The sequence below is a fragment of the Hakea prostrata genome, chromosome 1, assembly GCF_041222555.1.
Source record: "Hakea prostrata isolate BN-2017 chromosome 1, UWA_Hpros_2, whole genome shotgun sequence".
Classification (NCBI taxonomy): Eukaryota; Viridiplantae; Streptophyta; class Magnoliopsida; order Proteales; family Proteaceae; genus Hakea; species Hakea prostrata.
This window is the reverse complement of record NC_142600.1, coordinates 43,643,079-43,710,542: the sequence shown is the minus strand read 5'-3', so window position 1 is coordinate 43,710,542 and position 67,464 is coordinate 43,643,079. Positions and strand designations below refer to the sequence as shown.

Genomic DNA, 67,464 nt, shown 5'->3' with positions numbered 1-67,464 from the left:
AGGATAATCTAACAAATATATTTGCACAAAAAGGAGTGAGTTCAAAAGAACTCAGCAAGGCAAATTATATCCATAGCAACTTAGTAAAACATGATAACACAACATAACATTATGCAAAATGATATGAGATAGACAATGCATGTATGAATCTAACTCTATGTATGATGGTCTTTATTGGCAGACATGCTTTAAGTCATAGCACCATACTTCTTTGGGTAGGTCTCAAATCACTCTCCCTTAACCATTCTGGTATCTTGGGTTCTCCGGTGGTAATTGGGTCCTACATCCCTTGGGACATTTCTTGGCTGGGGTTTAGGTCACCGCTCTCCCACATCACCATTGGTCTAAGTATTGGCGCATGTTAGGATTAAGCCTAGCCAAATGCAAGTCATCTACTTGGTTATATCAACTTAGGGTTGGATAATTCCATTCCTTGCCCCGGGCAATCCTTTCTGGTACCTTCCCCCCTAAAGTCATCGTATCCCATGGCTACAACCAACTTGGACTATAGACTTATCAACCCTATTGGTCATCCACAAATAATAGACAGGAAGCTCTCATGTCCCCTCACGGATATAACTCACCGGTCTTGTGTGTCCATGAGCCCAAGTCTACTAATTGCGACCCTACCAATGAATGGCCCCCACAATGTGATCCATGTCCTCTCACGGATATAACTCACCGGTCTTGAGCGCCCACAAACCCACATTACTACCATGGGTTACTCGGTATCAATACCCTTCCGAATCGGGTTTAATATAACAGGGACATCCTAGCCAAATACCGCTAGACAAGCCCTAGGAATGACAATCAATAATCCAGGAAAGCGTCAAAGGGTACCATTGGAAATGTCCCATACCATTCCCACTGATGTCCAAGTACAAAAATGTCAAAAGGACATTCCCCAATCCCAAATCATACTTAATCAATCACATTCCCAATTCAGTCATATCATACACAACTGATGTCTCATCATATAGAAGAATACATAAAGACATGATTAATTGAATAAGTAACATACATGTATAAGTATTCGCATATGATCAAGTAATAAAAGAAATATATGAGTAAGGTCCTACTGTACTTACAGTAGTAACATCATAATTAGAAAAGGCAATAACATTAGCAAATCCATGAGTTTCCCAATTTAGAAACTAAGATTCACGCAATCTAAGTTAATATGGAAACAACTGTCCTTACCTTAATTAGCTTCTATGAATATCCAGAGATCAAAGAAAATGGTTCCAAAGTTAGTAAATAAATCCTAAACAAGCATAGATACATCATTAGGAAAAAGACCTAGAAGATTAGAAGTTAAACGGATCAAATCGGATAAAGAACAGTGCTACTGTTAGCCTTGGTCAATTGGGTGGTAGCTTGGTCCAATCGACCAAACAATCGATCAAATGAACAGTACGCAGCAGAATTCAGATTTTGATCCGAAACCCATCTTCCAGGATTCAAAACACTCCAAAAATTCAAAGGAACATTAGGAACAGTAATCTAAGACTAACTAGCATAGATTAGACACCAACAATGGTAAAAAAACAATACTTAATAATATGGAAACATGACTTTCTAATTTGGTAAAAATCATAGTTTTCAAAGAAAACAAGCTATGAACTCAAGAGAGGAACTAGAGATGATAAGATCTCATTCTAGTAGAACATAAACAGTAGATCATACATGAATCTAACATGAAAACGAATCTAACATGAAAACAGATCTAACATGCTAGAGAAATCAAATTGAAGGAATGATCATGGCTTCATGAAGAAATCATAAGAATCGTGGCTATGATCAAGTATGAAGATCATTGGAATGAATGGAGATTCATTCCCAACCTCGAATACTGTAGAAGAGGTGTTTGTAAGGATGCAATACTTTCTTTATAATCATAGTACAGAGATTAGATCATGGCAAGAGTAAATCAATAACAAGTATGAGAGATTACTAACCTTTGATTGAAGAACAAGAGATGAAAACTTGAAAACTTGCAAGTAGATCTTCTTCAACACCAAGAGAGGCTTTGAGAGGGGTTCTCCATGTTCTTTAAGGGTTTTAGAAACAAAAGAGGCTAAGAAACACATAGTTCTAATATATAGAGCGCCAAAAGACCTAAACAGAGGATCTTCAAAGATTTGGTCCCTGTTGGTCGATTGGCTGATCAACTGGCCCAGTCGACCACCCAGTCGACCAAACATGTCAGCAAGGCCTAAATAGGGATATCAAGGTCCAAACCTCTTCCAAATCCAATGGGCTTCTCCCAACTCAACATATGACTTACCTAGTATAGAGGAATGCCTTCAAATCATGTGCAACTAGGCTTTAGGTCCATCAACTAATCTCATCTTCATCAAGGTGCAGTTTCATTTCCAAATTTGCCAAGGCTTCCAAGTATGGAACACCATCATCAACTTCCATGGGTTCTGGGTCAAACACAATGTCTTCCACTGAGATGGCCCATAGTTGACTTCTTCCTTCACTTCGGGTCTTCGAACCTACAAACAACAGGGTTTTCTGGTCAAGGTTAGGGCTGGATTTTACACTTAAGTTGTTCACTGCTTGAATTAGCCATCGGAGGTGGCTGCCCGGCATACGAGCCGGCCCACGTCTAACCTTTCTTGCAGGCCTCATCATCTCTAGAACTCGGAGGGTCTTAGTCGTCATTTGAATAATAACTGAGATGCATCAGTTTGGCGTCGTCTGTGGGAACGACAATCTTTAATCATCGCAAGTTGAGTAGCGAATAACGAGCATACTCGGCAGGAGACCTGATGAGCACATTTATGTGTGAAATCTTAGGGCATAAATCATGCATTTTTAACACTTTGAGTGGAGCTACCTTGGGTTTTATGTTGTTTTTGCAGATTTTATGAATTTCTAGGACTTTAGCGAATATCTGGAGTTTTGGGTATTAAACATGCGGTTTTACACATCAAGAGGTCCGTTCAAATTCTCAAGTGCGAAAGTGGGCCTGATTTGGAGCATGATGGGCTAGAGATGTAATTATGGGCCAACTCCAGAATATCTTGTAAAATTAGATTAGGATTTTTATTTTATTTTTTTGTTTATTGTAATTGAGAATTGTATGGGGCCCAGAAGTAGTCAAAGACTAGGATTTTCTATTTTTTTTAGAATATTTTATTTTGTTAGATTTTATTTATTTCTCTAATTAGTTTTTTCTCTTTCTTCCCACTTTCTATTTTATTTACTTTCTTATTTCCTTAATAACCAACTCACCTATATTTTTGTTAACAAAATATATATATTTTTTGTTTTATTTTATTTTCTTTCTCTTTCCTTCTTCCACTTTTCTTTCTTTCTTCCACCTTGTCTCCACGTGAACTTCAAAAGCAAGTTTTTATTTTATTTTATTTTATTTCTCCACTTATTCTCTCTCTCTCTTTCTTTCTTTCTTTCTTTCTAACGAATTTTTTTTGCTCCTTCTTTATTTGTTTTTTTTTCTTTTTCTATTTTACTCTTATTATTATTATCATTATTTTTCCTTGTTTGTAAATTATTCTCATTCTTCTATAAATATTACCTCCCTCTTAGGTCTAACACACTTGATTTTCTCTTTAGTTTTACACTTTACTTTCTCTTTAGTTTGCTTTAGTTTTCTCTAGTTCTTTGATTAATTTGTGGGCTCTAGTTCTAGTTTTTAGATTGAATGTTTAGGAAGATTAAAGTTGTGTAATTTTTCTTTTATGCAAGTGTAATTCCTTTAGTTTTATCAATGCAATTTCAAGTTCAAGTTCAAGTTCATGTTCAAGTTTCAAGAGGATTCGCTTTCTCTCTGGGTCTAGCAATTGCAGATCTAGTTTATTCTAGATCTGGTTGTTAGGGTTGGTTGAGATTCGAATTGTTTATTCAAGTTTTGTTTAGAAGATGCAAGTAAGTAAGATTCTTCAATAGTCTTCTCTCCCCCCTCCATTCCCGCTTCTATCTACCCCTCAATATTCTTAATTTAGGATTTACTTTCAGCATTATTTACTGTTCTCCCTTCCCCTGGATCCTTGATCAGAGATGCCTACAGTCGTGCCTCTCTTTGGTTAAGGCTTCCTTTTCCTTTTATTGCTTTGTTATTTACTTTCTGTTATTTACTTTATGCTTGTTCATTCATTATCTCGGACCACATAACCGGAGCAAGCCTACAGTCGTGCCTCTGTTTCTGGTGACAGGTGGTGTTGCATCTGCATTTTTTTTTCCTGTCTTTTATTTATGCATTAGTTATGTTTGCTTTATTTATTTATTTTTTCGTTTCAATTTGATTGCATTAGATGTATGGATTAGGATCGTTGGTTTAGTTTAAGTAATTAGTTAACAAAAATTGAATCATTCCACTCTCGCATTACTATTAAGAAGTTGAATTCTAGGTGGCATATCTCCCTGAGATCGACCCGTTAGCTACACGATACTGTGCGCTTGCGGTTATTTTATTTTGCAAACAAGACCCGTCGGAGGTAACCCGAATCTAGAAGATCAAACACATTAAGATAATGGGGCCGAACACTCAACCCGAGTGGAACAAGATCCTCCGGAGGATAATCAAATACCTGCAAATCCTCATGGGGAAGGCACATCAGTGAAGCCCCAAGGACATGCCACTACGGCCGATGTAGATGAAATCTAAAGAGGAATGCTCGAGATGTAGGGGGTGTTGAGAGGGTTGGTCCATCAGATTGGAGTCGAACAAGGACCAAGACACAACACCCAAATGAGAAGGTTATTCAGAGCCTTCCAAATGCAATGAGAGCCCGACCACAAGGAGAAATCTCGAGGGGAGGGAGAGCCAAAGGCCAAAGATCCATGCAGATAGGTCCTGAGCATGATCAGAGACAACCAAATAATGTGAGGACCAGTGCCCTTGACTGCATCTCAGTACCTTCTCGAACTGGAACCCTTCCTCAGAGGAGCCGTCAGGTCTAGAACAAACAACAAGGGGAGAGGCAACCCCAAGGGGCTCGATCACGGGTTTCAGTCACCCAAACGCAGTCTAGAAGGGCAAGCACCGCAGAGTCTGGTGGAAATGGAGCAAGGCTGAATCATCTTCGGAGAAGGATGGTCGAGGTAGAACATAGATTAGAGGACCGGGACCATGACGAAGACCTGAACGTCGTGGATTGGAAGCCATTCTCTGACGAGATCATGAAGATGCCCCTACCTCAAAATTTCATCATGCTGACTTTCACTTCATTTGAAGGAAAAACAAACCCGAAGAAGCATATTAATTACTCCAAGCTCGTGATGACTGTACTCGATCGGGAGGACAATTGCTCTGTCATACTTCCCGGCCTCTCTGAAAGGCCCGACCATTAAGTGGTTCAGCAGCCTACAACCGAGATCAATTTATAATTTCAGAGAGATTGCCCGAAAGTTCATAGCCCGATTTAGAAGTGCAATCGGGAGTAAGAAGACATCCGACAACCTATTAGCTATTAGGCAGGGATGGAATGAATCAATTCAAGACTTCTTAAAGCGTTTTGATGAAGTGGCCATTGAGATTGAGGAACTTGATGATCAAGTTGCATATAGCGCACTCTGGAGCAGCATAACTCATCAGAGGCTTCTGGAGGTCTTAATAACAGACAAGCCCAAAACTTATGGGACATTGTCGCGTAAGTGTCAAAAGAAAGCAAGTGTGTACGAGGTAATCAATGCCCTGGTAAAGGCCGATCGAGAATGAAGACCCAAGAATGAAAAGAACCATTCCAATGATCGAGATCTAGGATCAAGGAGCAAGTGGAAACGGGACCAAGGACGAGAAAGTTTCACTTTGCTCAACGCAAAACCATCAGAAATTTTGATGCAAATCTGGGACAAGAAATCACTAAAATGGCCTGGAAAGCTACATTCCCGACCGGAGGATCGAGATATGACCAATTACTGCCGTTTTCACAAGGATTATGGCCACCATACTAACAGTTGTCGGGTCCTCAAATCGGAGATCCAGAAATTGATCCAGGACGGGAAGCTTGGTCAGTATGTTAGAAGGATGGGAAAGTCCTGAGAAAAGTCACCGGAGTCTAGGAAAAGGACCCGATCTGCCAATCCAAGAGAAGCCACCAAGAAGGCTGACAAAGGAAAGGAAAAGGAAGGTCAAGAAGAATCACCCATATATGTGATCATGGGTGGCCCGACTATTGAGTCAATAAAAAAGGCAAAGTAGAAGGCTCGATTTGTGGGAGCAGTTCATTTGCCAAAAAAGAGAAGAAAAAAAAATCCAGCATGTCTTGAGCCAATAACATTCACTGATGATGATTTGAGCTAGATAGTGGTGCCTCATGACGATGCTATCATCATCAAAGTAAAGATAGCCAATCGGAAAGTTCACCGAGTCTTAGTTGACACGAGCTCCTCGGTTGATCTGCTATCCTACGAGGCATTCAAGAGGCTAAAATTAGCTGATGATTTGTTAACCCCTTGTGCAACACCACTCTACGGTTTTGAAGGATCTTCAGCGGTTGCAGAGGGAATGATCCATCTTGATCTAAGGATCGGGACTGCACCCTGAGACACAATCATTTGGGTTAATTTCATGGTGGTAAAAGACCTGTCGGCATATAATGTGATATTGGGATGACCAACTCTGAAAGGACTGGAGGCAGTCATATCACGACGATACATGAAACTCAAATTTCCAACAAATGCTGGAGTGGGCGAGTGCAGTTCCGATCAATCCACCTCCCGACAGTGTTACATGAATTACTTAAGACAACAGCGGAGGTCCGAGAGCTCGGGAAGTGCCCTAAAAATCGAGGTTCGAGACAACCGGGACGAGGAAAACATGCAGAGAGTAGAACCGGTCGAGAAACTAGAAAGAATCCAATTAAATCAGGATTCTCCCGACCGAGGAACATGTATAGGGTCTGAACAGCCCGAAGATTTCAAAAAGAGCTGGCCAAGTTCTTATGTGACAACTCCAATATCTTTGCATGGTTGGAAAATGATATGCCCGGGATAGACAGGCAGGTAGCCGAGCATAAACTCTAGATTCAAAAGGATGCTATCCCGATCATCCAAAGAAGAAGAAAATTTTCCATTGAGAAACATGAAGCTATCAGAGTAGAAACAGAAAAACTTGTGAAATCAGGATTCATAGAGCCGATCAAGTGCCCGACTTGGCTTGCAAATGTTGTAATGGTCAAAAAGGTGAACAAGAAATGGGGGATGTGTACTGACTACACGGATCTAAACAAGGCTTGTCCGAAGGACTGCTACCCTCTTCCCGGAATTGACTTACTGATTGATGCAACGGCCGGGCATGAAATTCTCAACTTCATGGATGCCTATTCAGGATACAACCAGATCCTCATGAGTCGGGAAGATGAGAAGCATACTCCATTCATGACTGACCGGGAGAGTTATTTCTACCGGGTAATGCCTTTCAGCCTTAAGAACGTAGGTGCAACATTCTAGAGAGTAGTCAACAAAATTTTCCAAGACCAAATCAGGAGAAACATGGAGGTATACGTTGATGACATGCTCATGAAAAGCCTAGTACGGGCTCAGCACTTAGCAGACTTGGAAGAGATATTTGATGTCTTAAGGACTTATCAGATGCGCCTGAACCCCGAGAAGTGTGCGTTCGGGGTTTCGTCCGGGAAGTTTCTCGGGTTCATGGTTTCTTAAAGGGGGATCGAGGCAAATCCCGAGAAGATCTAGGCCTTGATTGACATGCAACCCCCAAGAACTATAAAAGAAATCCAATGCTTGACCGGAAGAGTGGCAGCGCTAAATTGGTTCATATCCCGAGCGAGGGGAAAATGTAATTCTTTCTTCAAAGCACTGAGGCCACACCAAGCTCGGGAGAAATCATGTGGACAGATGAATGCCAGAAAGCATTCGAAGAGCTCAAGAAGTCACTTGGGACAACCCCCGTCTTAGCACGGCTTATTAACGGGGAGAGTCTAACGGTCTACCTTGCTGTATCACCGGCCGTGGTGAGTGTTGTCTTGGTAAAAGGAGAAACTACGCAAAATCCGGTTTATTATGTGAGTCATGTACTCATAGATGCAGAGACAAGATATCCAGATATTGACAAACAAGCCTTGGCTTGTTGGTAGCCTCACGCAAGTTAAGACCCTATGATAAGCATGCATTTACCATTATTTATTTGATTTAATTCCCCATACTTATTTAATTAAAGAGAGCTAATTGAGTATTTTTGTGTATTTTTCAGGAATAAGGTGATTTTGGATATTAGAGATAATATGGAGTAAAGTTGGCAAATATATTAGATATTGGTGGATTTTAAATCATGGCATTCAATCTTGATGCTCAAGAAATCATGAAAAGTGAGATCTTAGCCAAATTGGAAATAGGTGGAGGTCTAAGGAACAAAATTGGTAATAAATCTGAAAATCGGGTAAACAGACCTACCTTCGGTATTTTGGGCATATATCTCTCGTATGAGCTTGGATTTCGATGATTCAAGATTCTATGGAACGATATTGAAAACATCTACAACTTTCTAGTTTTGAGTTTTTCCAAAATCCGAACGAATAAAGGTCTAATATACGGGTAAAGAGAAGGGATTCATTGTGTGCGGGAGACATAAAAGAGAAGCCAGCCACAGAGAAGAGAAGACGGCGAATGCGGCTCTCATCTCTCTCATTGCTGAAGAAGAAGACCACATGTCTCTCTCTCTCTCTCTCTCTCTCTCTCTCTCCTTATGTTTCATCTTTATTTTTCTTATGAACTTTGTGATAATGAGTAGCTAGTTCCTTTTCTTTGGGATGTAGATGAACCATGTTTATTTCATTAATTTGATTGTTCTATCTCTTCTAGTTGATTGTGTTTGAGTTTGGCCAAAGATGTTCTATAGCTCAGCGAACTAAACGTGCCAAGCTTCCGCGAAGGACGATAGTCTTGCGAAGATTGGGCACATCTAGGAAGACCATCCCTAATTTGCTTTGAAGTGTAGAGTTATATCGGTTAGGGAAAAGCATTGGGATTCGAAATCCCAAAGATCTTCACATATTCATAGTTTAAGTTTTTGCATTAATTAATAGATTTAGTTTAAATTTAGTTTTGTTGAATTCAATCTTGGTAACTTAGCCTTTTAGTTCCCCATAGTTCGACCCCGTACTTTCTGCTTGCTAGATTAGTATAGGATTTTATTTTTGATTGGTTAGCGACACGATCAAATTTTGGCGTCGTTGCCGAGGAACCAAAGCACGGTTGCTAGGATTGATTTTTGTCAATTAGGCATAATTTTTAGAGTAATTTTAGTGGTTTTAATTTTTAATTTGTCTTTTGCTTATTTAACTAATCTCTTTTTCTTTTGTTTTGTAGGTAACTACAAGAGTAGCGATTCGATAATTAGTTTAGGTTGTTATCTTTCTTTCTTAGATATAATTGTATTTAGGACTTTTCAATTGTAATATTTGCATTAGATTGGGTTGTTTAGGTTAATTTTTAAAAATCCCCATCCCTGAAATCCTACATGTGTAACTTTTGTTCGAAAGATCACGTGGATTGCGCTTCAGGTACGTCCTAAACTCTCCCTTTTGCTATAGTTATTTTCTTTTAATTTTACTTATTTAGCTTATTCTTTTTTTTATTCTTCTGTGTGTATGCATGGTCGTCGGTCCCTAAACCCTGAGTTGACTCCACTTGATTTAGAGTTAGAAGAGACTTTGGCCAACCGTAGAAGGCAAAGAACCATGGCAAACTATGAGCCTCCAATGAGGCCCTTGAGTGAGCATTTCATTCCTACGATATATACTTTGGTTTCTTGTACTAAGTTGCCTAACATAGAGGTGGCTCAATATGAGATCAAATCTAGTGTGATTCAAATGCTACCATCTTTTTATGGACATGCCAATGAAAAGTCTTATAAGCACTTAGATGAGTTTTTAGAGGTGTCATCTATGGTTAAAATTCAAAACCTCTCAGTTGATGCTTTAAGATTACTTCTTTTTCCATTCTCCCTTAAAGATAAAGCTAAGCATTGGCTTCATTTTTTGGACAATGTTAAAATTTCCACTTGGGTAGAAATGCAACAAGAGTTCCTTAAAAAGTTCTTCCCCATTTGCCGTACCGATAGCATTAGGAGAGCGATAACGAGTTTTTCCCAACAAGAAGGAGAACAATTTCATGAGGCTTGGGAAACACTAAAAGAATTACTTAGAAAGTGCCCCCACCATGCTATTCCTAAATGGCAATTGGTTCAATGTTTTTATGATGGCCTTAAAGACCGACATAGGCAAATGGTTGATTCTTCTTGTGGTGGGACTTTCATCCACAAGAATGAGAATGAGGCATGGGAACTTTTTGAGACCCTTAGTGAAAACTCCCAACACCATGCTTCAACAACTAGGACTGAGATTCCATCCATTGGGCAACCAAAGAGGAGCGGTCTCTATGAGATAAATCCTACCATTGAGATGAGCACTAAGGTTGACTTGCTATCAAAGAAATTTGGCCATCTCGTCATTAGGACAACAAACCCCATCTCCACTTCCTACAAGTTTCTCTCCACCTAATCAGATTGAAGCATGTGCTTTATGTTCTAGCCTATCCCATCATGTCACTGATTGCTATTTGGCTACACAATACCCTGAGTTTGTTAAGGAGCATACACATTTGGCCCAAGGAGTCTCTAAATTCGGCAATGATCCATATTCCAATGCCTACAACCCAGGATGGCGAAACCACCCCAATTTTTCATGGCGAAACTCAATGCCCAATCCCTCTAATCAAATACCTTATAGGCCACCTCCATTTAATATGCACCAAAATGCCTATAGGAATGAGCTACCATCATCTCCACAACCCTCACATAATTCATCATTTGAGGCTAAGGTACTAAAAGCACTTAGTGGATTAGAGCAAAACACTCAATTGTTGCATTCCCATTCTCAGTCCATTAACAAATTGGAAACTCAACTTTGTCAACTAGCTGATGCCATTAGTAGGAGGGAGGTTGGTCAATTACCTAGTCAACCAATAGGTAACCCTAATCATCAAATTGGGTCTAGGAAAGAACAAGTCCAAGCAGTCTCTATTGTAATACGTAGTGGGAAGGAATATTATGCACCTTTGCCTACTCCCAAGCCATTGCCCATTGATCTTAAGAGTCGAGAGGAGGTTGATTTGACCCACGAGACTGGCAATGATGCACACAAGCCTAGTAAAGAAACACCACCTGTGAGTATTCCCCATCAATTTCCTTGTAAGGGGTTGCACATTCCTATTGTGGAGGGTCCTACTCCTAAATCTTACACTCCCAAAGCCCCCTTCCCTGAAGCTCTTGAGTCTTCAATTCCAGATTCTAGAAAGAATGTATCTTTAAGCCCAAATAGAGATGAAGAGTGCTTTGCGATTAACCTTATTGATGAGGTAGTGGTTGATTATATTCCACACATGCTTATTGATGATCCCCTACAACATTACTTGCCATTTGGGGAATCTAACTTAAATATTGAGGAAGTCAACACATTGTTGGATTCTTCCACTTCTTTGGAGCAGTCACCATTCACATTTAGATTTGAGTTTCCACCTCTATTAGCTGCATCTCGCTGAGTCTGGCTGAAGACTCTAAACTTAGCGCTTAATGGGAGGCAACCCATTTGTATAGATGTTATTTCTTGTTCTTTTTCTTCTCTTTTCTTTGTTTGTTGTTAGGTTTTACTGTTGCGTGCTCTATCATGATTTCAAACATCGGGTAAACTCTTTCCCCTATTTGCTTCTATCATTTTTTTGCATGCACTGAGGTCATTGCATAATTTAAGTGTGGGGGGGGGGGGGTGTCAACTCGAGAAAGACTTGTTGATAGTTGGTAGAGCATTGTCACAAAGATAAAAAGTGCCCAATTTTTTCTGGCTTTGGTAAGATAAATGTTTTAATTCCTTGCTTAGATACAAAATGAGAGTTTAAGTGTTTTAGAAATCCCATCTGATGTAATGAACACCCTCTTGAGAGAATAGTAATGGGTTTTACATTTTGAGACCGAGGTTGAATCGGAAAATAGGAACTCCAGGTAGTCCAAAAGGTTTGACCATCTAGTTATCTTGTATTGCCTTGTGCTTATGGTGACAAGTTGAGACCGATTTTAGACTATTTAAATGTGAAGTGAATTGAAGTATAATGTGAAAAAAGAAAAAGAAAAAAAAAATGCTGAAGTTTAAAGGTTAGACCTCCTTCTTAGTAACCGGGTCTCGGTGTCACCAACATCGTGCCTCGCATCAAACAGTTGGGGTGTCTTTGGTCCAGTCTTGGCCTGTAGTCTAGTTGGCTTGAGTAAGTAAGTTCGAGGGGTATTCTACACCTAGTCCCTTAAGGCCATCTGGCTTGAGAGCGGCTGACCCAACACTCATTACATAGGCCATCTAGAAAGGTTGAGAGGTAAGACATTGCACGGATTAGAACTGTGACCATTAAAGAAAGAAGTGAATTAATGTGCTTATAAAGGTGAAATGTCTAAGAAGGTCAATATTGCTTAGATCTTGAGTTCTTGGTATTATTTTGTACCTAGTTTAGTCTTATCTGAGGGTGAACTAGTAGACTGAAGATAAGAAGAGACTTCTTGATTGAATTGTTTGCCTAGAGCTAGACTCAAGAGAGGGTGTAAGAGCTTAAGTGTGAGGGTGCCTATATTCCCTTTAATCTTTAGTGGAGTGTCTTTGTCTGGGAATCTATCTTACTACTCTTACTACTGGCAGAATAATTAAAAGAGCACTTAAGAATTTTGTGTGTATATTCTTTGCAAACACTCACGAGACACAACTCGTCCATTAGGGTAAGTCTTGTTGCAAATGCTAAGTGCAACCGTGATTCCTACGAAAGTGAGTTAGGTTTTTATTTCTTTATTTTCTGTATTACTTTTATTGTTTTGTTTTGCTCGAGGACTAACAAACACTCAAGTGTGGGGGTATTTGATAAGCATGCATTTACCATTATTTATTTGATTTAATTCCCCATACTTATTTAATTAAAAAGAGCTAATTGAGTATTTTTGTGTATTTTTCAGGAATAAGGTGATTTTGGATATTAGAGATAATATGGAGTAAAGTTGGCAAATATATTAGATATTGGTGGATTTTAAATCATGGCATTCAATCTTGCTGCTCAAGAAATCATGAAAAGTGAGATCTTAGCCAAATTGGAAATAGGTGGAGGTCTAAGGAACAAAATTGGTAATAAATCTAAAAATCGGGTAAACAGACCTACCTTCAGTATTTTGGGCATATCTCTCTCGTATGAGCTTGGATTTCGATTATTCAAGATGCTGTAGAACGATATTGAAAATATCTACAACTTTCTAGTTTTGAGTTTTTCCAAAATCCGAACAAATAAAGGTCGAATCTACGGGTAAAGAGAAGGGATTCATTGTGTGCGGGAGACATAAAAGAGAAGTCAGCCACAGAGAAGAGAAGACGGCAAATGCGGCTCTCATCTCTCTCACTGCTGAAGAAGAAGACCACATCTCTCTCTCTCTCTCTCTCTCTCTCTCTCTCTCTCCCCCCTTATGTTTCATCTTTATTTTTCTTATGAACTTTGTGATAATGAGTAGCTAGTTCCTTTTCTTTGGGATGTAGATGAACCTTGCTTATTTCATTAATTTGATTGTTCTATCTCTTCTAGTTGATTGTGTTTGAGTTTGGCCAAAGATGTTCTATAGCTCAGCGAACTAAGCGTGCCAAGCTTTCGCGAAGGACGATAGTCTTGCAAAGATAGGGCATATCTAGGAAGACCATCCCTAATTTGCTATGAAGTGTAGAGTTATATCGGTTAGGGAAAAGCATTGGGGATTTGAAATCCCAAAGATCTTCACATATTCATAGTTTAAGTTTTTGCATTAATTAATAGATTTAGTTTAAGTTTAGTTTTGTTGAATTCAATCTTAGTAACTTAGCCTTTTAGCTCCCCATAGTTCGACCCCGTACTTTTCTGCTTGCTAGATTAGTATAGGATTTTATTTTTGATTGGTTAGCGACACGATCACCCTACTTCCAGGCACATCCAATTACCGTCTTGACTAATTTCCTGCTCAAAAAGATCCTACAAAGGCCTAATGTAGCCGGGAGAATGGTTAGGTGGGCAGTTGAACTCAGTGAATACCAGATCAAGTTCAAACCGAGAACTGCTATCAAGGCACAAGTCTTGGCAGACTTCATAGTGGAAAATAGCCTTCCACGAAGTGAAAACTTAGATTCAACAGCCACTAATGAAGTTGACCTGTGGATACTACCTGTGGATGGCTCGAGCAGCAGTTCAGGGTCGGGAGCAGGATTGACTCTTAAGATCCCGGGTGATTTCACAGTCAGCTGTGCTCTAAGATTCAACTTCTCCGCCTCTAACAATGAAGCCGAGTATGAGGCTATTCTCGCGGGCTTACAGGTTGCCTGAGCGCTTCGAGCATGAGAACTGGAGATCAGAAGCGACTCCCAACTTGTGATAAACCAAATCAAAGGAGAGTACAATGCAAAAGATGAAAGAATGGAGAAGTATTTGGCGAAGGTCAAGCAACTTCAAACATTTTTTGATCGGGTGATTTTCCATCAAATACCCAGAAAAGAAAATGAGAAGGTGGATGAACTCTCCCGACTATCTTTGGCCAATTGCATAAGTTTGGATGCAACAATATATATAGAAGAACTAGACCGCCCGAGCACACAGGAAGCTGAGATCCTTAAAATGGGGAATGATTCCGACTGGACAACTCCTTTGATATCCTACCTGAAGGATGATGTGCTCCCGACTGAATCGAAGGAGGCCCAAAAGATTAAGAATTAAGCTGCCCGGTTCACCATCATGGATGCCAATTATACAAAAGATATTTCACCAAGCCTCTCCTACGATGTGTTGGATCATCCAGGGAAAATTATGCCCTAGCAGTCATACGTTTGTGCACCTTTCTTAAGGACTACGAAAAGTACACGGGAGCTAACCCGGTCATAAGATTTTGCACCTTTTTTAAGGACTATGAAAAGTGACCCGGAGCTAACCCGGTCATACGTTTTTGCACCTTTCTTAAGGACTACGAAAAGTGACCCGGGAGCTAACCCGGACATATATTTTTGCACCTTTCTTAAGGACTACAAAAAGTACATCGGAACTAACTCGGTCATACATTTTTGCACCTTTTCCTAAGGACTTAGCACCTTTTCTTGAGGACTTAGCACCTTTTTTAAGGACTTGACACTTTTTTAAAGCCATAACTCAAAGACTCGGGAACTAACCTGATCAAGCGTTTCTTAGCACCTTTTTTAAGGACTTTATCACTTTTTTTTAAGGTTATAATTGTTTGGAAAGGCCCGAGATGCCACCCCGGTCTCAGCACCTTTATTAAGGACGAGAGCATGAGACTTAACCCGACCATATTTTTAGTACAAAGATATGTGAGGAAACTCAATCGTATCCTTGACATTTCTTTTACAACATTTTTTCCCGAGTAAGTCTTGGTGATAAAGAAAAAGACACAACTCAAAAAATAGACAAAAGTTGTGAAACACATAGCCAAATTTCATTCATAAGAAGGTTTGAAATACATTCTTCGAAGCACAACATTCAATACTCAGGATACAAGAAGTTACATGGCTCGGGATACAAGAAGTTACATGGCTCGGGATACAAGAAGCTACTTAGCTCGGGATACAAGAAGTTACATGCCTCGAGATACAAAAGATTCAACAAGATCACACCGACAGAGTTTGATACCTAGTGGTTGATATATTGAAGCATTTTCGAACTCTTCGCAGTCGCCAAAAGCAAGATTCATGTGCTGATCGAAAGCCATGAACTTACCAATGAGATGACGACCGTCTTGGATTGTCACTCGCATCCTGCCCCAAATACTTCAGTCAATCTTCAAGGATGGACTTGGGGTGGATACCGCCTCTACAGATTGCTTAGCCAAACCTTCATTTGACAAATTAGTGTCAACAACGGTGTTGCTTGGGGACTCTCTGACTTTAGCCTCAACTTGGGGTTTCTCAGCTATCTCATCCTCAACATCATCCTCCGAAGGAGGATCTATGAAGTTCATAGGGTCAGGAATCACCAGAGGCCGGAGTTTGGGAAGACCTTTGGGACGAGGGAGTTGGAGTTCGTCATACAACTTCGGATCAAGATACCTGGACAGCTTCAATGGATCGGGAAGAGGTCCCTGCTCCAAGGCAAACTTAAGTCCTTGACTCATCCCTTTCCTAAAGGCAAGGGTCGAGAGAGCCAACTTCAAAGACTTGAATTCTTCAGTCTTGAGGAAATCCTCAATCACCTTCCTCCTAGACCTAGGATGAACCTCGAGCATATTGGCCCTTAGTCCCTTGACCGTCTTGATCAGCTTCTTGTTCTTCCCTACCTCCCCTCCTAGAAGAGTCTGCGCGCTATCCAGGTCGGTCGCAGCCTTATCAAGTTTCTTCTCAGTAGACTGGGAAGCCTTCTTGTATCTATCCCGACTCTTGGTCAAATCAGCCTTCTCCTTCTTAAGAGAAGTAATCTCTCCTCGAGCATCCTCAAGCTCCTTCCTGGCCTAGATGGAGTTGTAGTTAGCCTTCCGACAAAGCTCCTCAAAAAGCTTCAACTCCTCTGACTGGTGTCGGGCTCGTCTCAACGCCTCGGTGAAGCAATGAGCAGCCCTAGCTAAGTACCTAAAGGAAAAATATTAGGCAAGGTCATCAAAATAAAGAGAAGTCCAAAGCAAAGGAAGAGGATTACACGTAACCGTTCGAGAAGAACTTGTCATTCGGGGCATCCTTCAAATACACCTAATCAACCTGAAGGGTTGCGCCCTCCACCTAGCATTGAGCAACGCTAGGGTCACCAAAGACCAAATCCCAATCAGTCAAATCCCACTGGGGAACAAAGATGGCAGAGGACCCGATATGGGAATCAGACTCGTAGATACAAATTGTTTTAGCCGGGGGTGCCCGAGGGACTTCCCCGGTCAGATCTTTTCCCCCTTCGGGGATAGCAAAAGTTTTTCTTTTTGGACTTTTAACAGTCCCGACCGCAGCCACAGAAGGCTGACCCACAGCTGCTGAAGACTTGGCAGCGGCTGCAAGAGCAGAGGAAGGCTTCAGCTTTGAGGGCGGCTTCCTCGCCCGAGCAAGGGACATGGCCCCGCTCGCAATAGCCAGCAGATCATTCATGGGGACATCATCAGCCATTGCACAACAAAGAAAGTTAATCAGGTTAGAAAACATAATACATAGAGAAAAATCAATCATAACGAAAGCTCACCCAGGGAAAAACCCCACAACTGAAGGACATGCTCATACTCCATGGAATAACCATGGATGGCATACTCGTCCCCTTAAGCCCAATTAATTCTCTCGATTATATCATCTTCCTCGGGATCCAGACCAAATGGGACATTCAGAAGATCAATCTCTTTCCTCGACCTCTCTTGGAAATCGATAAGAAAGGGCACGGGGGAAGGTGGACGGAAAAATAAATAAAACTCCCTCCACTTCTTGGTCATGGATGGGAGAGTATCTTTTTCAGTGAAATTCCCTTGAAAGTCAAGGGAAGAAGAAACCCTCTTAGCCAGGTAGAACCAACCTCGCTGAGTGTGGGGGTGCAATGAGAAGTAATAATGGAATAATCTAAAGGTCGGGACAACTCCCAAGTTATAGCAAAAACCGGAAAACCCGATGATATTATGCCAACTATTCAGGCTCAGGTTGGACGGGCTGATAGAAAAGTGATTCAAAACATCAACAAAAAAATATGTTCATGTATCTCGCCTCATCTCCCAAGGCTGTAAGCTCTGTGTGATTCAAGAAGATGAAGGCATCCAAAAGTCTGTTTATAATGTTTCTCATGTTTTCTTAGACGCCGAAACTCGGTACCTAAAAATTGAGAAGCTGGCCCTGGTCGTGATAATATCTATTAGGAAGCTAAGGCCTTACTTCCAGGCCCATTCAGTAACGATTCTCACAAATGCCCCCTTGAAAAAGATCCTTCATCGACCGAACTTAGCAGGGAGAATGGTCACCTAGGCCGTAGAACTGAGTGAACACCAAGTAGAGTTCCAGCTGAGAACGACAATATAAGTCCAGGCCATGGCAGACTTCATTGTGGAGTTCGCGGTCGGATGGGACGATGGCGAAGGCAAAGAAGGACCGTTGGAAATGTGGACCTTGTTGGTGGACGTGCAAGTAATGCTGCGGGAAGCGGAGCCGGCCTAGTACTGGAAAGTCCAGGTGGATTTATCATTAACTATGCGTTGTGCTTTGCCTTCCCGGCAACCAACAACGTCATCGACTACAAGGCACTACTGGCAGGGCTTCGCCTTGCAACTTCTCTGCGTGTTTAGAACTTAAGGATACACAATGATTCCCAACTGATAGTAACTAGGTAAAAGGTGACTATGAAGCTAGAGGAGAAAAGATGGCAAGTTATCTGAACATGGCAAATGGCTTGAAGGCTCAAGTCAATCGGTGTGAGTTTTTCCAGATCCCTAGAGAAGAAAACTCGAGAGCCGACTTCCTGGCTAAATTGGCTTCTACTGGCATTTCAGATATAGAAGCTTTAGTTTACCAGGAAGTTCTCTACAAACCTAGCATCAACGTCTTGGAAATGATGGAAATTGAAGAAACAGAACCATCTCAGATGGACGAGCTGGTGGCGTACTTGAAACAAGATTGGTTACTTGAAGACCCAACTCAGGCTAACATTGTAAAAAGACGAGCCGTGAAGTTCACCTTGGTGAAAGGAGTCTTATACAAACGATCAATCAAGGGACCGCTTCTAAAATGTGTCGTCCCCGCAAGTGCCCAATACGCGATGGCGGAAGTGCACAAGGGTATATTTGGAGCTCACATAGAGGCTAGAGCATTAGCTTTCAAAATTTTAAGGCAGGGACTCTACTGGCCAACTATGGTTAAGGATGTGCAAGACTACGTTCGTCACTGTGAACCCTGTCAAGTGCATTCCCTGGTCCAAAAAGCCCCTGCAGTCCCTCTAGTGTCAATACTCAGCCCAGTTCCTTTCGCGAGGTGGGGGATGGACCTTTTGGGACCATTCCCACCGGCATCTAGGGGAAGAAAAATCATGATAGTGGCAATTGACTATTTCACCAAGTGGGTGGAAGCGGAGGCGATGGCCACCATCACGGAAAGACAAATGGAGAAGTTTGTCCTCAACAAAATCATATACCGGTTTGGCCTACCAAAGATATTGTTGACCGAAAACGGAACTCAGTTTGACAACCCTGCCTTTGAAGCTTCCTGCAAAACTTACCACATCGATTTCAAGAAAGCCTCGGTGGCGTACCCCCAATGTAATGGTCAGGTGGAAGTCACCCATTGAACACTGCTAGATGGCATTAAAAGATGATTGCAAGAAAGTCACAAGCAATGGGTTGACGAGCTCCCCCATGTTCTCTGGGCCTAGCAGACTTCATCAAGAACTCCAATGGGGGAAACTCTCTTCAAACTGTCCTATGGGATAGAAGCCTTGATCCCAATAGAAGTACTGGCAGGATCTATAAGATCGAAATGTTTCGAAGAAAGTCAAAATGAGGAAGGACTCAAAGAAAACTTGGAGTTCATTGACGAAATCCGAGAAGTGGCTTTCTACAGAAACATTGCTTATCAGAAGAGAGTGGCAAAATACTACAACTCTAGGGTAAGAAGCAAGACCTTTCAACAAGGAGATTTGGTTCTTCGACAAGCTGACGTCTCAGCCCCAAGGCAAAGGAACAAGCTGTCTCCAAGATGGGAATGACCTTACTTGGTGGTTCGAGAGCTACAACTGGGAACCTATAAGCTCAGGGATATGGAAACTAATAGGGAACTCGCTCTCGCGTGGAATGCCATGCACCTAAAGAAATTTTATCAGTAAGGAAGGCGAATCACGTGAAATTACAACTCCAACAAAATTTCTTGTATAAAAACTTTCTTGAAGACTGAGTTTACAAAAACAACATTCCTGTTACCATTCCACATCCAAAAAATCAAAAATCACTTTACAACTATTTTTCAATCGCTAAGTCGTTCAAGGGGGCAAGGGGAGAAGTAGTCTGCCCAAGATCGTCTTCGGGAGGTGAAAGTGGAGCACCAGAGGAAGAAGCGTTGGCTTCTGGAAAAGGCTTCCTAGGAGTTTGTTCCTGCAGCCAGCTGAAAACTGGAATTTGTAGCCTCTCACAAGTGCGAGCATCAAAGGGTGAATCTTGACAGACCATTTGTAAGGTTTCCTCCGGCAGCCTCTTCACCATCAGATCAAAGGTTGTATCTAGGCCAACTTCGAAACCAGGAATGGCCTTGCTGGCAAGCTAAGCCTTGAAATCCTTTGAAGCTTTGTACTATTGATGATCTCCTCAACATTACAGGAGCTATGCGTAATCAACTCCTGAACAGTCTTCTCGGAAATCGCTAGGTCGGCAGCCAATCGATCCCTCTCGGCAGACAATTTGAAATGAGAAGCGGAGATAGATTCGACCTCCTTTCAGAGCTCAGCTATCGTATCATCGGCAACCTCCTTGTCGTTACGAAGCTGGGACAACTCGGAGCTCATCTCCTCCATCAATGCGGCCTTAGCGGCCAAGGCATCTTTCTCTCGTTGTCTTGCCGCCTCAGCTTCTATCCAAGCACTGTCCCTACCTGTCCGATAGTGCTCGCAGTTTGAGCGAACCTTGCGCAACTCTAGCATTATCTTCTCCAGACACTTTTTGGATTTGTCAGCCTCTGCGGAGGCATCGTCAAACTCCGATTGAAGGATCCTATTCCTTTCAATCTGATAACCCAGGTCGCGGGTAAGACTGGAGCATTCATGGATTGATGCCCTGTACCTCCTCACATATGACTCCATCAAGCCTAGAGAGGCGTACAGGTGCCTGCAGAGAAAGAATAAGTCAGGAAAGCTCGTAGAACGAGAAAAAGCAAAGCACTGGGTGCAGTCTGAAGCTCGAAACTTACTAAGCAAACTGCGAGTGAATTTTTGAAGACAACAAATCATCACAGGCTTCTCGGTCGGCAGGAGCTATGGCATGCTTTGCCACATACTCGATTTTGCAAGGTCCCCCAAGATCTTATCCCCCTTGTAGAGCTCCCATTGCGGAACCCACCGAGGGGGGAGGGAAGGCAGAGTACCCTCAGTAGACATCATCATCTCACTTGCGGCTACCATGCTGGGAGACCCGACTTCAGGTGCGAATGTTGCCTCAGTGGCAGGTGCTATCAGCCATTGAAGGGGTCTCCTTAGGGATGCTCGGAAGAACAACCGCTAGAGGATCGGAACCCTTTCCGACTGACTTGGACCGGACTCCATGAATGGGTACCGCTCCTATAACCACTCCCGGAAGAGCCTGCCCCGAGGCCAGACAAGAATTGGATACATGGGGCTTCTCAAAGTGAACCACCTTCGCCTTGCCTTTAACCTGAAGAGATGAACTCAGACGCTTGCGGCGCACAAGAGGCTCTTCCTCATCATCGGGAGTCTCCTCGGTCACCTCAGTGTTGGCCATGTCCTCTTTTGCTGCTTCTTGGTTAATATCAAGTGTTGTTTTCAGCTCCAAGTCGGGAGGAGTCCTAGTGACAGGGCTTGGAAGTCCAGACGCTGACGATGAGGATCCAGCTCTTGTCCCTTTGGCTTTCTCATGTTCCCTCCTGGCAGTAGCACAAGAGTCCATGTAGCGCTGAAAAAGGAAGTCCTTGTTGACCGACATCTCAAGAACTGCAAAAACACACATATTTTAGGACGACACTGGCGATTGAGAGCAGCAAAGGAAAAGAGGATTTGAGGACTTACCAGCCATGACTTCCCAGAGAACTAGAGGGGCCTCAAACTCTATCTCTTGGCCATGGATGGGGGTCCCCTTTCCTTTTGCGAAGAGGGAATACAGGTCCAGCTCTTCCTTGCTTAGCGAGGGTTTGATGTTCATTTGTCGAACATAATTTTGGCTTGGAGACGGCCAACCTAAAACGACACTATCGAAAGGAACATGACAGGCAATAAACCTGACTTTCCACTTTTTGTGGCTGGTGGGGAGAGTTCCCTCTTCAAAGATGCGAAACTTCAGGGAGGTAGTGCCCCGCTTGCAGAAGCTAAACCAGCCTTCCTGCTCTAGGGCTTTGAGGGAGTAGATAGACCTAAAGACATTCAAGTTACAGTCAATGCTCATACTCCTACAATACCCCCATAAAGCCGATGAGACTCCTCCAGCCGTTGGGAGCTAGCATCCCCGGATTCAGCCTAAAGTAAAAGAGGACTTGCATAACAAAAGCACAAAGGGGAAACCTCAAGCTGCCCATCATGGAGTCAAAATACAGAGGGATTTCCCCCTCTTTTAGCAAGCATGCCCTCTCGCAAGGGTCGAGAAGTCTAACTGGGTACTCGTCAGGGATCCTGAATGTGGTCTTCATCAACTAGATGTGGTGAAGACAAAGGAGGCTGGGAAAGAATAGAGGCCCGGAAGTGGGCTCGCTGATGACATCGTCCCAGACCGGAGGACTCGAGGGGACGACTCCTAGGGTTTCTCCCCTAGACTATGGGATTCCGACTACGAACAGGCGACAAGGGTTTCACCGCAGGGCCTGCGGCCGTAGCTGAAGCGGAAGAAACAGAGAGGGACTTGTCAGTAAAGGTATCACCGGAGATCCAATGTTCAGCCCATGGACCTAAAGAAGGGGGAGCGCTGGCCATGGTAATAGAACTATGCTTCTTTACCAACTTCCTACCCATTGCTCCAGACAGGGAAGAAAACTCACTCAGGCAGAGAGGAGCCCGACATGCAAATGAAGCTCTGAGACGATGCTCGGAATATCACAGGGATTTGAGAGCGTCAACCAAAGAGAACCCAACCCAAAGTTGTTTGAAATGGCGTAAGACTTTAAGGCTATATCAAATGGATACTTCGTCTGCAAGAACTTTAGTTCAGGGCTAGGAGCGCCACTTGGGTGTGTCTCTTCACCCAAAGTGTCAGTTCAGGAAACAACGTGTGTGAAGTGACCCCAGGTGATAGTCGTAAGGACAGTTGGCACCCACTACTGCTGACGCCTCAAGAATTGCCTCCTTTGTTTCGCATGATAGCCGAGAAGCAATAATGGGACTTCTTGGCTGGTTACAGAGAGAATCGCTCTAGGTGACTCAAAAGTACTCTTCGTGACTGAAAAGTGTCACAAAGACTAGGGGGCTAATGCGGTGGATGACCCGAAGAGAACCGCTGGACCAGGATGGTTCTGCTAGATCGAACCAACGATTCCAAGGCCCAGACAAATAGTGCTCGCCAACTGGAACGAGAGACTTCTCAGATAATGGCAGACGGTGCAGGCATAATTCAATGACAAGCCCAGCTGCCCAGCGTCCTTTAGGGGATTCAAAATATCTCCTCGCTGGCGTTGCCTCCCAGCATTAATTTCAGCAATAAATGCCTTAGGACCCATGCAATGACAAGAGACAGTTTGGATGCTCCACATTCGCTCTAGGATTGCCATGGGTACTGCGACACCACTCTTTGTCTCCTTAACCAAGGAGCGATGTCACATCAGACCAATACTTGAGTTGACTCTCTGATCCGCAAGAGGTACTCATAGTTGCCCTAGGAACTGCGGTTGCCAAAAGGCAACGTCACCATGGCATCTCCACCGTCAAGCCCCTCCATGAAGGATTAGCTGGCCATCGTAAGCGAGGAAGGGTCACAGGTTCGTTATAAATAGTGGCGGCACTCCCAGATAGAGGGGGGCTCTCCAGCCATTACTCTCCTTCATAACTACATAAAGAACATTCCCTCCATGAATCCTCTGCATTTATTCTTCGAACATTGATTCTCAGCTTTCTTCTTTAAGGACTGACTTAATCATTGGAGGTGGTTTCCTGTCACAAGAGGCGGCCCACTCTCACCTTTGTTCTGATTCCAGGAAGCTGAGGAGAACCAAGTCCGAGGAGAACCCGAACCGTTCGAGGAAGCTGATCTTCCCCCAACACATGCTTTATTTCAAACATCAATATATGGGTATTGGTGGGTTGTCATCGACAGATGTTTCTATGCGGTCAATCACAAATCTGGGTTGACAATAATCTTCTACGTTTTATGCGTTTGCTGGCTTCAAGAATTGGTTTTTTGCCACAATACATCTATGTGGTGTTTTCGGATTTGCCATGCAGTGGCGGTGCTTGCTCTTGCACTGGCTAGGTGTTGGTTATCAGATGGGTTTTCTTTTATTGTCTTTGCTATTTATGCATGCTGGGCATGGCGATCTTCCTTCCTCCCTCAACTGAGTGCTGGTATCTAGGTTATCTGGTGTTTGGAGATATACTTCAGTCCACAGCTGCTCTGTAGGTGTGTCAAGGTCTGAAACATGTATTCCTCATGTTGTGCATCATCCTCCTCCACCCCCTTCTCATTTGGCCACCTTGCACCTGACTTTGCGAAGTTAGAACTCCCTGTTCGACCGGTGGAAACCATCTCTCTTCCTTCCAGCAAATTTGCTGATATTAAAGATAACATCAAATTCACTCTACTTGGATGGGTGTTGATGACATAGTTGTCACGCTCTATGATCTCCAACATTTCCTCAACAAGGCATTCAGTTCTGAGGTTTTTGAAGTTGATGGCATTCACTTGGTCGATGGAGCCCTTGATAGATTCACTTTAAAATGCCGAAACGAGAAGACTATGAACTTGATTTTATTTCCTCAGCCATGGAATTATAAGGGACATTTGATTGTGCTCCAACCATGGGATCACAACATTCCTGCTCCCATTATGCCTTTCAGGTATGTCATCATGTGGGTGCAGATTATTAAGCTACACTGGCGATTCCATGATCATGATGTCCTCAATCTGATCTTCAATAAGGTGGGTTATGTCTTAGAAATCGAGTGTCCCAGGGGAGATGGTTCGATGCCTTATGTACCTGCAGCTCGTATTCTCTTTCCTCTCAACCAAGATCTGGTATCTTTGGTCGTATTTGAGGTCACTCCACAGGAGGTTATTCAAGTCAAATTCACCTATGAGCTACGCCCGTCAATTATTTGTTCATACTGCATCAGAATGGCCCATAGGCATGCAGATTGCAGGCTTCGAAGAATGCTGTCTATACATAATAGCAATGGTGAAGCTTCCTCTTCTCATGCATCGCAAATTCCCCTAGCTGCAATACCTCCTAAGCGGAATGGCCATCTCAAAATGATCACAGATGTGTATGATGAGGTTGCCATACGACGCGATCGCAACAATTTGGCTCTATATGAAGGTCCTGTTCCTATGAATAGAGAAGTGGCTATTGAACGTAGCTTTCTGAAACTAGCTTTTGTATATGATGTATGCATTCCAGCCCCCATGGAAGAGGTACCTCCTATGCTAGTTCCCAACATACCAGCCCCACGGACTTCAAAGGCGATTATCCCATCTAAAACGAGTGACAGTGATATGCATTTCATAGTACACCACCTGAACCCACTTCACACTCTACTTGAATTTTCTCATGAATCATCGCCTATCTCTTCTCTAGATTTGGTCAACATGTATACCCCTCCTCCAGTGCCACCAAATACTCCACTTTGAGGTTTTCAAAGTGCACCTTCGGCTAATGTAGAACTGGAGTTTCACAACCTCTGGGCAGCTGCTTTCCCGCTCCATCCTGTTCGCATGAACCCAGGAAAGCTGATTATCACTGAAGACATTCATGTGCTTCCATGCAAGAGAAAGCTGGTTCTACAGGAACTAACTGAAGGGACTCAATCTAATCAGGATTCGAACAAGGGTAAAAAGCTGAAAGTTGACCAATATGGATCTAATCTCATGTGTACTGAGCGATGATGACGTGCCTGGAAAAGCCATCAAAGGAGAAATGAGAGCTTTTGCTCTCAACTGTAGAAGACTGGGTCGCTCCTCTATTCAGAAGGAACTTCATGCCCTCTTGAGAAACATAGACCCGATGTTGTTTTTCTTTCTGAAGTTAAGTCTAGTAGTTTAAATATAAGTGTGCTATGTAATAAGTGGGGTTACAGCCAGTTGGATGTAGTCCCGCTTGTCGGTCATGAAAGGGGTCTTGTGTGTTGCTGGAATACTAGTACTACTGTTGATGTGGTTTGGTCTTCGCCTTGGTGTATTCACTTGCTGTGTGGTGATTTACCTAATATATGGTACTTGACTTTCATTTACATGAGCTCTACTCCGAGTATCCAAATGTTCCAATGGCAAACTCTAAATAATCTTGCTTCCTTCATTGACAAACCATGGATTCTTGGAGGCACTGGAATTCATATTTATCTCAATCTAACAGACAGGGTGGCCGTCCAATTCTGAAATCTCAAATTAGGCCTATGCAACAATTCATGGATGAAAACAGTATGATCTGCATACCCTCCATTGGTCCCTGTTTTACTTGGTCAAATAAACAACAAGGTCATAACAGGATAGAAGGTCTATTAGACAGATTTATATGCAGTATTGATAGCCTTTCTGCTTTTCCGGATGTTCATGTCAGTCCTCTTATGGTTGCTCATTCAGATCATAAGGTGATTCTTCTTTCTCTTGATAGTCATGGATCGTGGACTAAACGACCGTTTCGGTTTGAGTCATTTTGGACCCAAGAAGATTCTTATCCCACACTAGTCTCCACTGCTTGGAGTATTCCATTTAAGGGATCCTACTCTTATATTTTAGCATCTAAGTTGAGAAGTTTGGCAACACAGCTCAGGCACTGGAATAAATCTCCCGCAAGAAGGCTGGAAACCAAGGAAGCTGAGATTAGGATTCATATTAGTCAACAAAACAAGTTTCTCTTGAATCCAGAAATGACCAATGGTTCATTGAGGAGAAGTGTCTTATAGCCAAGCTGAAGCTGACTCTATCTCAACAGGCTAAATGGCATAAAAAATCTTGCATAAAATGGAAGCTTCAGGGTGATCGTAATACTCGCTTCTTTCATCAGAGCACCGTCACCCGGTGAGCTATAAATAAAATTCGGACAATTCAACACAATGGATTGACGAATACTGAACAACCGGAGATATCTCACGCCTTTGCTTCTCATTTCACAAGACTGTATATGTCGGGCTCACCAAGGCAACATGAGGGTTTTTTTTTATTTATTTATTATTTTTTTTTTATCACCAATCAAAAATAGGGTTTCAGAATCTGATCAACAATGGCTACTCCAACCTGTTTCTGATGATGAGATTAAAGAGGCAGCTTTTGGAATTAATGGTCTAAACTCACTCGGCCCGGATGGATTCCCTGAAATTTTCTATCAACAAAGTTGGGAGCACATTCATCAGGACATATTGAATATGGTTCGGCAATTTTTTGATTCAGGGACATTTTGCCGAAAACATATTGCTACTTTCATTGCGTTGATTCCGAAGATAGACAATCCCAACTTGGTGGGCAATTTTCGGCCATCATCTTATGCAATGTGAGCTATAAAATCATTTCTAGAATTTTGGTGGCAAGGCTTAAACATATATTACCTCACTTGATTTCTTTCCAACAGAATGGATTTATCAAAGGATATTCAAGATAATATCTTAATCGCCCATGAAATCATGCATAAAATCCATGGGCATAAGGGAAGGAAGAATGGAATCATAGCAGTCAAACTTGACATGAGCAAAGCCTATGACAGATTGGAGTGGAACCTCCTCAAGCAGGTGCTTCAGACTTATGGATTTCTTGACAAATGGATTGAGTGGATTATGTTTTGTGTCACAACAGTCACATACATGCCCTTAATCAATGGATCTTCAGCTAGTACGATTACTCCATCTAGAGGTCTTCGGCAAGGGGATCCTCTGTCTCCCTACCTGTTTGTGTTATGTGCCGAGTTGCTTACTTCTCACCTTGAACAGGCTGCTCAAAATGGACGTCTCAAAGGCACACAAATATCACGGGGTGGAGAAAGATTATCTCATCTTACTTTTGCAGATGATCTCATTCTATTTGGGCAGGCTACCAAGAAAGAAGCTAGCACTTTTGCCAACATTATCAGACAATACTATGAGATCTCGGGGCAAGAACTTAATGTCCACAAAACCCGCCCATTATAGCCTTAGCACCTCAGCGTCCATGAAAGGGGATCTATCGAAGCATTTTCAAACCTCTCCAACGGTGGCAGAGGACATATATCTAGGCATTAACCCTATCAAGGAGAGTATCACAGTGTCCGCCTACATGGTTGGAGGTCTAAATATTTAGCAGCTCCAGATAAAGTAGTCCTTATCCACTTTGGCAGCACTTTCTTCACACTTCTGTCTTGCTTTCGACTCCCATAGTCCTCCATTCAACAGATGGAGCCAAAAATGAGAAGGTTCTTTTGGTCTGATGGTAACAAACAAAGAGTGCATACAATCAATTGGCATACGTTATGTGCCCCAAAATCATGCGGAGGTCTAAATTTTTGTAACCTCCTTGCTTTTAACCTCGCCCTTTTATCTTGGAAGGCATGGGATTTGTATCAAAATCCAGACTCTTTATTGGGTAGACTAATGCTAAAAAAGTATTGCAAGCACCACTCTTTTCTCGAGGTTACCTTCTTTCGTTAATGATTCGTGGGGCTGGCGGTCTATCTTAATGGGCAGAGATATATTGAAACATGGATTTTTATGGCAAGTGGGTGATGGTCAAACTATCAATCCATGGTGTGATACGTGGATCTCAAATTCTACACAGGACTTGGGATGCTTCCCTTTTGCACGCACGGCTCCAAACAAACTCTCCTGCTTCATGGATGGCCGTACTCACACATGGAATAAAGATCTGTTGTTAAGATGGTGGCAGCTAGAAGTGGTCGACAAAATCTTGAAAATCCCTATCCCAGTAACTCATCCCTATCCCAGTAACTCAACAATTGACAGATTTGACAATGGACAATAAATGGCATTTTCAAGGTTTTTTTCTTTTGTGAAAGAAAAACTTTAATTAAAGGCAAATTAGTGCTGATAGCATTTTCAAGGTCCTATTGGTTTATTATTATTATTTTTTTGATAAAAAATATTATATTATAGGAATTAAGAAAAACAGCTGCAAGTGCTAACTATTAGCTTATTTACTGGCTCTCAATCAGCATGCATCCATCCAGGACTCCACATTAAACTGGAAAAGCTTTTGGAAGGTACTGCTCTTACCCGTGCCCATCACTTCTTATGGAAAGTGGTTCATCAAAAATTGCCCAGGGCTTCTCTCCTGATTCAACAAGGCTGTCTATGTCCCTCACACTGCCTTCAATGCGGCGAACAACAAACAAGCCCTGATCACATATTTATCAGTTGTCAGTTTGCACATTCAGTTTGGGAACTCTTACACTTCTCCATCCTAGAACAACCAGGACACCTAGTGGACAAAGTATAATTCCGCATGGAACAATGGAGAACGACTCCGCATGCTGAACATCCATTGACTATCCTCACATCAATCTAGCTCATGTGGAAGGCATACACTGGTTTATTTGAAACACAGAAAGCCATCCCCACGAAATGTTGCTTTTGGCATATGGAAAAGCCACCAATTTTACAATCAAGGAGTCCAGCATATTGGGCCTCGGCACTCAGAGAGCTCCTTCATCAAATGGGATCCTCCAAATCCTAATTCCATTAAACTGAATGTGGACTGAATGTTGCTTATCCAAGGAGGCCATTGCCCCCTTACATATAATAGAGGTATACTCACTGTGATTCATTAATTTTATGTTAAAAGCAATTTCCTGGTCGGTTCACCTTGTCAAAAAAACAGAAAAAAAAGAGGAAGGAATTGACTCCCTCCTCCATACCCCCAAAATAGACAAAACTCTCCAGGAAAAAACAACACTAACATCTAGATCTACCTGATATTCAAAGCACAAGAATAAGTAATAAATTACACACAAAGGAAGGAAGCTCACTCATACTGCTAAAAATACACCTTCAGTAATAGAAGTTGCAATCACACATGATTGCTCTCAACAGTGCCAAGTAGGTTATTCGCAGTATCATGCAGTCAAAATATGAAAATGAAAAATATTAATACGTCAAATCACCCAAGGAGTTAATAATGCTATAGTTAATAAATCTATTTTACAATGGCCATATAAATTTCCAACCCTCGCCATCATCAAGAGAACATTAGATAAATTAGAAGTATAAAAAAGACTTTTAAAATTGACAGGAATGCAAAGAATCCAAGAATTAATTGGTTCCTAGAATCTCCGATTGGGACAAGATCCATAAACTTGACAACTTAGCCCAATACCACTCTTGGCCCAATCGGAGATTCTAGGAACCAATTAATTCTTCTTCAAGATGGATATCCATCAAAGAGAGATGAGGAAGAAACAAAAGATAATGTAAGTAAAACAAACACAAGCTCGGATATACATATCAGCTCTTTCAATCAAGAATTCTCTGAAGCAGAACTGGCATTACAAAGCTGTATACTTATCGTCATTGCCCAGTCTCAACATCGGAAACTGACCACCGGATCATCCTGACTAGAATGGATCGAATCAGTATCGACTGAAATCGGCTTACCGAAGATTAGCAACATTGCTCTCTTTTTTATATGATGAAATTCAACCATTTAATTGGTCTCATCTCAAGCACCTCCCACCCTGAAGATTTTGAGCCTATAAAAAAGAAAATCTAGAATTTTCATTTCGTTGCTTTGTCGATTAAACTACAAAGAACAAAGAACAGATAAGATCTTCCCAAAGATCCAAAGCTACGATTACAAAACAATAACCAAAATGGTTAAGATTGCAGAGATTAAAAAGCTATCATACCTGTAGCGAAGAACTTTAGAGGCAAAACCATTGAGAACAGTATTGCCACTACGTTAATTCCGCTAAGCTTACTATATGCCTCCATGACTAGGCTCTTTTGAAAGATTATATACAAAAGAGCTATCGGAGAGGCAAATAATGAACTGGAATAAAAATCAATGGTAATAATGGTCTAGCCATTACTTTGACACAGATCAGCCGTTGTAGGTATCGAAGCTAAACTGCAACACTGAATGGCAAACTTTAGCACACGCAATGGGGCTTCATCGTCAAAGAAAGTTTTCGGAGAAGCCCGGGGTGCACTGTGCAGATTCAAGACTGAATTGAAATCTAAGAGATACCGATTGTTACTTCCTCTCACTTGTCAGTGAACACGAAACGCCGAAGCGGCGTTCTCTTGAAAATGAATTTATGAAGAACTCGCAGATGAAGATGAAACGTTCAAGAGGTGTTCTCATCATTATATAGAAAGATAAACCCTAGGAAGGGTAAAACCGTCAAAGTAAAAAAGACAGGGACATGGGATACCTTCTATTGGCGCGTAGGCAGCACCGCTGCATCGCACTCACGTTTTGCTGTTTCTGCCATTTTAAATTCCCCGCCACCATTTGGTCGTCGGTTTGAAGGTTCTCCCGGTTCCCCTGAGTTCTTGCAGTTGCTGAGAGGCAATAAGCTTTTCTCTCTGTGCTTTTGACTGAAGCAGAGAGGCTCGATATCACGTTCTCCTTGCTCTCTGTGCGATTCTGTTTTCTTTCTACTCCAGTGTCACTAGTTCTAGTTTTACTTATCGTACTTACAAATCACCGTTTTAGGTCTTCCTCCTCTCCTCTCTTATTCACCAATTCTTTTATATTATTCATTTTAATCTCGTCATTTTCCAGATGTTCAGAATTCAGGATTGTCAGTATCATCTTACTTAAGATTTGTCTAGGGTTTCCTGTGTTCTCTTGTCATCATCGAATTGAATCGCTTTTTCTTCTCTCTTAGCTTACGAACAGGTACAAATGTGTTCTTTTCGTTAACCTTGATTGTACCTCTGACTTTCAACACATATGTACCAGCAGTAGGACCATATCCAATTGTTGTCATCTCAGAACCTGTCCCTCATTTTATTATATTTTTCAAACAATTTTCATCCCTAAATATCAACTTGGAAATTGGGAGAGCAGTCTTGAGTATACTTGAATACTGTCTGCAGTAGTTCATTTACCTGTAGAATCATTGGGTTCAATGTTTCCCCCTTGCAGGATCCGTTGAGCAGCAATTTCAGCCAAATGGGAGAATCTTCAAGGTAAATCTATAGTTTCTCCAATTCAAAATGAGTCATATTCTGATTCTTCGATTTCTTAGGCTTTTCCCGCCACTTGTCATTTGATTGAAGACTGGAAATTGATCACGTATGAAGGGGGTTAAATATTTCTAAGTTGATTTTGTGTTCATATCTTTACATCAGTGGATTTTTTGATGTTGTGATATTCCAGTGATATTGTGCTTGTAGCACCATTCCATCTTTTCCATAAAATTTGCATGAATTACTCTTTATCTATGCAATGCCTACCTAGGATACACCTATGATTTGCTATTGCATTGTCAAGGTGATAGATCACATGTCTCCAAGAGGTAGGGGTGAGGAACACTATGCAGATTGTCACAAACAACAGTAGCAACAATTTTCTCGTCAGACCGGTCCATCCATCACACAGTATGGTGACCTCATAACTCTGTTAGAAGGGCCTTATCCCTCCAATGTACTCCTCAATCTCCTTCTTCTGCTTTAGAAGATACACATTCATGATCTCATAAAGTGTGGGGCCATGGTAACCTAGACCAGCCTCTGCGATGGTTTCAATCATTGTCTTATAATAGGGCGCTATGCTCTGTTAGTTGGAATGCTGTTGGAGAGCATCCACTTGGCCATTGCTTCCTTCACTTTGCCCCTCATGTTCTTCGAAGCTTCTCTGATCTTGTGCTACTTTGTACCATTCTTCCTGAATATGTGGATCCCACTCTAGTATCGGATCCTGACATCGTGGAGGCATGACTGATGGAAAAAGGAGCATCTCTTTGACTCTTTGACTGCCCAAACATGCCAAAAACACCACCTGACTGAGATGATCCAGCTCCTGGAGCTCTCTAGGGACCAACTTCTGCATTGCCTCTAGCCTTCTCCTGCTCCTGTGTCAGTGATGCCCTACTCTCTGTCATCGCCCGCCTCGAAACCCTGTTCTCTACAGCTCTATGTACATCTATGGGATCACAATCGTCATCACCAGAATCAGAATCAATGGGGTAAGAAGAAAACCCATTCATTGCCTCATCAAGTGCAGCTGCCACTCACTGTGTAGCAGCCTTCCTCTTTGCTCCCTTCGCTTGATCTCTAACTGCCTGTAATGCCTCAGTTGATACCACGTGGCACTGGACAACATCTTTTGAACTGCTGGTTAAGTGTGCCTTAAACTTCGTGATGCCACCTCCCATAAACCTCTAGCTGCAGAAGCTACACTAGGTCTTCTGCTTATTGCCACCCTGGGGTGTGCTCTGCCATGCAAGGTCACCTTTGGGTCTGGGAGCAGCAGCTTGTCTTTGCTTGCTCTTTGCCTTCCCCCTTTCATTTTATGTATGCAATAGTGATTGCCTTATACTCCTAGATGATCAGTGTTATACACAAAATGATTCCATAAGTCATTGTACAACACAAAATAATTTCTTTCTAACAAAGAAAACAATGTACCTAGCTAGTAATTTGCCCCTTGACCTTTTTTCTTTTAAATATAAATCATTTTTTTAAATTTCTTTTGGGCAATAAAATTGGCTGCCCATAGCAAAACCGGCAATGAAACCATATGGACAGCATTTCAAAAACATATAGAAAGCCATTTCTTATTTTTCTATGATTTTCAAAACCTTTTTCCCTATTGTCCTTATTTTTCATAATTATTTATAATTTTTGTAATTATTATACTAATATTGGAGAATAAAATAAATAATTATTGGGTGGAAAAAGAGCACATGAATCTAGATCTAGTTTATATTCGTCTGTGCTTTCCTATTTTGGCTATGTAATGCTTGCTGTGTTGAAAATGATTTTATCGTTTTGGTTTTGCCCGAGATTGGAATTGGATCTTGCACAGTTTTGCCGAGAACTCTATATGTGACCTAGTGGGTAAGCTTGTCTTTGCCGTCACTGTCCATCATCTTTGGTGGGAGTGTAACTTGCGAAGATGGACTTCCAAATCCAGATCTCGAGATAGGATTTGGGATGCCATCTATTTTGACGTTTCTTCTCGTCTTTTATCTGTCCCCCACCCCCCTGTTGTTGACTCTCCAAGAAATAGGCTTATTGTTAGTTCTTGGAGTCTCACTTCCTCTTTTCTGCCCCTTTGACTGGGCTTCCCTTTGTACATGTGCTTTCAGTAATTTATTTTCATTATTCATCCAAAAAAAAACATCAATGCTGGTTTCATGTGCTAGGCTATTTCTTTGTTTCTAGTAATTTTTTCCCCCAGTTGCATTGATCCAGTAACACTCTCCAAGTCCTCACTGCAACTCTTAGAATCATGTCTGATGAGATTTCATGGTTAACATATTGTGTCATCTAGATTTCCATCCGGGATTTAGGATATAATGGAGCTTATGAGTAAGATTGTATGGTATGAGTTAGCTGCAAGTTGTGATTATTGGTGGAGTTCTGTGTGTTCCCTTTAAATGCTAGTTTCCTGAAATAGTTTCTCATTGGTCTAATGGATAAAAGAACTTTCAGGGAGGATACCAGCAACACAGTCAGAGTGCTTGTTGCAACTGATTGCCATCTCGGTTATATGGAGAAGGACGAAATACGCCGGCATGATTCATTTCAGGCATTTGAGGAGATATGCTCCATAGCCGAGAAAAAACAGGTGATAATCATATAATTTCTTCTTGTCTACTAGGATTAGTCAACAGATTAGAAATAAGATGCTCAATTTTGTTTCATCTGATTGGCGTGTTGTTACTCCTGGGTTCTTACCCTAATCTTGCTCCTAGTTCCGCTCCAGTCTGAGAGCTCCAACTAGTGCGGCTTCATTAGTCTTTTTTTGTAGATACATTCAAGCTGGATTATTGAAGCTATGACCAAAAAGTTAAAAAGTATTAATCAAAACCCCAGGTCAACTTGTGTTTGTGTACATATCAGGTTAGTAATTAAGGAGCACTTTTTTTGATGTTGGTTGCAGGTAGATTTTCTTCTTCTTGGAGGTGATCTTTTCCATGAGAATAAGCCTTCAAGGACAACTTTAGTTAAGACCATTGAGATCCTTCGCCGTTATTGTCTCAATGATCGACCCGTGCAATTTCAAGTTGTCAGTGATCAGACGATGAACTTTGCAAACATGTATGATTTTCTCTTCATTCACCTAAGTTATCTTTCAATTTTTTTTCTTCTTCTTTTTCCCTTTCCTTCCATGTTGAAGCAAAGATTCCGTTGCTAGAAACTAGGTAAGAAGAAACACAGTGTAAGGAGTTGGTGCTTTTAAATAGTAAGTCAAAGGCAACAACAACAACAACAACAACAACAACAACAACAGTAACTAGGTGAAGAACAAACTGGAGCTTCTGCCAACCAAAGGTGAAGAACAAACTGGAGCTTCTGCCAACCAAATCAATGATAAACCTAACCATACCTCACTGATAAACGCTCCTGGTACCTTGACTGCTTGACATTTCCACCAAACTTACAAGAACCCAACATTGCAACCAACAGTGCACTCTCCAAAAACAAATTAGAAAAGAGTCTTCTAAAGATCTGGGAAACTTAGTTGGACTCAAACTAGGGAATCCGCTTTGGATTGGGATTCACTTTACAACTCAAAAACAAATTAGAAAATAGTCTTCTAAAGATCTCCTAAACCACTAATCCAATTGAAAAACTAAAAGTAGATATGGGATCCTAAATATCCTAGAAATTATTGGATCCTTATTGGTGTTCAAGGGGGTGTAGAGAAGACCATACTGTCGTTCGGAGGGTTCGTCCAGCCCCTAGTGCACCATTGGGCTTGGTTTATGGTCCGTATTTCAGTGGACTTTGTGTGGGCTGGGCCTAGTTACATACAAGGTCTTCTAAGGATAATATCATAAAGTTTCATTAGGACTACATTGCACCAAATCTCATCTGAATAAGCATGGAGAGCTACTGGTACTAAACACTTGGATGTTAACTCAAGTCTGGCACTGTTGAGGAGGGTGACCTTGTATCGGGTGCTTTTCTACTTGAGTCTTGTCCTTTTAACAAAACTTTTTGAAACCACGTTGACATTGCTGACACTGTCCACGATGGTTTGTACTAGTAGTCTTCATGCTTTAAGTCTGTTGTGGATGATGCTACTCCTTCTGGCTTTATAATTATGATCTTGAACATTACATTCAAGTGTGAGTTTGGATCTAGCTAATCCTCTTAATACTCTTCGCTTGGCTCTGGCTCTAGTGGAGGACAAACAACCTCCTCTTCTAGGAACCAGTGGTTGGTGTTGAAAACTGCAACTCCCCTTCTTTTAGGACACTTTCTGGTAAAGTGCTCTTTCTTATAGCAGTAGAAACGTTCACCTAGGTTGTTGCTGTAGACTGTTCTCTGTAATCTACTCTAGGTGGATTCAGCACTTTGGGAGGGAGTGCAGTGGATGGTGTAGGGTTTAGTGGTGGTGGTGGTGGGGGTCCCTCCTGAAGTCCTGACTAGGCTATTTCTTCTAAGTTAATAGAGTTTCTGCACGCAAGGCTTTGTCAAACAAATCTCTTAGATAATCATCAGTCAATATAATCATCTAGGGCTCCTACAAGTTTGGTCTTTGCTAATCCCTTCTTTCTATCTTTTGATAGGTATACCAATCAAAATATTCATCTAGGGCAGCTTTCTAGTCATTAAAACCTTGGGGGTCCAGGGATCCATTAAATTCTTTTAACTCTTATTTTACCTTATGGTGTTTGCACCTCTCCTCTGATGCTGGCCTGTAGTGAAATATGATTGAGCATGCTCCTTCAGAGTGGTGGGAGTGTAATTGTGTCTACAGGGTGGCCTTTCTTTGGTTTCATATCTATCAAATGCTGGATTGTCATACCTTGACTCCCTGCTTGTGGCCATTCCTGTCTCTATGATCACTGTGAGTCCTCGGGTGATAAGGCTCTCCTTCAGTTTCATCCTTGTATCTTTGGGCTCCACTAGTCTCTCCTCAATTGGGAACATATATCTATGAGTGCAACCTTGGGGGTGGTAGGGGGGAGTCTGAACTAGCTCATCCCTGCATGATTGCTCCAAGTATGTGATTCTGGTGGACAAGTCTTGCACTTGAGTTGACAAACCTTGTAATTGTGCTAATGTCTCATTCTGGGTCTTCTGGGTGTTCTCATGTTTCCTGGCTAATTTTAATTCGTCCATAGCTCTGATTCCAAACTGATGTGAACCAAATTCTAGCATTTAATTGTTTGAATATGGCCCTAGAATCAAGCTCACTCTAGCATCCTCTTCTCTAACAATCAGCAGTCTTCTAGGTCTGAAATTACCCTCTGTGGATGAGCTTTTGGATGGATTTAGGGCTGGTAAGGGTTAGGCTAAGGTTTACTAGGACTTGGCTAGGCTTAAGAACTTAGGGCTTTAGGTTTCAATCACTAAACTAAACGGTAACTGCAGTTTTCTGGAATTGAGTTTAGGGTTTAGGTAAGTTAGGTTTTGAAGGATTGTATGGTTAATTAGAAGGATTCTAGGGTTCAGCTAGGTTAGAAATAATTCTGTTGTTAATTGTATTTTCAGAATTAATTTCTAAGAGTTAGGGTTTTAAAAATAGGTCTAGTTGATTTGGGACTCTAGACGTGTCAGATAAGGTTAGGGTTTGGAGTGGAGGTAGAGAAGGTATAGGAGAAGGTGCATAAAAGGGTTTAGAGTTTGGTTAAAGGATTAGGGAGTTGTAGGTGTTTTGGTGAAATGAGGGTTTAGGGTTTCTAGAAGTAGAAGATGAATTGCAGAAAATTTCCAAACCTAATGTTGGAGGGTTTAATGGTGAAACTAAAAGTAGGGATAGGGTAAGGGGAGGGTGAATAATGTAAAGGGGGTATTGATTGGAGTTGGGGATCTAGGTTTTAAAGGGGAGGGAGGCTGCTGCTACTGTAGCAAAGAAAAGGAGAATAGGGGAGGGCTGCGTGGGGCTCAGGAAGGTGGGAAGGTGTAGGGGTGGGTCTGGGCTAAACCTACTTGAAGTAGGGACTTGAAGCTGCTGTAGTACTTGGAGGTAGGCTGCTGGAAATTGAAGAAAAGTGCAGGATAATCAACTCTTGTAGCTGCTGCAGGCTTCCCTTAAGGAAACCCACGACTCCTCTTGCCTCAAAACTCTCAATCAATGTTTATTAATTCAATTCAACTCAACTTGCTGATGACAGAGTATGTAGGCTTATTTATAGTCTCTAAAAAGAAAACACAATGGGACTCAACTTAAGAAACCAACTTGGATTCTGATTTGCAATCCAATTCTAATTAAGACTCTTACTACTTTAACTCACACGAGGAACCTTTATAACTTGCTTTTGAGAGTTCCAATTTGAATTTTAAGAGTAGATGTTTGAACAAGCTGCTGTTTTGAAAACCAGAAACTACTTCCTAGATATTCTAGGTGGTTTTTGCAGAGAACCTAGCTAGCTCAATCTGACCATCGAATCTTGATCCTCTTTGGACCATATCATCCCCATATTCTCATAGCATAAGCATTCAAATATGATTGCAATTTGGCCAGTCTTTTTGAAACTACCCTTTTACCCTTCAGTCCTGTTCCTACTTAGAATCCTCTATTTCCATACTTGAGTTGGTTCTGCTTGATATCTTAGAAGAAATGGCCCCTAGTGGATACTATTAAATTTAGGACTACATCACCAAGAAACTAAAGGAATGAAGAGCGGAACAAATTCAGAAGAATGGAAGATGGAAAGATATTAATAGAGAGAAGGCAAAAATAGAGATAGAAGGAGATCAAGTTGGTGAAGGGAAGAGAAAATGTTAGATGGTATCTGCAGTGAGGAGGGAAATTGGGAAGGGGAACAGCAGGCGACCAGCAAGCAACTCAGTGCTCACTGGGGTATGCAATTCAATCCAAAAGGCAGTGTCATTAAATTTTTTCAGTTCTATTCCCATGATGGGAATTATGAGTACATATGCAGAAAAAATCCTAAAAAATGGATACTGTTTCTAAGATGGAAGTTACTTCAAACAAGGATTGTTATCTCTGTTTTGAGACCTGTTTCGACCAGGCCAAAAACCGAGATATGGTGGTTTCAACTGAAATTTTGATTGAGACTTTGAAGTTTTTCCCTGTGAGTATTGAGAGCAAGTTTCTGCCCTTCTTTATGATTTTTTCATCTGATTTCTTGCCTAATACTCGTGGAATAAATTTAGACCGAAACGTGCAAAATTTCGGTCGAAATGCTTGCATATTTTCCAATCAAAATGGAACTGGGCAGATTCCATTTCAGTACAATGTTTCTATTGAAATTTCGCAGGTTTTGACACTCCAACTTGTTTTTCCTTGGTTTTTGTTGATTTCTATCCCATTTTCACCTAATTTCCACAATACCTTTGTTGTCAAATGCCTCTTTTGCTCCTCTTTTGCTTCACATTCATGCCTTAAATGATCTTGTATTGCTTTCAAATTAATATATGTTTAGTTTAGGACTATGATCTATGATTGTGTGTTAAACTTATTTTTTAATTATTGCTATTTTTTTAAAAAAATTTTGATTTCAAAACTATTTTCAAAATTATGTATTTAAAAAAAAAAAAACATTTGTATACATGATTTATGGGCTTGACTTAATCTATGTGAGACACCATCACTTGATTTAGTTCCTAATTGTATTTTGTTGACTTGTTGTATATTGAACTATTCTATCAAACAACTCATGTATGTTGATGATTCTATGCCTATATGCAATACAATTTGTACTTGTCGAAACCAATCATTTGTTAGTATACTTGAATGATAACTTTTCAATGGTTTTTTTGACAAAATATTAGGCTCCATTGTGTTTATTATGCTTTAAATAAGTAGGAGGCAAGAAATCAGATGAATGGAGGTCATGTAAGGCCCAAAACCTAGGGTCAAAATTTCAAAAAAAGTACCAAGTTTCGACTAAAATTTCAGTTGGAACCTGGATATTTTGGTTTTTGCCTGGGACAAAACTTAGGTTTCAACCGAAAATTTACACCATGCTAATACCTATTTAAAGCATAGTGAACACTGTGGAATTGGTATTTTGCCTACTACCTATTTAAAGCACAATGAAGTGAATGAACACAATTAAACTGGTATTTTGCTTAAAAAAACCAATGAGAAGTTATCATTCAAGTATATTAACATATTAGAGATTCCAAGAAATACAACTTTGTAAAATTGAACCACACAATCATAGATTATAGTCCTAGATTAAACATATATTAATCTCATAACCATTTATGCCATCAACAAAGCAAAAAATCAGAAAATGCAAAATTTCAAACAAACCTTGCAAAAATATTCCAAAATCCCAAAGGAAGAGCAAATGGTGTGATGGAAGGCAAAGAAGCGACTGAAATTGGGTGAAAAATGTGTTGAAAGCACAAAAAAATTTGCAGAAAAGGGGTTGGGGGTTGAAACAACATCGGAGACCTCGAACTATGTTGTAAACTAAGCTACGAACTATGTTGTAAACTAAGCTAATGGCATTCCATTTTAGAACTGTGTTATGCTCCCTTCTTTTTCTGGCTATAAACAACTCAGCAATCACCATGTAGAATAAGGCATCTGTGATTTGTAATAGCTTTGATTTGTTTTACAGATTTGGTCATGTAAACTATGAAGATCCTCACTTCAATGTTGGCTTACCGGTGTTCAGTATCCATGGAAATCATGATGATCCTGCAGGAGTGGTATGGCGTTAATTTGTAGACACTATATCAGATTGATTAGTACAATATCTAGTTTATTATGTAATTTCATATTGTTGCAAATCTATTTTGAGTGATTATTTGTAATCCTTTTGATGTTTTTGTGATTGTTGGCTGTCATGCTCTGTAATCTTGTGGTAAGGTTTAGCCCTTCCAGATGGCTGCATGGTGGACCACTGGTAGGTATTAGTTAATGCAGGAGCATCATCATGGTTCTTGTTTTGGATTATTTTCTGGTCCAAAATCGAGCACATTAGGCACGGAGTTCTAAACCTGGAAATCAGGATTTGTGTTTCCCAAAGTGGAAGAGTTTTTCACTTTGGTTCCAACTTTCCTGATATTTAGGAACCTTATCCTCATCCAAGTTGTGGAAGTGTTTCTTTTATGTAGGCTGAATTAGGACACCTTTTGTGTTGGTTTTCTGCTTTATTTAGTTAAAATAGTTTAAAACACTCATAATTAACTTGTTAAGATAGATTAGGAACTAAAATCCTTGAAGTTGATGAGAAGCTCCAGAATGCACTGTTGGAAACAAGCCACAAAACCAATCCAGCAATAATTGTGGAGTGTGACTGCTGTGACAAGCAGCCTGTCTGATGATGTGGAAAATTTCAACCTGAGGAGAAAAAAGAAAAAGAAAAAGAAAAAGAGAGAGAGAGAGAGAAGAAGAAAGATGATGACATAGGAAGTTTCGGTTGGTTCAATGGAGCATCACATGAGGCAGCCACATCCAAATAGAAGCATGAATGGAGAAGAAAAAGATCAAAACACTGTTCACGTCACCGTTCATGTGAACAATGTGATGGCTAACATACACTTTATTTGGGAAAGCTTTCTAGAATATCTTGTGGGTTCATTAAGTGGGAAAATTTTATCTTAATGTTGATTTACATTTAGGCAGAATATAACCACCACCAGTCTCTCTTCACTTGTCCAAATAAAATATGTGTTGGAGCTTGGAGTCTGGAATGGAAAAAGTCAATGACATGTTGTCAACTGAACAACCCTGTGGCCATGAATGATCATGTAGAAGTTGGACACATGGAGTTTGTTATGCCAGTATGACACTGAAGTGCTCTGATGAACGAACTCCACACATTTTGGATTACATTTAATATTCTAAAGGAGCTTTAAAAATAGATGTATAAAAAATTGACTTCCCCATAGAATTTGTAAGTTTACTAGAATTCGAGGACAGATTTTTTCTGAGAAAGATAGAGCTGATGTATAATCTGACCAGATTTGGACCAGCCTCATTTGGACCTACTAGTCCAAGTCAAATCAGGCCAGCAAGCATCCGAGATGGGCAAAAAGAGGCTAAAACTCTGTATGTGTGAGCAGTAATGTGAAGAGTGTTACAGCCTTTATTTTTGCCTTTGTGTGAAGGATACTACTAGATTTTGTGGGCCCTAGGTTGGATCGTGTGAAGACCTTTTTGAAGACCAAAGATTCTATCTAGTTTCTATATCTATGTCATTCCTAGTTTCTAAAAGTTGGTTTCTATTTTACTTTCTACTTTGTTATTGTGCAGAATATTAACTACGTAACTCAGCACTTCTAGTTTCTATATGTATAATTAGGAGTTTTGTTTTTGATGGGGCAAACCTATTCTCTATTAATATGTGATGGCTGTTCAAAGCTCAGAGTGATTTGAATATGGATAATGAAGATTTTTATGAACTAATTATTCAAAGCTTTGCTTTGAGCTTATTCTCTTGTCTCTTGCATGAGTTATAGGAAGAGCTAGGGCCTTCTTGTGAGATCTAATCACCTAAAATCTAGGGAACCTTGCTGTCAACTGTCAAATCCTAGGGCTGAAGGAGCCTTGTAAAGAGAGCTAAATCCACCTATACTTACCTCCTTTTCTCTTGTTTGCCTACTAGTAGTGTTTCTTAGTTGCTGCTTCTATTGGGACCATCAAACTGAAGATGTTTCACTCCCAAGCCACCGTTAGAAGCATGTTGCTGCTCCTCCAGTTAGAACCCAGGTCAGTGACTGAATTTTAGCTGGTTGAAACATCCTTCTTCCATCCCCTTTATCACTTGAATTCCTCCTCAAACCGTTGAGTTTCTAATTTTGGTCCACCTCCATAACTGAAAGTTCAACCATCACCTTCCCTTCAAATTTGCAGCATGGTATCGTGACCGTCATCCAGTCATCCTCCCAGACCTCCATCCTATCTGTGGCTGAACATGATTATTGTGATTGGTTTATTTCACTCACTAACTAATTATCTGACTTGTGGGCTAGGAGTTTCTCTAGAAGCAGTCAATGTCTGAAGGAAGTTTATATATTTGACTTACATGTTGGTAGTTAAGGCCTGATTTGATGTGTCCATTTTAATTTCGTGGGGTGATTTCTGTTTCAAAAACTCTCTGGATAAACTTGGTTGAACTTTTCTACCTTATTTCTATCGGAACATTAATTTTAAAATATCCGAGAAGCTGTTTCAATCCTGCAGCTGGATGACGTTCCTTGTTTATTTCACTCCTGCTCTTTGATGACCACATGATTATTTTGATCAAAGTTTCTAAACTTATCCGAAGTTGCCATCTCAAACAGATCATGATTCTCAAAATCTGGGCAAAGATGGTTCTTACAATGTTAATAAACATATTTAAGCTCTCAAATTGAAAAAATAAGAGCAACAATTTAGTGATAATATATACCCTTGGTTGGCAATAAAGCCCGAACCCTTAATGTAACAACAACAACAACAATAAGCCTTGTCCCAACTAAATGGGGTCGGCTGCATGTATTCTTGCCTTCCAATTAGTTCTGTTTGAGGCCATGCTAGATACAAGGCCTAAGCTATGCATATCCTTTCTCACCACTTCTCTTAAGGTTATCTTAGGTCTACCCTTAGCTCTTCTAGTTTCTTCAATCTTGATTATATCACTTCTCCATACAGGGGCATTTATAGGTTTCCGTTGAACATGGTCATGTCACCTCAAACGACTTTCCCGAAGCTTATCACTTATGGGAGCAACTCCTAGACCAACTCTAATATGATCATTTTTTATCTTATCAATCATAGTTTGGCCACTCATCCATTTTAGCATCCTCATTTTGCTCCACTGAGTTTATGTATATGATTTTTTTTTAACAGCCCAACACTTTGCACCCTACATCATAGCTAGTCGAACGATAGTCCTATAAAATTTTCCTTTAAGCTTTAATGAAATACGTCGATCACGCAAGACTCTAGACGCACTTCTCCACTTCATCCTCCCTATTTTAATTATTTGGGAAACATCATCCTTTATATCACCTATTTTATTTATGATTGAACCTAGGTACCTAAAAGAATCACTCTCAGGAATCTCCTTATCGTAAAGTTTCACCAACTCATCGCTTGCCCAATTATGACTAAAGTTACAAACTAGATATTCTATCTTCGTTCTACTTAATTTAAAGCCTCTTGATTCCAAAGCTGCTCTCCATGATTCTAAGTTTCTAACTTGGTATTAATCCCCACTTGAGTCTCATCTATCAACATCATCAGCAAAAAGCATACACCAAGGGACCTCGTCTTGAATGTCTTTAGTTAATTAATCCATTATAAGTGCAAATAAATATGGGCTTAAAGTTGATCTTTAATGTGAACATGAAATATTGCTTACTCTACTCACAGTTTGAAATTTAGAATGAGGTGTGACTTAATTGTCAAGTAATTAAGGACAAGTAAAACCTAAATTAAAGTTTTGAAGTTTATACTTCAAAATACAAACTTGTTTCTAACAATGACTAAGTCAATAATACATATCAACAAACTTTCTATTGTCTAATATTGTTGAGAAAGCCGATTGTGGTAGAACAGCTTAATAAGATCAATGGGATCTCAAGCCCTCTATTTATAATAAAGTGGAAAGATCACTATTACATAATACCCTTACTTGGGTAATAAGAAATATAAATTTACATAAACAAAAACTCTAATAGAGTTGAACCTTAGTAGAACTCATCCAACACTCCCCCTCAAGTTGAGGCATAAATATTAGTCATGCCCAACTTGCATACAATAGGAAGGACTCCTTCCTTCAAACCCTTAGTGAAAACATCTACCTCTTGGTCTCCAGACCTCACAAAAGGCATGCAGATAAGCCCTTGTTCCAGTTTTCCTTTGACAAAAAAACTATTAATTTCAATGTGCTTAGTTTGATCATGTTGCACAGGATTATTAGGAATATTGATAGCAACGTTGTTGTCACAATATAACATTATAGGGTTTGGAATTTGGACTCCAATAGCTTGAAGCAAGCCTTTCAACCATAGTAGCTCACAAACTCCACGAACCATAGCTCTATATTCAGCTTCGGTACTAGATAAAGCTACCACATTCTGTTTCTTACTTATCCAAGTAACTAGATTACCTCCAACAAAGGTATAGTAACCTAAAATTGATTTCCTGTCTGGAGACCCAGCCAAGTCTGCATCAGTGTATGCGTCGACTCTTAGATTATCAGTGGGTGACAAAATTATTCATCTTCCAGGAGTTCCCTTCAAATACTGCAGTATTTTGATAACAGCCTTCATATGAGCTAAATATGGATCATGCATGAATTAACTCACTACCCCCCACGGCATAAGCGATGTCTGGCTTGGTGTAGGACAAATAAATAAGCTTCCCTTCTAGCCTTTGGTATCTTCCTTTGTACACTGGTTCTCCCTCTTTTTCCTTAAATTTAGCTCCGGCTTCAATAGGGGTATGAACTACTTTACACCCCAACATTCCCACTTCTGATAATAAATTTAGGACATTCTTTCTTTGGGATAGGAATATACCCTCCTTTGATCGAGTCACCTCAATTCCTAAGAAGTCTTGGAACTTCCCTAGATCTTTAATCTCAAACTCTCTGTCAAGAAAGTCCTTCAAACTTTGAATTTCTTCACCATCATTCCTTGTGATGACAATATCATCCACCAATGAAAAGTGTGATGCTAGTACCTAACTTCTTGACAAATAGTGTATGATCAACATTGCTTTGCTTGTACCCAATAGAAGTCATTGCCTTCAGGAGGTGTCCAAACCAGATCCTGGGAGACTGCTTTAACCCATAAATTGACATCTTCAATTGACAAACTTTCCTTGTAGTATTGTCATTGAAGAAACCATGTGGGATTTTCATATAGACTTCTTCCTCTAACTCCCCATGTAGGAAGGCATTCTTTACGTTTAGTTGGTGCAAGTTTTAGTCTTTGTTCACAGCTTCAGACAACAGAACTTTGACAGTGTTCAGTTTTGCAACAGTGGCAAAAGTCTCCTGATAATCAATCCCATAGGTTTGGGTCTCTTTGCAACTAGTCTAGCCTTCAACCTATTGACTGATCCATCCATATTTTGTTTAACCACAAACACCCATTTGCCGCCGACAGGTTTTTTTCCTAGAGGAAGTGTAACCAGCTACCAATTATAATTTTTCTTCATTGCCTGTAGTTCCTGTACTATAGTTGCCTTCCATTTCTTATTAGCATAGGCTTCTTGCCAACTTTTAAGAATAGATATAGATGATAGAGAGGATATAAAAGCACGGTAAGATTCAGACAAAGAGTCATAAGAAATATATTTAGCTATGGGATGCTAAGTACAAGATCTGACTCCTTTTCTTACAGCAATAGGAAGATCAGAAGAAGATACCTCAAGGGGAACAGTAGAATCTGATTCTGGAGCAGGAGAGTGGTAATGTGTCACCTTTCTCCACCTGCTTTATCCGGTTGTAATTCTTCCTCTGATAAGTCTACACCTCCTTATTCTGGTCAATCTTGTTTTGAAAGACCTCAGTACTGTGCCTCATAAGAGTGGTCTTCCCTTGATCAGGTTCTTCATATGGTTCAGAAAACAGAGGGGGAGAATTAGAGTCCTCAACTATACTGGCTGAAGTTTCCCCCTGGTTAGGGAACACTTTTTGAACTCCTAAGTTGTGTTGTGGTGTGATAGAAAGGTCTAAAGTTGGAAAAAACACCTCTCCTCTAGGACTCTCCCCCTTGTGAGGTGTATAGTTAGTGCAAGACTCATTAAAAATTACACCCATGGAGACAATGGTTTTTCCTAGAAGGAGGATGATAACATTTGTACCCTTTTTAAGTAGTAGAATACCCTAGAAAAGTGCAGCGTAGGTCGTGGGTAGCCAGCTTACTTTGATGGGCGGTGATTCTGGCATAACATACACATCCAAAAACCTTCGGGGGAATAACAAAAGAAGTGATTCCCTGGAGAAGCTTATTAGGACATTTAAAATCAAGTATACTACTAGGCATCCTATTCATAAGGTAAGAGGCAGTGAGTATAGCATCACTAGTATTGGTTAGGGACATTCATAGCAATCATAAGTGAATGAGCTACCTCTAAAAGATGCCGATTCTTCCTTTCAGCAACCCCATTTTGGGCAGCTATATCAACACAACTGGTTTGGTGTATTATGCTAGAGTCAGAGAGATATCTCTGAAATTCACCATCAATATACTCTGTGCCATTGTCATTGCGAAGGATCTTCACAGTGGCATTGAATTGAGTTTTAATTATATTATGAAAATCATGAAAACATCGAAAAACCTCATTTTTTTGTTTTAAAAGATAAATCCATATAGAACGAGAGGAACAATCAATAAAAGTAACAAAATACCTATAGCTAATAATGGAAAAACGTTGACAAGTGCCCCACACATCAGTATGAATTAGTTAAAGCAGGGTAAATGAAGAAAAATTGGGAGTAATTTTTGTTAAGAATTAGTTAAAGCAGGGTTAGAAAGTGAAGAGAAGGAATATCCTTCTCCTGAAAAACAGCAAGTTTTGAGTCCTTTTTGCCAAAATTTTGAACAACGTGATTTGAGACTGAGTTATAGCTTTATTATAAAGGCATGTGACCCAAAATATCTGACATTTCTATATCTCATATAATTTCAAGTCTCAACTCTCCACCACCTTGATATTCTCGGGATTTTCATGACTTCAAACTATGATTTTTATTGTTGAACAATAATTTCATGTTAAAATTAAAAACCACCCTTATTCTTCTCCTAATGGTCTCACCATAACCATGCCACCACCTCCACCTCCTGACGATCATTGCCAACACCGCTACTAGCTAAGTCTGTGAAGTCTTTGATATTTTGATTAGTTCTATGTATTTAGTCAAAAACTTAAAATGAGTAAAAGGATGCTATTTCAACGACAAACCATTGAGGAAAGTCACTTCGTTTTTTCATTCCCTGTTTTTAAGAGCCAAATTTTGTGATTTTGCACTGGATTCAAGCAGTTGCATCAGGACAAACAATGTGTTTATGAAATTTAAGGGGTTGGGCAACTTTTCCTGAGGTTTTCTCATTACAATATCTCAGTATAACAAGAGTTACAAACCAGTGGCAAATGCATCAATAACGCCGATGTTCGATGGATCTATGCATTTAAGGAGGAAATTTTTATAACTTGTATGTCTTTTTTTACAGGGTTTCCTCGTTACAAAGTTCACCTATTATTGAATATTTGGTTCCTTGTGCTGCTTTGTCAGAAGTGTGTTATAGCAGTACTTGAAAATGCAAATATCACTTCTTGTAGCAGCTGAGCTGTGGTATTGAACATTGACAGATTTCCTTACCCAGCAGAAGAAAATTTTTCAAGGTTTGGTTAAAATTGTCAAAATGCTTCAGTTTTTGCCCCCATCGAAAAACTGGGGAAAAAAAAAAAATGCTCTGTTCATTTTAATTGAAAATTTATTTTTATGGGGTAACTGGTAAGTTATAAAATCAATCTGACCCCCTTTAGATGGGATGAGAAAAAAGCATAGGTTTGCAAACTGGAGCTTAAACTGAAAAGAAGCCATTTCAGTTCTCTGCTCCCCTGTCCCCTCCCCCCCTTCTCCTTCCAGTTTTATGGCAGTTTAGGGTGTTAGACCAGTCTGAATCAGAGGCCAATACCAGTCTAAGCTACTCTGACCATCTCATCAGGTTGGTTTTAAAAGCCATGATTAAATCAGTGAAACATTTTGGTTTCTATGATGAACATGACCAGGACACTGACACAGATTTTGAACTTTCCTTAGCTGGAAACTTGATGCCCTTAGCAGCAATTGTAGCTTAAAGATTTTTGTTAGTTGATTATTATTTTTCAGATTTTGTGCTGTTCATCTTACTCCTTAAATGTTCATAAGCTATTGAAGGATCTATTTTTAACACTAACCATTAAGGAGTGCAATTTGTGGTCTTCTATTATTGGCATAAACACTGTACTGTGATGGTGTCAGGACAACCTTTCTGCGATTGATATCCTCTCTGCATGCAATCTTGTGAATTATTTTGGGAAAATGATTCTTGGAGGATCAGGTGTTGGTCAGATTAGCCTGCATCCTATTCTTATCAGAAAGGTTTGCTTTTACTGTTGGGAGTATTCATTTACTTTTGGAGTTGCCTGAAGTTCTCATTGATTTCGGACATGCTTCTTTAATTATTATGGGTTGACTTCAAATTATTCTCCTGGCCGGTATTCAGGGTTCAACATCTGTAGCTCTGTATGGCCTAGGGAACATCCGAGATGAAAGGCTCAATAGAATGTTTCAGGTACTTGCCACTTTAAGACTGCTGCACAAATCTTATGATCTTTGTTGAGAGATTTTTTCTGATTATATAACATTTTTATTGTATTTACCACATGATGCCTCAGACACCACATGCTGTACAGTGGATACGACCTGAATCGAAAGAAGGGTGTCCCATGTCAGATTGGTTTAACATTCTGGTACTTCATCAAAATAGGTAAGACATTGGTGAAAGACCGTTCTATCACACTTGAAATGAAGAGCATTTTGTGGGAAGTTTATGATACTCTATACATAGGATGTCAGTTGCCCTACTATGTTTACCATTCTATTTTTCATGGTCTGTAGGGTAAAGTCGAACCCTAAAAATGCAATAAATGAGCACTTCTTGCCACGTTTCCTGGACTTCATAGTATGGGGACATGAACATGAGTGCCTGGTTGACCCTCAGGTGCCACTGATGTCCCTATTCTGCTGAGATTAATCTCTCTTTCAGTATCTTGCTAAACATACTTTCTGATTTCCACAGGAAGTTCCAGGTATGGGCTTCCATATAACTCAACCGGGATCATCTGTTGCAACTTCTCTAATCGAGGGGGAAGCGAAGCTTAAGCATGTTCTTCTCTTAGAAATTAAGGTTTGTCTTTGTGTGAATTTCTGTTTTGCATTTCATTTCATTTTATTGCAGCATTAACAGTCCTTTCCCCACTCTCCCACCCCTTTCTTAATCAAAGATTGGGAATGATTCTTAAATACTGGTGCTTTCATTCTATAGGGAAATCAATATCGTCCATCTAAGATTCCATTGAAGTCTGTGAGGCCTTTTGAATATGCTGAGGTATGTAAGCTAGTGGCGTGCTATGATATTTTATTGAATGGCTGTCTCTTACTGTGTTCATTGCTTGGCGTAGGTTGTATTAAAGGATGAGAAAGACATTGATCCCAATGATCAAACATCCATTCTTGAACATTTGGACAAAGTGGTAAAAGTTTTCCTACTACATTTGTAAAAGATATTAATTTCTAAACACTGGAGTTCCCTGTTTCTAGCTTATTTACTTCAATATCTTATGGTGACTACATGTATCTATATTTATCTAGGTTGGAAATTTGATTGAAAATTCTAGCAGAAAGGTCATCGTGGATCCAGAGGCCAAGCTTCCATTAGTCCGAATAAAGGTAATAAGTTCACTTTTAGCATAACTCAAGGTGTCTATTGCAAAATTAAATGCTTTTTCATTTGTTTAAATAAAGTCAATGGGACTTATTATTCTTTGTTCTGAAATTACTTTATTTTGGGAAAACTCTTCTGCATGGCAGATATATATATAGATTTCAAGTGAGCAGGTCCAGGGTTCCATTGACCTATTTTCGGTAGGAATTAGGAAAATTAATTTTGGCACAGGACCTGTGAATAGATCCCACTGAATCAAATTTGGTCCATGAATCTAAGAAATAGTGAGAATTCTTGATCTCTCTCAATATCTCTCTCAATTCGAAGATCCAGGATTTGAATTGATGTCCTTTCATTGATTCCTGTTTCATTGATTCCTCCTAAAGATTTCATTTCAATTGGAATTTGGTTATTCAAGATGTACGATGATCCCTGTTAAGCATCCATGGCTGAATGGTTAAAGCACCCAACTCATAATTGGTAAATTCGTAGGTTCAATTCCTGCTGGATGCACGCCAATGGGAACGTTCAATAAGTCTATTGGAATTGGCTCTGTATCAATGGAATCTCATCATCCATACATAACGAATTGGTATGGTATATTCATACCATAACATATGAACAGTAAGAACTAGAATTCTTATCGATACTGGAACTCATAGGGAAGAAAATGGATTTATGGATGGAATAAAAAATGCAGTATTTACAGACAAAGGTATTCGGTTATTGGGGAACAATCAATATACTTCTAATGTCGAATCAGGATCAACTAGGACAGAAATAAAGCATTGGGTCGAACTCTTCTTTGGTGTCAAGGTAATAGCTATGAATAGTCATCGACTCCTGGGAAAGGGTAGAAGAATGGGACCTATTATGGGACATACAATGCATTACAGATGTATGATCATTGCGCTTCAACCAGGTTATTCTATTCCACCTCTTAGAAAGAAAAGAACTTAAATCAAAATACTTAATAACACAGCGATACGTTTATACAAAACTTCTACCCCGAGCACACGCAATGGAGCCATCGACGGTCAAGTGAAATCCAATCCACGAAATAATTTGATCTATCGACAGGATCGTTGTGGTAAAGGTCGTAATGCCAGAGGAATCATTACCACAGAGCATAGAGGGGGAGGTCATAAGCGTCTATACCGTAAAATAGATTTTCGACGGAATAAAAAAAACATAGAGGGTAGAATTGTAACCATAGAATACGACCCTAATCGAAATGCATACATTTGTCTCATATACTATGGGGATGGTGAGAATAGATATATTTTACATCCTAGAGGGGCTATAATTGGAGATTCCATTCTTTCTGGTACAGAAGTTTCTATAAAAATGGGAAATGCCCTATGACTGGGAAATGCCCTACCTTTGAGTGCGGTTTGAACTATTGATTTACGTAAGTGGAAGTAACCAATTTGGTTTACGACGAAACCTAAAAATCGATCACTAATCCAATTTGAGTACCTCTATGGGATAGACCTCAACAGAAAACTGAAGAGTAATGGCAGCAAGTGATTGAGTTCAGTAGTTCCTCCTATTAAATTATTGACTCTAAAGATATGGTAATATGGAGAAGACAAAACAAAATTGTTTGAAGCACCGACAGAACCGGAAGCGCCCCTTGTTTCAAAGAGAGGAGGACGAGTTATTCACATTTCATTTGATGGTCAGAGGCGAATTGAAAGCTAAGCAGTGGTAATTCGAAAGATCCCCCGGGGGAAGAATAGAGATGTCTCCTACGTTACCCGTAATGTGGAAGTATCGACGTAATTTCATAGAGTCATTCGGTCTGAATGCTACATGAAGAACATAAGCCAGATGACGGAACAGGGAGACCTAGGATGTAGAAGACCATAACATGAGTGATTCGGCAGATTTGGATTCCTATATATCCACTCATGTGGTACTTCATCAGACGATTCATATAGGATCCATCTGTCTAGATATCATCATACACATCCAGAAAGCCGTATGCTTTGGAAGAAGCTTGTACAGTTTGGGAAGGGGTTTTGATTGATCAAAAAGAAGAATCTACTTCAACTGATATGCCCTTAGGCACGGCCATACATAACATAGAAATCACACTCGGAAAGGGTGGACAATTAGCTAGAGCAGCGGGTGCTGTAGCGAAACTGATTGCAAAAGAGGGTAAATCGGCCACATTAAAATTACCTTATGGGGAGGTCCGTTTGATATCCAAAAACTGCTCAGCAACATTCGGACAGGTGGCTAATGTTGGGGTAAACCAGAAAAGTTTGGGTAGAGCCGGATCTAAGTATTGCCTAGGCAAGCGTCCTATAGTAAGAGGAGTAGTTATGAACCCCGTAGACCATCCCCATGGGGGTGGTGAAGGGAGGGCCCAATGACACAGCAGCAAAGCTAAGCAAAATTTAAATGATTGATAATCTCTAGAGGACCAACCAACCAACAAAAAGTAACAAAGCAGGGACATTCCCTGAAGTATTCCTCTTACTGTTTTTGTAGAAACCAATAGACAGATAAATTAGAAAAGTAGGCTTGTTTAGTGGAAAGCTTTGGGCTGGGTTACATGCGTTAATCCTTAGTTTAAACTGCCAGAGGGTCTTTTGTGTTAGTAAGAAAACTTTAATGGACCCAAAATATGTGTGGAAGGTAAGGATACGGCATTACTGTGGGCTATGGTAGCTTTTCCCTATTTTACTTCGTCTTGTGTTATCTTATGTCTAACTAGAATAGGCATAATGGTGGCACTAAAACTGATCTTTCTCTTATCTCTGTTTATATAGTCAGACTTTTAGCGAAATAGGTTGCAGAATTTTGGTATTTCTTCTGGATAGTGTAATTGTAATTGAGTACTTGTGTTATCATATTTAGGGTAGCTTACACTATAAATAGATGTTATGGTTCATGGTTTCCTATTGATTTGAAGTATTATTCTAGTTCAAATTTGAAACTTTGTTCATGTGGATTTGAGTAGAGTGCTCGGTGAATAAAGTGTAGGCTAAGGTGGATTCCATAGTGGAAGAGTGGATTTTCTTTACAGTTTTTGGTGGATTTCAAAACTACTCCAGATGGATTTGTACCATATTATCTTCTTTCTTTCTATTTTATTTAAGTTCACATGTAAGTTATTTTTATTTAAGTTCTATTCAATCTAAAAAATAGGTCATATCTATCTTTTCCCTGGTACCTGCTACAGTTTTTTGGTTTGCAATTTTTTTTCTTCTTATGTGGATCCTTCTAATTAATTGTAATTGTATTGGACCGAACCAAACACCTAAGAGTGACTGGGATAGTAGAGTGATCTACCAAATTCATGCAACTAGCATTGTTAATGGTGATACAGCAGTTCTTAACCTGATGTCAAGGATAAGTGATAAAGATGTTGGTTCATCGCTAATAACCACTATCCTTGGGTTGTGAGACCATGCATTGCATAACGCTTAACTCTAGACACATCAATCACATGGAAGTCCTTGTCTGGTTGATCACCCTCATACTAAGGCTCATAAGTATCATCTTGGTGAAAATCCTCATGTTGGTCTTGTCCTCCAACAAAAGGTTTTTGCTGGGATCCCTTGCAAGCTGCACTTCGCTGGCAACATGACCATAGGCCCACCACTTTAGATTGGAAGCTCTTCATTGGTTGTGAATCTAGTACACTAGCTCAGTAGATCATCACCACACTTTCCCCTCGGAAGTCGCTAGGTATAACCATGGTTATTAGCAAAAGTGGTCACTTGCCTTGCTCTTTGTACCACACTTCCTACATTCTTCATCTTTCCGGTGTCATTTGACTTCAGGTTTATAGAGGGTGCCAGATAGGTGTCCTAAAGAGATGAACCTTATATTTATCAACTTCTCCAAAGCCATCTTGTAATTTGCACCATTATTTGTCACAATTTGGAGAACATTACTTTCTCCTACCTCACACATCCCCTTCCTCAACTCTTTATGTAAATATTTTGCACCCTTGACCTCCATTGATATATCCATTGATTCCAATAATGTTGTCTTCCCATTATTGCTCACCAAGAAGTTGATGGTGGACTGTTTGGTGGGTCAAATCAATCCGCTAGTCATAGTAGTCACCCATAAGTCTCCCACAGTTGGTTTAAAGTGTTGATGTTTTCTTCCAACTCCTTGGGCAAGTATACATTCTTCAGCTCCCATCCCTTCATTCCTGGACCAGCCCTCCCAGCTGCATCATGCATTGCCTGGTAGTATGTCTCCTATGATATGTTAGGAGAGATGTTATTGATGCAGGAGCCTAGACCCACACCAGGTGGAGGGCCAAGAACATGATAACCCTCTAGGGTTGCTACCTAGCAACTAGGGCTGCTTCCCGGCACCTGGGGCTAATGCCTAGCAGTACACCAACATGGAAGTATTCCATAGTCTTTTCTTTCCCCCTTTTTTTCCCATTACCATGTAATTTCGGTTAGGCAGGGAGAATCTAGTAATTCTGCCTCAGTTTTATTTCAATGAAGGAGGCCATTAATCAGGTCAACTGCTACAGGTCAGATTATAAGATATACCTAGCTGCTGTTTTAGTTTTCTAACTGAAGTTTGTTTATGAGTCCTAATCCAAATCGGACTTGACTATCGTTTTATAGTACATAGACCCTTATTTCGCTGGGAGCCTCCACAGTTCAGATAATTAATCTTTCTCTTAATTTTTGAGTTCCTGTATAAGTATCTGCTGCTGTGGCTGAATTGACAGCTTTCCACTCTTCATCCAGGTGTCTGGCAGCCTGCCCCGTCCCCCATTTCTGTTTATTCCCTTCCTCTTGTCCACACCTTTGTTTTGAACTCCACTATCAAGAGCCTTGATCTCTCATAACCCAGCCATCAAAATCCTCACAAATGATAGCCAAAGACCACCGTTGCAGGCCCTTTCTTTGTTCCAAATGGGAGCCAAAACTGACTCAACCCCTTGTTCTTGCAATTCCTTCAAAAATCTTTGTGACTCTCAAACTGGCCACCTAAATCCTTCCAGATTGGGAGGATATTACCTATCCAGTAAACCCTACTGTGGATCCAAGTTTGGCCCATTCTGAATCAATTTGATCATCAGTCAAAGACAACTAGGGTTTTCTCTCCACTACTCCATCTCAAGAATTTACCTTTTTCAATTTTATCATTATTCATTTGGTATACACATGCTTTTGCACTTATTTTGTTTGATGAAATGAAAATTCAAAGGGGTTGTGGAGGTAGCAAGAGATATTCGTCGACTCCCCACCCTCCCCCCAAAAAGAAGCCCTATCCCTTAAAATTCTTGTCTGTCTTGACGTATATGAAATTTCTGTCTATTGATGAAGTCCATATTGGCTGTCACCAGCTGATTACTGTTGATCTCATCTTGGAAACATTTCCTATACTTGTGTTTGGGACTGAAAATGCTTTGCTTTTTGCTACAACCATCTCAGTTTTGAGTCTTTTGACTTCATTGGTGTGCATTGATGTTCCTTCAATTTAAAAAATGTAGTATAGAATTTATATTATTTTAGTTCCATATGAAGTTTGTTGTAATCAGCTTCAATGTTCAATTTGGTAGGTAGATTACTCTGGGTTTATGACAATAAATCCTCAAAGATTTGGTCAAAAGTATGTGGGGAAGGTACTTCCATTTTTTGTTTTTTCATAATATATGGGAACCAATTTGCTTTTGGTGTTTAATGGACTTTATTGCATTCTGTAGGTTGCAAATCCACAGGACATTCTTATTTTCTCAAAAGCTAGCAAAAGGCATCAATCTCATGGAGGTAATTTAAATTTTCTGCTGGAATCTCATTCACGAGAAAGGCAGCTGCATTCGTAGGAAATTGAGGTTGTGTTGCTTCTTGAGTTCCATTATGCATTTAGCTTTAAAGTTCATGAGGCAAACATGCCTGTATCCACAAGTCTTTCGATTGCTTTTCATATTGAGAATTTTGTGTCTATTTCTTGTCTTGCATCTTAGTTCCATAGTCTTGCCTTTTCCCTATTCACTAGTTCTCTTTCTCACAATCACCATGAGGTTTTGCCTCTCCCTGGTTGGAGGATGGCTGTGGACATAAAAATAGAGGCATTATTATCTCGGGGAACAGTGACTCTAGTTGATTTACCTCCTGGTAAGGACCTTCTGAAGTTTCGCTGGGTTTACACCATCAAGTACAATCCCAATGGTATGGTTGAACAGTTCAAGGACAACCTTGTTGCAATAGGGTACTGAGGCCGATCCATCGCTAGAAATAACCTAGGGTTGGGCCATGTATGTATTGGCCTTGATCCCATCAATTTCGCTTGTAATAGGCCAACTTAATAGCATAAAAATGGATAGATAGGTTGAGTGTGATTTTGGCTCTATGCTTTGTTTATTTTTGTTTCAACTTAAGTTAGCTTGTGACTGGTCCCCCTCACCCTCCGCGAGCAAACCCCCCCCCCTCGCAAAAAAAAAGGAAAAAGGTTAGCATGTGACCAGTGTATGACTGACTATTAGAATGTGAAATTAGGACCTGAGGATAAGAATCAATCTAGAAAAGGTGACGGTAAACTTATTTATTTGATTGTTACTAGACTAGAATATCCTTTACCATTGGTGTTATTAGTTAGTTTACACGATCACCCAAGAAATCTCATTGGGACTTGGGAGCAAGGTTTAAAATTCATTTTCTCTTTGGTATTTCAGTGAGATTTTGCTGAAATGTGGTATTTTTCCCCCCAAGTTTCGGTGGATCATTTCAGTTTGGTCTAAAACTTCATGGAAATCCTATATTAGGGTATGTTGACACATTTAATTATCATGTTGCTGAAACAGTTACCTGTGTTGGTGTTTTGTGTTCATACCCTTATTTGGTAGCATACATTGAATCTTCATGTATGAATACATGTTTACACATTGTGTAAGTACTAAAAGGCATGAATGATAAGCAATCCAAAATTTTAAACAGTAATGGAGCAAACTTTTATTACATATTGCCATGGATGCATAACAATTAAGTGCATCCTACGATCCAAATACAACTGTATAGTTCTTAGTAAAGTCTGATAAAACTAACATGCATTGTTCTCTGCATATCTATCATTGGATATGGATGACCAAACTACGAAGAAACCCATTTTTCCATTGTGATACAACTTATATGATGCCACTGGGAGCAGTATGGCTGGTGGTAGAGTAGTAGATGCCATCCACAAAATTTGAGTCAGCATGTTTTTAAGTTGGAGGTATACTTACCAAAGTTTTTGAGATATCAAATGAAGATTTTGAAATGTGGATATTTCAGATTAGAATACCGAAATTTTTGCACTTTTCTATTTCAAAGTTGTGTTTTGTTTTGGTCCAATGAAAAATTTCAAAAGTTGAACCATACCTGAGAGTATGGTTTGAGGTCTTAAGAGATTTCAGCAAGATCTTGGTAATTTTCTGGGCTTCGAGAAACATTGAGTTTGGGGTGCAAGTAAGAAAATTTATTTTCTTTGCCAAAATTTCAGCACCTTGGCTAGATTTTGTACTGAACTTTTGTTTTGGTGGACTGTTGCAATCACCTTGCAAGGCCTTTTTTCAGCCAGTCTTTTTTATCTTGATGGGTTTCAGCTTTAAAGGTACAACCGCCCCCCCATGTTGATTTTTTTTTACCAAATTTTATGCGGCTAGGGTTGGAGCATCTGATTTTTAAAGACTAATGGTTTCACCATAGTCCTAGAAGTTCCGTTCCTGTTGCTTATTTTAAGCCGGTTTACTTGAATTATGTGTTCCCTAGAACTGAAGATTTTGCCAAGTTGGTTGTACCAGTATATAAACAATATATAATACCAACCATAGGTCCTAACTTAAATCTACCATTTTAGGTGTGATTATAGAAAATAAAAATAACAGCTTAGTTTTCCACCATGTTTGTAGGGCCTAAGGTAGATGTCTTGCAAGCTTCTTGGCCTAATCAGTCAATGTAGCTGCTAAAACCAAGGGCCAAAATTTGACATTAAAAATGCACCAACTTTGTTGAGATCTCATTAGTTTCCAAGACAAGTCAGTTCTTTGGCTGATCATAACCAGCCAAGATACAAAGATCTCAAACCTTGATCTGGGGGCAGCTTGTCAAATCCTGAGATACTAGGAATGAGTGCCAGGAAAGGGGCTTATTTTTAAATCTTGTCATTGAGTTGATCTGGTAGGGTTCTGTAATGCTAACTTGGCTGGTTCTACCACTTATAGGAGGTCCACTATTGAATATTGTATCGTGATGACAGTAAATTGGTCTCCTGGCACCCAAAAAAAAGAAAATTAAACTATGATTAGGTTCAGTGCCAAAGTTGAGTATAGAGCTACTCACGCTGCCGCTGGACTTGTGTGGTTGAAGTCATTATTCATTGCTCAAAGTGTTGCGTTTTACCTCTCCCATGGAGATGTTATGTGATAATAAAGCTTCAACCTATATTTCTGCCAAACCAATACTCAATTGAGCCAAACACATTGATGAGGGCATCCTCCTACTGGTTACTCCATTAGTCTCTTTTGTTGATTCAATTGAGAACTTGTTCAACTAAGTTTCCGTTTGATACGGCATTGGAGAAGGGTTGTTCCAAGCTGGGATGGGTTAATTGGCATCTCCAGGTTGAGGGTAAGGGTTAAATTGAGTATGTTCGTGTAACCATGACGATGGAGTCCCTCCTCTGTCTTGGATTCTGTTTATAATTCTTCCTTTTCTGCTCTGCTTTCCTGGTTCTAGGGTTTTGTTAGCTTAAGCTTTTGTTATTTTTTTCTTTTTTTCTTTTTTGTTCTCTCCTATTCTGAATAGGAAGCCCACATGTACTATCTTTTCAATCTATAAATAATATCAGAAAGGGGAGGCTGATATCGGTTATTAGCCCCTCTACTGGCATCCCGACCTGATGTAAATCATCTCTAGGGGCAGCATAGGACCTAGGGTTGCTCCCTCAAACCCTACAGCCCTTAATCGCACCAGGTGTACTGTGGTCATTTTTGGTAAAACTTGTGGAGTCCGACTTTCCAAGTTAGGGTGTCATTGGGTCCAGGATGTTAGTAGGATCCTAGATCTATTTTAATTTTTGCAATTGAATCATTATTTTGCAAGTTGCTGAAGAGTCCTTGTTAGAGTAGGATTCCTAATTTATGAGCGAGTCCTCTAGTATTGTCCTACTTCTTGTGGGGATTTCATAGCTACTCTTAGATTCCAAGTTGGATCTTTCTAGGTGCGATATGATGAGTCCTTGTTTGAATTAGTCTTTAGTCAAGTAAGAGTCATACTTAGAATTAGATTGCAAGTTAGAATCCAAGTTGGGTCCTAAGTTTAGTCCTAGTGTGTTTTCTTTTGGAGGCACGAGAGTCGTGGGTTTCCTTGGGAAGCCTGCGGCAGCTTTGTGAGTGAATTTCTGCAAGCTTCTTCATTTTCCAGCAAGCCTTCATCTACTCCACGTAAGTGCCAGCCCCTACTTCACCCCAACCCGTTCCTCCTCCTAGGCCATCCTTAAGTCTCTTCTTACCTCCCTAACCTAGTTTCTGCAATTCCAACACCCCTCCCCTATCGCGAACATTCCCTAACCCCTTCCCAACCCTGTGGCACCTTTAGGATCCCTCCCCCTTCAATACTAGTTAGACCCCTACCTTCCCCCAACCCTAAACCTTAGTTACAGCCCCTCTCCTTGCCCTCTCTTCTTCTTCTCTTCTTCTCTAACCTGCGGCCAGCTTAGTAAACCCAGAAAACCAGAATTATTCCTAACCCTAGAATGCGGATGTCTTCTAAACCCTAACCCCAATTACTGCATCCTTTTAGGATTAGCTTCTCCATCCCTTTATTCACACTCAATCCCAACCCCATACTTTTCCTTAATTTAAAACACCAGAATCCTGCAAATTAGATCTTCTTCATTAGAAACCCTGACCCTAGACTTTTCCAATGCTTAGATCTCCTCAACCTTCACCCAAATATCAAACCCTTCTAGACTTAGATTCGCTCAACCTAAGTAAAACTCGACCTTAACCCTAGCTTGACCTAAGCCCTAGAAACCCTAGTTCCTACTGAATCCTAGATTTCAAAACCCTAAACTATAAAATTCAGATCTGAAACTATAATTATTGGAAGGTCCCAATCACTCAAACCTTAAGCCCTAAACCCCTAAGCCTGGCCGAATCTACCCTAACCCTAGCCTAACACTTGTAAACCCTCAATTTATTCAAAACCCCTCCACCTGAAGGTAATTTCAGCTCTTGAAGACTGCTGGTTCTCAGGAGAGAGGATCTTGGATTAGCTTGATTCTAGGGCAATATTCCTGCATCTAAACCCTATAATTTGGTTCACATCACATCCCCTTCTTCATTCTTCTTTCTGATTGCTGGTTCATATTCTGTTATTGTTACAATCAGGTGGAAACTTATCTATACATAAAATTGGAGCTAGCAGAGGCAGTCAAACTCTTCCTTTGGAAATATTGGAACCTTGGGTATCTAAAACTGTTGTACAAAACACAAACCAGATGAATCATTCCTGGACTCTCTAGGAAATCGATCAAAGAAGCAAATTGGACCAGATGAGAGGTCTATAGCCTTGCACCATATTGTAAACTGTCATGGGCCTTGCTACAGGTGGATTGAAAATCTTCTCATTAAGATGTTCCAGGGTCTTTCATTGATGTGTGCTCTCCCCCTAAGCCTCCTTTTCTGTAGGGGAAGGGTTAATTTTTATGTAATATGTTTTTGAGGTTACTTAATATACATAATTTTCATTTTTTGGTTGGACTACAGAGAAGATTGAGGATTCTGAGCGACTTCGCCCAGAAGAACTGAATCAACAAAATATAGAGGCACTGGTTGCTGAAAGTAATTTGGTAATCAACAATCAACTTTTAATCCTTCCTATTGCTTATCCTGATACTGTTGTTCTTAAGACTTTCAAGTAAGAATCCTCTTTCCATTTAAAACCATGTTTTACAATGAATTTTATGTTACATCTTTTCTGCTTCTGCATTTATAATCTAGAGAATTTACATCGAGTTCTCCAAAGTATCTGTATATTGTCTGTGGTATAGATTTAGCTGTAGGCAAGTGAATATGAATTTTTTGCTGCATGTTATCAGATTAATGACCACTGTGTATCTAACATAAAAAGATATGACAGACTAAACTAAAGATATTCTGACCCAACTACTATATGAATTTGTTACTTCAAATGTTCAAACACTGTGAGTTATCATTGATTTCCCCCTGCGTACTGTTATATTGCTATTTGAAACCTTGCTTGCCTTGGCATAGGAGCAATGAAAGTATTGATCTAGTGTCGTCTATGTCTAAGCTTCAAGACAATGTGCAGCATTGCTGATTGTATAACATTTTATTTATTTTCCAAGGTTGGGGGAACTCTGATTAGAAAAAATAATCAAATCCTAGGAGCACACAATTTTTGGTCTTTTCATAACTTAACGTAGATTTGTAGTAGGAAGCTTAACAGACTAGGAGTGGATGACCTTCTGTTACATAATGAGTAAAGAATTTTACAGTTATTTGTTTTCTGTTCTGTTCCTAACAATGCTTTTTTTTCTCCCTTCCAGAAAATGGAGATACTCCCAGTTAACGACTTGGATATTGCTTTACATGATTTTGTTAACAAGGATGACAAGATGGCTTTCTACTCCTGCTTGAAATATAATCTAGATGAAACACGTGTACTTTTCCTTATCCTAATATGTTTCTGAAAATATTTCATCATCTATAATTTTTTTTATATTTTTATTGACTCATCCCTCTTACTGTCCCACCCCTTTCCCCTCCCCCAAATAAAAGCAAGTTGACCATTAGCTTGTTTTTCTTTTCCCAGACCAAAATTTGTCAAGAGTCAGATGCCCTTAAATTTGAAGAGGAAGATTTGGTTGTTAAAGTTGAGAAGTGCATGCAGGCAAGTGGATAACCTGTTTGTTACATTAAATGTAGGAAATATCTGACTCCCTCAATGTTCAGTATCTTTTTTGCCTCTTCTTGTTTTGTTCCAGGATCGTGTAAAGGAAAGGTCTACATACTCTAAATCAGATCCACAGTTTAAATCCATTTCACAGTCCGTTCAGGTGAATCCAAGAACTTGAAGCTAAATTAAACTTTCTGATTTTTTTGTTGAGACTACATAAGCAATGCCTTCTTTCTGAGCTTCTCTATTTAATATATCAACTTATATAGGATGCCGGAGCTAGAAGTAAAAGCGGAGTTGGCAGTCAAGTTTCGTTTAGTGATGATGAAGATACCACCCAAATGCCCTCAAGCTCAAAGTCTACTGCCAGAGGCAGAAAACAGTCTCAAGCTTCCAGGTCCTCTCCCGATGCTTCAGTGCTTGGGAAAAGCAAAACTACAAGAGGCAGGGGTAGGGGCAGGGGCACTAGTAACTTAAAGCAAACCACTCTTGATGCCATGGGTATCCGCCATTCTGAGAGGTCAGCTTAGATCCAGACAGATTTATGTAATGTTTTTGTCATGAAAAGACACACAGACCACTTCCTTTGTTGTGTTCTTCATCCTTTATTCCTTTTTAATTATATTTTATGTTTCCACTAGGATCCAGTTTGTCTGTCCCTGTGTATCGGGATAAAGTTGAGTTGCTGAAAAGACAATAAACTTTAAAGAGTTGGGCAAGCAGGACACTTATTTTTTATTTATCTTTTTTTTTTTGGGGCCAGGGGGGGGGGGTTGGGGTTTAGAAGAAAGGGTACTTTCTTTGGTATAAAATTTCTCTTTCTAGAGTATTATGCTTTTTGTTTCTTCTCAAGAAAAATCTTCCAATCGTATCTTGATATCTTCTTGTCTATAATAATTTTGTTATTTTTTATCAAGGTTTATTTCCTTTACACGTAATGTTTTATATATAGCATTCCATGTGCACTCTTCGGTGATGAGTATGATAGGATAAAACATGCTTGCATGTGAAGCTCTTCATACATCTTTTCTTTTGCAGATCTGCATCAATTTCATCATCTGCTGCAGTCCACAATATTGTGGAGGAAGAGGATGTGGATTCTGATTCAAATGATGAACTGGACAGACATGGAATAGATCACGGTGAAAGCAGTTCAGTATGTATTTAGCTTCCTTAACCATGTCATCATAAAGTTCCACTATCACAAATTCACAATTATTCTCATGTACACTAATGCAATTGTTAGCTTTCCTGTTTAAAAACATGTAAACTCTTGGCTGTTTGTATTACATTCTGATCTTTGTCAATTATGTTTTCACCCTATATGCGGTTGTTAGCTCATTACCTTCTCTCTCCTCTCCTGTCCCAATAAAGGAGAATGAAGAAATTGTTGGTAAAGGACGCAAAAGAGCTGCCCCAAGAGGAAGGGGCAGGGGCCGGGGCCGCTCATCATCCTCCAAGCGAGGAAGGAAATCAGACAATTCTTCCATTCAGAAGTTTTTCATGAATCAGGATGATGATGATGACGAAGATGACGACAATGACAGCACAAGCAGGATCAAGAAGGATCAACCTCGGGTAAATGGTTTTCTTTACAGCTTCATCTGGAATCGTCAAATTTATATCCTGCCATTGCATTAAGACATCTAAAATCATTTTGTTGAAGAGAAGCACCTGTGCTGTCCCTCCATCTTTGTCTTGCTTGATTAGTACTGCTGCTTTCATAAGTTGGCATTTCTTATAGGTTTTTATCATTAATCTAATAGGATTATAATTATATAATTGCTGACTTTCCCTGCTCCAAGGTGAGTTTCGTTTGCTTTCTGGAATTCTGAAGCATCAAACATTGAACCTGCTGTTTACTTTAAAGAAGCATCTAGTCAAAATCTAGTTCACTGTCATGTTTAAACCTACATTGTGTGTAGCCTCCCTGGATGACCATGTTTAGACAGGATTCTTATCCAGTGCAGTGGCATAATATTTTCATGTATTTTTTTCAGCTTAGAGTGTGCAGTGGCATAATGTTTTCATTTATTTTTATCAGCTTAGAGACATTTTAGGTTATCCAAGTTAGTTTTTGGCTTGACTGTTATCTGTTCTGTAATTTCAGGTGACACGAAATTATGGTGCTTTGAGGAGATGATCACAATTTATGCATGATTACTTTCCAAGGAGCTGGTCATTTGATTGTGAAAGTGTAATTTCTGGCCATAGCGGTTTGATTTTCTCATGTGAGTTTGTAAATTATGGGTAGCGATCTTTTATTTTGCAACTTAAATATTTTTACCTTGAAGAGCAGCCAACCTCACCAGTAAATTGGTTTCAAGCCACAGTTGATACAGCATTACTCATGGGCTTAGGCTATTGATGGTTATACAACAAAGAATCAAGAAATGATCAACAAAGAGGGAAATGGTTCAGCTAGAGTGCTTTTGGTTACTTAATTCCACTGACTTTTGATTTGGATTTAAGATCCATCAAATCAGCTGCATCTATAGAACCGTAGTTTGTTAAACTTAGTTGTTTATTTACTCTGTCTTGTGCACTGATTCATGGACCTTGCTTCAGCGCAGGACTGTCAAGTGAAACACTAACAGATCGAAATTTCAGTCGAGCTAATTTGAAAACATCAAATACAAATTAACCTAAAAGTGAAATCCAAATGCTTCTGTTTTCCAGGCCAAATTGCGGTTGAGCGAAGAACAGCCAGGGTTTAACGTCAAATCTGCAACCCGAACTTCCCATGTTGACTTTCCTCGTTCAAAAACGTTCACAGCAAAGAGAAAAGAAGAAATATAAGATATAACATTTTGATGTGTAGGGATTTTTAACCAGCACCTAGGAGCGGCTGGATGGAGCTTTGGGTTATGCAAAGATGGACCCTTACAGTCTATCAATTTTGGAAGGAAAAGAACAAAGGCACTGTTGGGAGCAACACTTTTTGGATTACAATTAGGGATGGAAATAGCATCCAAAGACGGTATACGGATAGAAGGAATATGGCCTAACTATCAACAGTTACCGTATCTTTTACCTTTGCCGTCAAACACCACATGGCCTCTTGGGGAATTACACATGTGACATGTTAATGAAGCTTGCCAACACTACAAAAGAAATCACCTATGACAAAATCCCAAATTCTATGTTCCAAAACTCTTTTGAACATTTAGCCTATATAGCATCCAACCTACCGGATGACTGTAATAGAACATTGTCTAGTTGTTGTATATGCTTTCAGAATGCTTAATTAATTAATATTTCTCTTTTATATAAAAAAAAACATGGTTTGGTCCCCAAAGATGGTGAATCCCTTATTCTTCTTGTACTTTAGGGAGAATTTATTCTCTTTACATAGAGGATTTATTGTTACAATAATTTTGGAAACGGTCACAGGGTATCACCGAACTCCCTGCAATTTCTGATTGGGTGTGATTTATATTTGATTTCATACTACGTGAGGATTTCGATCGATATCTTGCCAACACTCCCCTCTTAAGTGGAAATGAAGACATTGTCAGAGGTTGACTTGGATATCATATCTTGAAATTAATACATTCTTTGATCAGTTTTAGCAAAAAAATTGTAAGTTGGTTTTTACTCTTAACACAAGGAGTCTCATTAGTTTTGTCTTCAACTTTTTTGCAAATGTAGTGCCAATCAATTTTTATGTTTTTGGTTTGTTTGTGAATAACAGGTTCAAAGCAATTTGAATGACAACTTGATTATCACAAAACAATTTCATAGTAATGTCCACTTCATGTATAGAAGTAGATGCCAAATCAATTCACTTGTTGAAGCCATGACCTTGTATTCTACCTCTATGCTAGACCTTTCCATAACACTTTACTTTTGATTTTCCAAGTCACTAGATTTCTTCCCACAAACATGCAAAACCAAGAGGTAGATCTTCTGTGTGAGGGATTCCCAACCGAATCTACATCTGAGTATTCAACAATTTCAATACACCCATAGTTCTTGATAAGAATACTTCAACCTGGACAGAACTTGCGTAAATTGACTTACATTACTAATAGAATTAGTAACGTCAGGCCTTGTAATAGTCAAATAGGTTAATTGACCCACCAATCATTGAAATTGTCCAACACCAGACAAGGGTTTATTATTATCACTGAATTTGTTGCTATATACTCAATAGGAGACTTTGTAGAAGCTGCACCTAGTTACCAATTTCCTTGAGAAGATAGAGAATATGTTTTTTTCTTTTAGAGTCTGGACAACCCTTTACTGGATTGGGCAACTACAATACCCAGGAAATATCGCAGCTAACCCAAATCTTTAATATCGAACTTCTTATACAAATAATACTTGAGAGCTTATATTTCATTAAGATCATCAACCGCAATGTCATCAACATAGACCAAGAATGACCACAATTCCTTGAGTAGTTCGTTTGAAAATAATGACACCCAGGCATTCTGTTTTTTAGAACATGTGGATGGTGCATCATGGCATTCTATATGATTGTGATGTTGTTGTACTTTAGTTATCTCCTCATTAAGCTCGGTTCAGCTCACTGTTGTGATTTGTTTAGCTCCGCAGATGCCTGAGTTTTGATGCCAACGCTGGATAGATTGGCGTTATTTCCATATCTCCTCCACCTTTAGTTGATCAGAGTAGATTTCTTAGCGAGGTGACATCTCTGTTGGTCTCGGTAGATTATCAGATTCTAGCAATGGTTGACGAGCCGTAGATATAGTGGACTTTTGACAGCTTTTTGATTGCCGAGTTCATGACTTTAGGGCATTTGTAGCCGCTTCTCTTGTGATGTACAGGTTGAACTCCTTCTGTGTATAGCTTTACAAGTGTCTAGACGGTACTGAGTACAGGAAGCTTATGGTTATGCTTCCATTGTTTAGTTCTCTTTTCCGTTGTTATTGATGTCTATGGTGCTACGTGATTGGAACCTAGTATAAATATACTTGCAGCAATGGGATCCTAAATTGGTTGGAGATTCTAGTGTGGAATCTTAGTATGCATTTGGTAACATTTCTATTCTAAGAGACCATTTTTTCTGCACAATTATTTTTTAATGTTTTTGTGCTAAAAGATCCTTCTTTACTTGGAAATGGGCATTTGATATATCTTATCTGAAAATATTTTCAAAACACTATTAGAATGGGTTAGTCTTTGATAAACTCGTTCTAAGGTTTTGATCTGGATCATTTTTATCACTTTCGATTATGTTCTTTGGTAAAACATCTTTTTGATTTTCAGCAAAATGTGGTTTTCAGAACATTTTTCTGATCGGTCCATTCTTAAA

At 40.0% G+C, this 67,464-nt stretch overlaps 1 protein-coding gene and 3 non-coding genes across 6 annotated transcripts; 1 reads left to right on the top strand and 3 right to left on the bottom strand.

Annotated features, from left to right (window-relative positions):
- Nucleotides 1-10,052: 10,052 nt before the first annotated feature.
- LOC149029012 (small nucleolar RNA R71) lies at nt 10,053-10,159 on the bottom strand. Its single transcript, XR_016171329.1, has one exon. It is a non-coding gene; the product is annotated as a small nucleolar RNA R71 (small nucleolar RNA).
- A 20,074-nt stretch (nt 10,160-30,233) lies between these two features.
- Nucleotides 30,234-30,327, bottom strand: LOC149029011 (small nucleolar RNA Z223). Its single transcript, XR_016171390.1, has one exon. It is a non-coding gene; the product is annotated as a small nucleolar RNA Z223 (small nucleolar RNA).
- Nucleotides 30,328-30,821: 494 nt separating this feature from the next.
- LOC149029010 (small nucleolar RNA snoR134) lies at nt 30,822-30,963 on the bottom strand. The gene has a single exon (XR_016171363.1). It is a non-coding gene; the product is annotated as a small nucleolar RNA snoR134 (small nucleolar RNA).
- A 219-nt stretch (nt 30,964-31,182) lies between these two features.
- Nucleotides 31,183-65,203, top strand: MRE11 (DNA repair and meiosis protein (Mre11)). 3 transcript variants are annotated; one of them, XM_089140087.1, is made up of 23 exons: nt 31,183-31,388; nt 31,901-31,944; nt 34,414-34,549; nt 34,865-35,022; nt 40,476-40,566; nt 48,825-48,944; nt 49,069-49,137; nt 49,241-49,332; nt 49,464-49,566; nt 49,645-49,752; nt 49,891-49,953; nt 50,027-50,098; nt 50,217-50,294; nt 55,844-55,906; nt 55,988-56,051; nt 61,031-61,113; nt 61,834-61,947; nt 62,100-62,177; nt 62,272-62,343; nt 62,453-62,703; nt 63,222-63,339; nt 63,558-63,761; nt 64,294-65,203. In XM_089140087.1, exons 2-23 carry the CDS (start codon nt 31,928-31,930, stop codon nt 64,324-64,326), a joined length of 2,187 nt encoding a protein of 728 aa, XP_088996213.1. In that variant the 5' UTR covers nt 31,183-31,388; nt 31,901-31,927; the 3' UTR covers nt 64,327-65,203. The 3 variants fall into 3 exon arrangements, with proteins under 3 accessions (XP_088996213.1, XP_088996206.1, XP_088996198.1); XM_089140080.1 differs by having other exon boundaries at nt 31,186-31,651; nt 64,294-65,202; XM_089140072.1 differs by lacking the exons at nt 31,183-31,388; nt 31,901-31,944 and adding an exon at nt 32,100-32,942.
- The last annotated feature ends 2,261 nt before the right edge of the window (nt 65,204-67,464 follow it).

Excerpts from the sequence above, each read along its gene's own strand:
- MRE11 (XM_089140072.1), top strand. The coding sequence starts at position 32,902 with ATGGGATCACAATCGTCATCACCAGAATCAGAATCAATGGG. Across the intron at positions 32,943-34,413 it reads CCAGAATCAGAATCAATGGG|GGAGGATACCAGCAACACAG; the intron begins GTAAGAAGAAAA and ends AAGAACTTTCAG. Across the intron at positions 48,945-49,068 it reads ATCCTATTCTTATCAGAAAG|GGTTCAACATCTGTAGCTCT; the intron begins GTTTGCTTTTAC and ends GCCGGTATTCAG.